This window comes from Oryzias latipes, chromosome 21 (assembly GCF_002234675.1).
Source record: "Oryzias latipes chromosome 21, ASM223467v1".
Lineage (NCBI taxonomy): Eukaryota > Metazoa > Chordata > Actinopteri > Beloniformes > Adrianichthyidae > Oryzias > Oryzias latipes.
Genome location: NC_019879.2, coordinates 21,177,832 through 21,228,528, shown reverse-complemented (window position 1 = coordinate 21,228,528; position 50,697 = coordinate 21,177,832). Strand labels below are relative to the sequence as shown.

At 37.7% G+C, this 50,697-nt stretch overlaps 1 protein-coding gene across 3 annotated transcripts; it reads left to right on the top strand.

Annotated features, from left to right (window-relative positions):
• The first annotated feature begins 4,134 nt into the window (after positions 1-4,134).
• fign (fidgetin, microtubule severing factor) lies at positions 4,135-35,711 on the top strand. 3 transcript variants are annotated; one of them, XM_004081733.4, is made up of 3 exons: positions 4,135-5,173; positions 6,007-6,041; positions 29,763-35,711. In XM_004081733.4, exons 2-3 carry the CDS (start codon positions 6,017-6,019, stop codon positions 31,997-31,999), a joined length of 2,262 nt encoding a protein of 753 aa, XP_004081781.1. In that variant the 5' UTR covers positions 4,135-5,173; positions 6,007-6,016; the 3' UTR covers positions 32,000-35,711. The 3 variants fall into 3 exon arrangements, with proteins under 3 accessions (XP_004081781.1, XP_011488041.1, XP_020568667.1); XM_011489739.3 differs by lacking the exon at positions 6,007-6,041; XM_020713008.2 differs by lacking the exon at positions 4,135-5,173 and having other exon boundaries at positions 5,186-6,041.
• The last annotated feature ends 14,986 nt before the right edge of the window (positions 35,712-50,697 follow it).

Sequence of the window (50,697 nt, the reverse complement as noted above, 5' to 3'; positions counted from 1 at the left end):
TTGCAATCCTAACTGAGCGACTGTTTTTAGGAACAGAAAGAGCGTAAAGGCCCGTACACACCGGGACGAATATTCGCCAGGCGTTATTCGCCAGCGTTTTTCGCCACGTTTTTTGTGTTCACACCCAGGCGATTTTCGCTGACGATGAGCCGAGCGAACATGCAATTTCATTCCCTGACGTTAGATGGCGCTTAATGTAAACAGAAATTCTCCTGTACACAAGGTGGCGCTGCGCAACTTTACGCTTCTTAAAGTCACTTTTCACTCAGAAGAAGAGAGCAAGTATTTACGCGATTGTCAGATTCAAACAAAGAAAACATGAATATTTCAAGCACCAGTTGCTCCAACTGGTGCTCAGTTCGGGGATATTTTAGAATGTCCGTCATTATTTCTTCGCGGCAGTGTAGACGCTACTTGGCGTCTATCTTCTTCGCTGGTATGCGTGCTCAGCAAGACAGTTTTGTGTTTGAGCGCCCCCAAGTTGTGTTTTACTGTAACTTCAGAAGCTCCAGACACGTGGGCAAAAGCGCCATTCTCATTGGTCGAGTAGATTTCGACGCGACGCATCGAAAAAAAAAAATGAACCCGAGGCGTTTTTTTTTTGACGCTTTGACGCGTGGCGTTTTTTCGCGTCGGTGTGCACACTCTCATTGGTGCCCTTTGTTTAGTCACGAGGCGTTAAACGTCGGCGAAAATCGCCGGCGAAATTCCTCCCGGTGTGAACAGGCCTTAAAGCTCGGACATTGCGCTCCTGCATGCTAGCTCGGTTTGCGAGCTGTTTTCAGGGGGTGTGTTTGTCACTTGGGGGCGGTAACCATTCTGGTTGATCTAATTGGCTGAAATTTGTCAACTCCGCCGAGGCAGCAGGACGGGACTTTCATTTTTTAGAGCAGGGGTCCCCAAATCCAGGCCTCGAAGGGCCGATGTCCTGCTGGTTTTCCAGAAACCCTACCTGATTTGCTGCCGATTACCTTAATCAGGTGTGTATAGCCAATAAGGGGCTTCAATGGCAGGTTGGTTGGAAAACGTGTAGGACACCGTCCCTCGAGGCCTGGATTTGTTTTAGAGGCTTTAATAGAAAGAAAACGGTGGATGGAACGTGGATTAAAACGTTAACCTATGTCCAAGTATAGCGGGTCTTTCTCATTTGAAAAACCATCTCACAAGATCAGTTATTCAGTGATTAAGGGATTTCAGATGGATTAAAATAAAAAGCAGTTAGAATGGGTCCAGAATTGAGAAAATTTAATCTCAGAAAATACTTGTCTTAAATTAACTAGAGGTACAAAAGAAAATTAAGCAGTAAAACGAAGATTCATTTTATACTACAAGGGTGAGATGCTGCTCCATTGTTAGCATTTTTTAAGCACACATACACATGTTGAACACTGTTTGCTAAATGAGCTAGCGCGCAGGAGCACGGATTGCAACCGTGCAGTTGTAAAATTCATGGTCACTCGGTTAGCCTTGCACTTGCGCAGTTGTAAGTTTCGCTCACTCAGTTCATGAATACACTCACTCAGTTATCTTTTGCGCTCATTCAGTTAACAGCAGCCATGAGATTTTTTATTTCTTGCTCTTCCACATGAGGCTGTTTTTTTCCACAGTCAGTGTTTTATAGCAGAGAAAATATATACCCAGCAACATCTTTGAAGTGATCACACATGACACAAGCGTCTGTAGGCAGAAGGTTAAAAAAAGCCAGTCACATGCTAAGTACAGTAGACCCCTAACCTCATTCCAGGCAGTTTTCACTGGTTGTCTATGGGAGCGTGACAGGCTGGAGAAATCTGGATTTTTGTTTGATTCTTTTTTTTTTTTTGAAAGTGCAGGACTAGTGTATTTATGGAGATTTAAATGGAAAGATCATCACACAAACTGATAACAGACTTTTATTTTTTTATATATAATTTTCTTTCCCTCAGTGTTTTGTCTGCAGGTTTGAAGTGTGAGCTGCTCAGGAGCTGTGGTCTGTGTGCCCGGCTGTCTGTGTGATGTGTGTATTGATGTTCTGTAGCAAGAGTTCAGGGAGGCAGCTGAGCAAAATAATTTAGAATGTCCTGCCTGCTGACACAAGGACAAAGGCACAGACTGAACATGCCCATATGAGGAAAAGACAATGGCCACAGCTACACCTGGAAATGCACCACTGCTGTTTTCCCCATGACCTCCACAAGCCAAACAGATTTTCCCCGACTGCAGTTCCCGCATAAGCTCGGACATTCAATTCTGGTTGAATCATGAACGATATGGTCCTCCATTATGGTCTGAAAATTATTTGATGAGTAATGGCATCCTCAAATGCGCCGCAGCAAAACTGATGCAGCCTGTTTTTCTGTTATTTGTCTTAATGACAAAATTCTCCGCATGGTTTGCTGATGGTGACAACACAAAAGCTGTGAATGCAGCTGAGGTTTATCAAACCTAGTGTCTTTTTTTCATCACAGCCTTGTGATTTCAGATTTCATGCAGTTGGAATTAGCCTGATGCAGTGAAGAAACCTCTAAAAGTGGAATCCATGAGTAGGGTTAGTGTAAAGTGTGGTTTTTGGTGCCGACGCCCCAACGCCTGCAACTAACCTTCTGGTGATAGAGGTCATATGTTAAGTAAATTAGGCTAAAATTTGCATTTGTGTGTATTTCTTTATTCAAATTATTGTGTATCAGGAGCAGACGAAAATAAAGGTATTTGTGACGTAGAATACAGGCCACAAGCTCCCTGCTCTGAGCCCTCAGCAATGGGGACGGGAAAAGGGATGGGGTTGCTCCACGCCAGTGGTCCCGCTCACAACTCAGAAGTGAATTTCTAACGAACCACTGCAGCTCTGCAGAAATTGTCCTATAACGAAAAGTTTTTCGATTTGGGCTAAAAACGACATAGTCATAATTAAAAGACTACTGGGAACGCTTTTACAATAACTCAAAAGATGATCGCAGTGGGTTTTTATAGCTGATGACATTCAGTGAGGTTTCACAGCTATGGACAAAAGTAGAAAGTTTCCTTCTGAGCTTTTAAAAGAAATGTCAAATACCCAGGAATGGATGCCAGCTAATCATTTTATGGTGGCGTGCAGTCAAAATGTACTGCTTTTTTAAGAGCCTCTCCACGACGTTGTTCACACTGGACTGTCACTATCCAATACTAGAGCATGTACCTACAGTTGGAAGAGACTGTGTGAAATGTCAAAGTGGTGCAAATCTCACAAATCTTGCTCTAAACCTTTTCTCACAGTTCTATTCCGATAAATGAAAGACATAGAGTCATAATCCTGGCTGGGCACAAACTAAAATTATGAATTTCACCTTTATTATCAGTTTTCAAATGGTTGTCACTTCTGCAAAAGAAAAGGGACACCATACATATGTCACTACCAAATCAGAGTCCCTGATTGTTCAAAGTTCAACTGGATGAACTTTTAACGCCCATTGAATGGCCGCGCGTTTAGAGCCCAAAATCGGTCGTCGAAACTTGTGTAGCAACACGTGAACGTGAGGGTTATGAAAGCGCAAGCCTGAAACGTGCATTTAGGCGTGTTTAGACCTTTTGGTCACTTGAACTTGCTGACGCCAGTGTGAATGTAGCTTTACAAGTAATGTTTTGTGGTTCATTAAACATGGTAAACTATTAATATTAGATTATAGCTTATAATACTGGAGTTATATTTGTTGCCTTTACAATAATTTGCTCAGACAATGCTTGTTTTAAATGAACTACACAAGTAAAGAGTTCCTTTTTTCATGCATCCGGTAATCTGACTCCAACACACTTGTAAGGTTTTCTCTGCTAAGTGGTGAGTGGGCTTTCTTCCTGGAAATGGTGGGCAAACAGCTGAGAACGTATCTGCAAATGTTGCAAACACTCTTTTTAAAAACCATAAACAAAAAGAAAAGCTGCAAAGTTTTTCTGCAGTGAAACAGAATTCATTAAAACTGTAAACTATGAAGGAAGTGAATATGTTTGAGAGAAGCAGCCACCTGGTAGGCTAAAAGCTGCAGTCAACAGGAGGTGAGTCAGAATCTAAACTATGAGAGAGGACTTTGTCCATAAAATCTATAACCGTGAGACATCGTTTGTTAAAAATTGGTAACTTGGTTCAAAGTGTGATCCATGCAAATAGCTATCAGCAGAGTTAACAAGCCTGATAGTTGGAGTTTCAGAAGATATGGACTCATGATTCAAACCTTTAAAAAAAAAACTTTAACCTGCCCCAGCAGCTTTACATTTTAAGATTTATAACAACATCTTTGTTTCTCTTATGCTGTTTGAACATAAGTATCCATTTTAATAATATAATGACCTGATTTTATTGTGGTGTAGATAAAGATAATAATGAAATTATGGCTCCATCGTTCAAGTTCTAAACTGACATAATGGTTGCAGCACCTAACAAGTATATAAAACAATGCCTGAAAAAGTCATGCCAAAATGTATTTATTTTTTAATTAATTTGCCAAAATAGTGTTATTTTATGGGTGAAAAAAAAAGAAATCTAAAGGCACTTTGCTTGGTTCTCCAGTGGAAACGAATCTTTCTAAAAAAATAGAAAATTGTCTCCACACGTGTAAAATTTTATTTTATGTGCTATTGTGTTAAAGGTGACCAATACAAAAGCAGCTCAATAGTTTTTTTTTTTTTTGTAGGTATATGTATGGAGACTTAAAAGGCGTTTAGAAAATCATCAATAAAATGTTGAGGAATCACAGTTCCAGAGTGCCATCAAGGAACCCCAGAGGTACACGTAACCATATTTGGCAAAACACCAACTTGAGGTGCACATAAATAGACTTCTGCTTTTAGGGATAAAGCTGTTTTGGAGGAGAATGAAAGTAAAAGCGCGCTCAGACAGAAGGATTATAGCTTTAATGCGTCAAATAGCTAAAAGCGCAGAGTTTCCAGTGAGGTTACGCGCTGCTCAGTAGGAAAGGCTGGCTTTGAATTTGGCTCTAGCCAGAGAGAACATGCGCAGTGAGCAGCGTGCTGCCTTCAGTCGGCGGAGCAGCTGTCCAAGGTTTGGAATTCCAACATGGCAGAGGCTGTGGTCAGTCTTCCGCTCACTTACTTGGATTGGTTTCAAATCGCGAGCAGCCACGCTTGACCACAGCAGGCCGTTCAGCTCCGCTCTGGCCGGATCGATGCCGCTATAAGCCCTGTCGCTGCCCTGTCACCTACACAGGTAAGCCCCAATCTGTCTATCAGTGATGCGAGGAATGAAAGAAGGACGGTGGAAACGCTCGCGCGAGACAGTCCAGCGCGCATCACGCAGCCGCAGCGCTGTTCGTCGTCTGTTTGCGCACGGCTACTCTCTGCTGCGTCTTTTCCCACTTGTCACGCAGTAAATTCACGCGTGGAAAAATCAGACCGACTTTCTTAATCCAGTCTGATGTGACCGCAGCCTGAGGAGGAAGCGTTACGAACGGCTGGATCCGGTCTGCCCCGCAACTTTCCCGTAACGAGAAGTTTTTGCATGTCATTCTGGATAAACTTGCAGCTAAACTAACCCGAAGTGCAAAGCAGAGGTGAGCGTGCGCACGGGCTCGTGTTTGCGCACAGACTGGGGGCAGCTGTTGACAAGTAATCTATTAAGAAAATAAAGGGAGGGGGCACCGCGCTCGTTTTGCCTCTTCCTCTAATGGGCGGCTTGAAGAATGTGTGTTTTATGTCATCAACAGCCTCTCACATGCTTCCTATTCACTCCAACTGGCGCAAGAAGTGACAGACAGGCTCCTGTCGTTCCCTTTATGGCTTTCCGCGCCTCCGTCCACAGCTTTTCATTTAATTCCATCTATTTCAACCTGACATGCAAGCTCCGATTTTTTTTATTCCGTCTAAATAATTCTCGATGATCTTCAGGAGGAAGAAGGAAATGAGATGTGCGTCTCTCTTTTTTTTTTGTTCAAAGTTATGAATCGCTGAAGACAGAAGTGGCTGTAATGAGAAGCAACCTTTGGAATTCCTCCTCGTGAAAATTCCGATTCTGCTGCTTTTTTTCTTCCCCTCTGTTTTTAGGCTCGAAGACATGATCACTAGCACCAGTATTTATGGTAGGCTCTTGTTTAACTTCTACCTATCTTCATGTATTTGTCACATTTTGAACCAAAACACTTTTTTTGCAGCTTTTTATTTTCTTGTTTTGTGCATGCATGTTTCATTTTCTAAAGTGATCATTAATTGATCACAGAAAGATGCATCTGTTGCAAAGTGTGTTTAATTTTATGTAAATGACATGAGTTAAAAAAGTGGAAGTAGTTAAAGTCACATTTTCTTTTTGTTTTTTGTCCGATTTTCTTTATTTCTTTTTTATTTACTTGAACCTTTTTCATTGTTTTGCATGCATAACTGTTGCGGTTTAACTTTGTTTACATATTGGCCATAAATATTACAATTTTTTTTAAAGAGTGCACTTATGGGTAAAATTGCAAATATTAACAATAACATTTACTAAGAGTTTTATGTAAAGATTTGCAGACTTACTACAATTCAGATTAATGTGGGAATATCAGTTGTGTTGAAAGACACTAAGTCTGTCAGGAGTGGGAATCGAACCCTTAACTGAATGAGGGGGGCTCAGTTAACTCCAAATTCTTCACAATTTCTTTTGCAGTGACTTGAAAAATTACCTTCAGTATGTGTGGAAAGGATGTTGCTTAAGGTATCATTTGCCAAAAGTAGCACATACGTCTCTCTTGGTTTTGAATTATGAATTTTGAAAGATTATTGTCAGAAAAAATGCAACTTATATTGTATTTTTTTGTTATAATAACAGTATTTATGTCAAACACTGAATGCAGATGTTCAGTCGTTGCTTATACATAAAAGATGATCACATAAATACTAACAAATTAGTTCAAAAGCAGGAAAACAGTCGTTCTTGTTCCTGGCAATTATTTGTACGTAAACAGACGCAGTCAGGAGAAGTAACAAGTAGTGGGCTGCCTCTCTGCTGCAAACACTCTGTCCTCTGTGAACCTATTCTACTTCTGTCCAACAATTTACTTAATTGTGTTCATTTCATTTGCATGTTTTGCTCTGAGAGGAAATTAACATCATCAGCGGTGAGCTGAAGTGTTTTTGCTCCTCTTGAAAAATAACAGCATCCAAGCGTCCGTCACTCAAAAATGGACATTACCACGCTGATCAGTATTTTTGCGTGTTCGCTTGTAATGTTTTTTTTTTCTATTGGTGAAATCTGAATATTTTCCTGATTTATTGCCTCACACACGCATGGAGTTTGTTTTTTAGGGTAATTTTGATCACTTCATTCTACTTGAGATGCACAGGCATGATGGGGATTTATTTGAGCAATTAATTAATTACATTTTTTTTTACTTATGCCATATTTTGAGGATTTAAAAAAAGTCAGAGTGCATGTTTATTTTATTTCTGTGTTGCATTTTTTAACTCTAGTGGAAGCCAACCTTTTTTAAACGATTCAGGATAACAGGATAAATCATTTTGTAGCCATCAAATTGTTTTTCCATGATGCCAAATAATTATGAAGAGTTCCGTGAGCATATTCATCACATGAATGTGCAGCACGTGTGAGCTCCTGCTGTGTGTCAGGCGACTCATGCAGATCCTTACTTAACCCCAGACACCTCGGCTCAGTGAATGGAAAGTAGCTGACAGCCCTGTTTATTTCTGATAGCACCTGCGATAGCAATATGAACTGTGTATAAATCTCTGAGCAGCATTTGTCATCTAATGTTGACATTTGTTTGTTCTACTTAAATTTGAGTCGCGCATGTTAAAAAGACTAGTAGTAAATAATAAATTGGTACACTGTGCACAAAATCATAAAAGAACCTGAGTTTTTCTTTCTTTCTTTTTTTATATATAGTGGGAAATAAAGGCTTCTTTTGCTGAAAGTGGCAATAACACATTTCTTTTCCACTGGGTAGTGTCACATAGATTACCTGAAATATTAAACTGCCAAAGTCATTTTTCACAATAAACACCTTTTTTTTGTTCTTGTTTCAGAGCAGCTTTACAACATGGCACTATTTTTATTTTTTGTGTGTGCTCACTGCTCCACATTTTTGTATTACTTTTTTAAAAAGATGTAGCATTTTCGTAATGTGTTGTAGGGAACATTTGAACTCCAAATAATTACAGAAATGCATTTATATGTATACTATCAAATAATTGCTTGACGTTTCTTTAAAATGCAGCATAAAATTTTGACAAAAAATTACTAAAGATAAGTCAATGCCTTAGACTAATGCTTAAATTTCAAATGGTTAATGGCTGGTATACAGCATAAACTGTGAGGACTTTATGCAAACACCCCCTGAGATGTCTGCAAAGCTTTTTGTAAATGGATGAAATATTAATCTTTAAACATGAATCTGTTTTGACTGTAACTACAAGAACCCCTTGACTATATTAAACAAGATCAGAGTAGCATTGTTATCGTGAAGCAAACATGTTAAGCAGTGTCTCATCTATTTTTCATGGAAAAAAAAGCGAAGGAGTCCCCACAGGACTCGGATTCAAGCAAACAGGAAGGAAAAAGTCCAGTCTTTTAACATGTTCCCCCCTCCCGCTTCTCTCTTTGTTTCTGTCTGTTTGTCTCACCCTCCCTTGTATCTCAGTTGTTTCCCTCATGGCAGCTTGCTATGTTATCTTTGTGTGCTTCCCTCTGCACTGACAATTCTTGCAGTGATTTAAGTTGGGCTGCATTAGAAGGTGGAGCCAGCTGTCTGTGGCTATACAGAGGGACACATTTGCTCTCCTGCAAAGATGAAGGACCGTGAATCCTTGACATCCTCCCGTTTTTTTTTCTTTCCTCCTCCACCTCCTACCATCTCATTTAGACTCACTGACTGTCTGCTCAAAGTTGTTTTTATTTTCTTCTTGAGTGACAGCATATGGCAAAGACATTTTCTGCAATGCATCTTTCTAACATTGGCTGCTTGTCCAGCTTGCACGTATCTTAGCAATGAGACATTTTCTTCATCATGACAAAATCAAACCAGTCACAGAATAATTTGGTTCCACTATAGACACTTAACATTTGTTTTAAAGAAGATCTATTCCGGCTTGTTGGATATATACATATTGCATTTAAATATGTATATACGATAGTTTATCTTTGACTTTCTGTATCATTTCCTCATAATGTTCAAGTTTCTTTATCTTACTAAAACTCGATCCAAACGAAAAGTCTTGCTATTTTTCAGTTCAAATCTGAATGGATTAGATAAACCTTTGTTTATAAAATTGATCTTTAAACCATTTTTACTTATTTAAAAAAGTTTTTTTTTAGAAAGTCCCGTTCCTTAAATGAAACTCTCCTAATTGGTCTAATTCAGAACTAAATCATGTCCAGCATGATATTTACAAAGGATAAAACATTAGTTGTCTTAAACTCCTTCTTCTTCTCAATTCCGGCACTTATATGTGGTGCTTTTGTTTCATCTCCTTCACATAAGAGGTCTTTGCACTCAGACAAGAGCCTGCTGGGGATTGGCTAGAATAGACAATCCCCAGGTGTACTAAACTAGGTTTAGCAGTCAGGCTTTTAATCTGGACTTGTAGGATATTCATGTGCATTCATAGGTTTGCCGCTGTAATTATCATACCCCCTGTGGCAGCCGGAGAGACGTTTGCCTACATCGCTGATGTTCTCATTACACTGTTTACATTTTAATTAGACGTGCAGAACCCCAGGTTCTTCTTCAACTGACCAAAAGGATTTTATTTTGTCAATCAATATTTATTGGAGTATAAATGTGAGATTCTATTTTATCAAAAGTCTTCTGCAGCTTTTTTTTTTTTTTACACCTCTTTAAAATGTTTCCAGCAGATTAATATACAATATATATAAAGATTTGCGGGATGCTGCGGCGTACACTGAGTGGGAGAGTTGCCAACTACTCCGGAGGACAGCATCCCGTTTATATTACAGCATCATGTCCTCATGAAAGAATTGGCTTCACTTCATTGAATTTATTTCTTTAAACCAGATAATCTATTGTCACTTTAAGGCTCTGCGCCCCCAGCGCTCAAAGAGTGTGGCTTAACAAAATGTAAAATCTGTCAGAGTGCTGTTGCTTATCATTGAATAACCTTGGTGAGGATGTTTTTTCATGTCCTTCATCCAAGGTGTTTCTTTTTAGTTTTTTTTAGTTTTTTTTAAGGCGTTTTTTTCTACGTGCTTTTGCAGTTTCACATTACAAAAAAGCAGTGAGCATTTCACAAGACTATAAAAGAAATGAGTGTTCTCTCTGCATTGAAACTCCTCTTGTCTTTTCACATGAAACAGCCTTATTAATCATGTAATCAAGGCCACTGAAGATAGAAAGAAATCTGTATGCAACTACAAAATATATTTGAAAACTATATTTTATCATAAAACTCTATTTGTTTGCGATGTTATAACTCAGACATAACCTTTGGAAGTGACATTTCCTTTAAGAAATCACAACTCCAAGAAAACAATGACACCTGATTGACTGTAGACGTTTCATCAGAACTTCTCTGCTTTGCAGTTAGAACTCACATTTTTGAATTTATGCTTGTTCAAACTTTCACATTTCTATCCAGAAGTTTGCTGTAGACATTTTGTCTTCCTTTCATTTATCATACCTCATGCTAATTGTCTTAAAGATCAATTTGAGACAATTAGTTGCAGAGATGATCCGATGAGATGTGAGCTGTCTGTGCGTTTCTCCGAGTTCTCGGCGAGTCATTCGTCCTCCGGCGTCGGGTGGCTGACAGGTTGGCCCGGTGCCAGGTGGTAGCAGGGGGAGCTTTGGGAGCGAGGGAAGACGGGTCGAGGGTTTGCCGGCTGGTGGGGAGAGAAGGGGTGAGAAGGAGGGAAGGAGAGGATGGAGGGGTGTCTTGCTGTCATGGAGGTTTAAGGTGTCAGGGTGTATTGAGGCAGCAGGCGTCTGCTCTGACACGTCCACAGCGATCTGTGCTGATTTGAATCAGGGAGGCTTGTTATTTGAATAAACAAACTTATAAATTATTTAAATAAGTCAAATTTACTTTTAAAATCCTCAAAATCTTAGCAAATGCGCAACCTATTTGACATAGCCCTTACATTTCTTTTTACAAATATTACAATTAACATTTTGCATTGAAAAATAAAAACAAGTTGCAAGCAACAAAAGGCTCCAGAGATCAGCATCATCGCTCTGCTTTGCCAAGGGTTGACATTTCCTTTGTGTTCATTATCAGGGAATCACCTCAGGGATTTGCATTGACTTTGCATGCGCTATAAAGCTGTAACACTGGTCAGCCCCCATGCTTCATTGCATTTTCAGCATCAAGGGAGAACAGGTGAAACAGCACAAAGTAAAGCTTGTGCTGACGAGATAACCGCAGTTGAAACTCCCAGTTTGCAGAGGAAATCAAGCCGTTTGTGCTGTCGCTCATCCTGTCATGTGACACAAGTTGAACAAAAGCTTTTGTTCTGTTTGATTCCAGCGTGTAATTAATATTATATCTGCAGAGTACAGAGACATGTCATTGCTGTTAGCTGTTGTTGCTGTGATGTGTCCAGCTCACTAAGCCCACACAATTTTTTTCCCTAAAGTGACAAAAACTAGCTCATTTTTGTAGCTTTTCTATGATATTTTCAGGATTTTTTTTAAGGGCAGAAGTGTTGATATTCTATCTTTTGTGGCATTACTAGAGTTGCAGAGTTTCTGTAAGACCTAAGAATGGTAGATTTATTCATTTTCATTTGTGTCCCAAATTCTGACTGCATGTAGTCATATTTACACAGAAAACAAGGGTCAACATTTGTTTCCAAACTACCATATAGTCCGACACTAACCAGGCAAAATTCGTTTCAGGAAAATGAAGAAAAGTGTCACTTTATGCAAAGTAAGCTCTGTGCTGGGAGTCTGTGGCGCTGTACTGTGTGTGTTCTGCCTTTGCGAGTGTGTGCTCCTGTCAGCATGTCAGTTATGCCTAATGTGACTCCCAAGAGGTACCTGGGGGAGACCCATCTAGCACCCAGTCAGCCTCCACTGGCGGCCAAGTGGTGACAACGGGCTCCCACAGAGAGAGAAAGTGTCATAGTATGTATGTAAACTAGTGACAGATGACTGGAGACATGTGGCCTGTAGACACTGGGCCTGAAAGCAAAGCAGTGCTGCCTCTGTGGGTTCTCCTTTTACTTCCCCGTTGAGACTTCAGGGAGCGGGCGTCGGGCTACACCGGCTCTACAGAGAGCAGTGACAACAAGTCAAAAGATCTGAATAAAACGGATGCAAATCATTCAGCATGAAAAGTCACACACCGCGCAAAGGTTTTTGTTTGCTTTTGAAAAGGAGAGAAGTTTGTTTTCTTTCTTTTGCGAGCAGAGCTCCAGGCAGCTTTTCTAGGCCACAGGTCATGTGGGTCAGTGTTACACTCCCTGCAGCCTTACTTCAACCCTCAGTCTGGAAATAGAACATGCAACGTCACCCAGCCAGGAGGGAGGTAGATTCCAGACTTCAGCGGCCACAGGCTGCACATGTGGAATCTGCTTGTATAGTTGACCCCAAGTGTTTGAAACCCAGAACACTCCCACCAGGATGATGTTGTTTCTTGCATACTCAAATGAGCAAGGGGCTGCAGGAATCGCTTCATACAAAGTGGACCGGTATACTTTCTGTTCAGCGCTGGCGGAGTGCAATTCATCAAGGGAGCTCGCACTTGCCAGAGGCAGATTTCTTCAGCAGTGTGTGCATAACCTGTAAGAGGGAGTTAAACGTAGCAAATAAGCAGAATAATAAATGTTTTGTATTTCTGTCGCTTGGCCGTGTGCCCACTTTCCCCTTGTAAGCATTTGCTTTAATGGGTGGAGGGCTGGCACAAGGAGGATGAGGATATCTTAAAGCAAGTTTACTATTGTGCTTTTTTTGTTGATCTGAGCACAAAAAAACGAACGGTAATCCTTTAGATATTTCCCATTTTTGATTCATATTACGTAGCATTGAATGTCAGCGACACTCTGCACAATTTACCACAATTGATCTGATTTATTTTAGGAACAATAGCTCTAGGCATGATTGCAATTACAACATTAATCGGTATCCGTCTCTTAATAAAAGTCTCCCTCAATAGTGACCGTGAGAGAGGGATCTGTACGTCCAAGCGACAGCTCAGCTTTCTATCCAGGGAAGTAAAATCTATCAGCTTTGATGGGTTCATGCTCTGGTGAACATAGGCATGCCAAACTGTTTATTGTGAGCTCCAGTAGTGCTATTGTGCTATTCTGTAGTCTGTGGGGCGCAGGAGCCAATTCGCATTTGAGCAATGGCTGACCCTTGCTTGTTTATATTGATGACTGGGATTTGTTTCTTAATAGAATTCTGTCTAATTAATTAGCTTTCAATTTGTTGAACTCTGAACATGCAAATGCTGCATAGTGTGGAGCTAATGCATCTTTAAAGTGTACCAATGGGGGGGGTGCTTTTGTTAATTCTTGAATTTTGCATTGAAAGGGAAACTTCCAGTTGTGCCCCGAGGGATTCGTAGAGAAAACCTAAAGGTGTTTTTTTTAAAAAGAAAGAAAGAAAAGGAGAGAGATTTGAAATCACTGCATTTCAATTCTATTAATTATCTCATTTATTTTCCACAATTGCTACGTGACACAAATTGACCTTTTTCCCGTCATTTCATAATCTATTAAGGGATGTGCTGGAATCGTTTTCGATGCACGGCCCTCACTTGTGTAGAAGAGCTGAACTCTCTGAAGGCTCCCATCTCCTGATCCGCCTGGTTCACAGTGGTTCCGTTTATGTGACCGGACACCATCTTCTTTTATATCTGGGCGAACTCTGACAGCGTCTGAGCTGCACGCAAAGATGTTAGAATAGTTTGAGCTGTGCAAAATATATTATTTGGGGGGTTTCTGTATTTTATTTGCAGGTCAATCCTTCACATAAAATAACTAAACAATGTATATTATAGTACATTTCTGTGTCTTTGTCACACTGTTTTAAATTTAATTCATGTTTTTATTTTGTTTTATTTCAAATGGCTTTTGATTTGAAAAGTTGAAAATCATATTTGCTCACTAATTAGAAAAAGAGATTTGACTAAAAGTGTTTAGCAATTTGATGATTTGAAATAGTTGGAAAAGAAAACGCATAAAACGTTTGTGGTTAATTCTTTTCTATTTTGCAGAAGGAAAATGTTTAGATTTTTTTTCCTTTTTTAACCTGTGTATTCAAGTCGAAAAAAAACATAATAAAGGGAAAATATAATTTTACTTTTATTTTCCCATTTATGAGGAATTTTGGATGATTCCATTGAAAGTGGACGGCTCCACATGAATGTGTTCCCAGTCCAACTGCCGTTAAAATGCCTCTTCACTGAGCGCGCGTGATTCCTTCTCAATTTTCTGCTCTGAAGCCACACAGTCAGCTGAGAAACACACAACACAGCACGTCTACTGATGTAAAATCAAATGCAGTTTACAAGCTAAAGTGTATCATTATCTGGACAGGAACGTGTATTCCAATTCTTTTTTTTTGTTTGTTTTTGTTGTTTTTCTTTTTTTTAATGAGCTCAGCTAGATGTGATAAAATGAAAACAGGAGAAGAAAATATTCAATATGATGCTGCAAAGCTCTCCTAAAAGCAGTAACCGCTGAGTATTTTTGCTTTTTCTTATTTTAAAGCAGTTTGCAATGAAAAAGGTCAAAAGACAGGGGAAAAGACACATGTTCACAATAAACAGCAAATGAACCAGCTTTAACATTTCCATGGGCACTTTGGGCCTATTGTGCACGCACACCTTTTCCATATGGACAAAAGATTTATCTGAACAAAGATGTGGCCATAAAACATTTAGCAAACTGAGAAAACTATTCAGTTTTTGCAGGTTTGGACTAGAAGGCTTGAGCTGACATGATTTCACATTCTCTTTTATTACAGAATTGGAATCTTTTAGGGTTAAAATATGTTAGAAATTATACAACTGACATTAAAAGCTAAAAGTAAAACGGAATCAAGAAAACAAGTTTCATTTTGGCAATTCAACATGTGGTCTCTTTTAAATGCTCTCTTACTGTTGAGAAACCAATAGTCATCATTTTTGCATCAAGTGGTCTGTTTCAAAATCAAATACAAACTGTTTTTGATGAAATCAGACATGAAGGCAAATTCAGTATTGGAAGCACACACACCCAAATGTTTTTATTTACTTTTTCAAAGATCTGGTTTCAGAAAAGCTAAACATAAAACATAACAAATGTACTTAAACCAGAACAGAATTTTGTAAGAGCTGAAACTGTTGTAAGTTACCAAAAGCTTAACCCTTGTGCTATCCTATGACCCCACCCTTACTTTGACGTGTTATTCCTACCATGACAAAGGTGGATAAAGGTGGAAAGATTTCATGTAATCCATGGACACCAGTGAGGTTCACAAATCATTGAAGAAAAAAGGTTCAGAGCACTGTCTAGTGGGTCTAGATGACCCAACTCCCAATGTTAAAGTGCCTAGGATAGCACAAGGGTTACAAGAAGATTTATGAAAATGGCGTGATTTAAATCTGCATGGGTTCTAGAAGCTGATCTGTTGGGAATGACTCCAGAACAGAATCCAGAAAAAAGGAGAGTTTGAGTTCGGTCAGAACCAAGTCGCCCACCCTGTGTTCCAGAATTTGGCGCAAACCAGGTAGTACCACATGTTGCAAGTCCACAAAAGACCATTGGGGGCTGGTGTCAGAAGAGAACATTTTCCTGTTGACTCATAAGTAAAAAAAAATCACCATTAAGCAAATGTTTGAACATTTATTTGTTTTGTATACTGCTTTATGACCTGACCTGTAATCATGACAACTCTGAGAATTTTCCTTTTGAAACCAATCACTTTGATTTTATTATAGATCAAATGTGTGCATCATTAGGGGCATAGTTTTTGATTGCGGGGGGTGGATCAGTAGTTGGACCAAACAAAGTTTAACATTTACAGTCCTCCCTCGTCTATCCCAAGGGTTATACTAAAACATTAACCTGGATGAAATCCATGAAATAGGATTACAAATGTTTTAGGGCTATGAAACCCTTCACTACACACTTTAAACACGTTTCTCAGTCAGACATTAAACAGAAGACAAAGTGTGAAAATGTTTAACTCTCAAAGTTCAAACCTTCATAGAAAATAAGTCAGGCATTATAGAATAAAGTACAAAGATCTGATTACGATCAAAGATTTATATAGATTTGATGGGCCGAGTGCATTTGGTACAGGAGTAGGGATAGAGAAGATTGAGAACCAATCAGAATGCAGAACTGTGCTGTATCACACAGAAGTGTGCTGTATCAAAAGGAAAATAAAGAAGCATGCAAAAATACAATGAAAAAAACTCAAAACAGCAAGACAACGAAAGGGGAACTACAACACTACATTTTTTCCACTCTGTTGGCCATTTTAATTGGGTGGTTTAAAGGTGGGAGGAGGAAATTCCTCTTACCATGCCTGTCCCACTTTAGACTTCATATCCTCCCTATTCAGAATTGCATGGGTCACTTTGGAAACTGTCCACCTAGTGTATAAAAGTTTATCATCAGAACCCTAATGCTACACTTACACTGGCCTAAGCAACGTACGTTCAAGTAACCACTTCCAATGAAAGGTCCATGCATATGCAGGTAAATATCAGGCTTCTGCATTCAAAACTATTGCGTCCACACACTGCTCCACACACTGCTACAGGCGTTTTTAAGTATGTTTTAAGGCTCTACGTACGTAAGATTCTACGTCCTTAAGGGGGAGGATCAGGAAAAAAATCGGAAATCGAATTAAAATATATAAAATATGAGATTTTATTTTTAGGCTATATCGCCCAGCCCAAGAAGAAATTCATAATCGTAAATGATGACACCAAGAATGACACCAGAATTATGACACTAAGTCTTTCATATAATGGAATTGAGTTGTGAAAGAAAAAGCCTGCACCACTTTGACATTCAGCATAAAGCCTGTTCCAACTGAATCTTACTAGTATCTGGTAGTGACAGTCTATTGGAAACACCGTATGCTAAGAGCGTTCTTGAGCGTAGCATTAGGAAAAACTCACCACTTTTTTCCGCTGCTCAAGAGTAGATTTTTGGACAGCATAAAGTTTGAGACCCCTTTTTTCTTTTTTTATATTCTAAATCTGCAACCAGCAGTTATGCTTTTTTGTCGGAAAATCAACTATTATTGGCTGAAGAACACATTTTCTTTTAAAAAAGCTGATTTTGAGCTAAAATAATCAGATGGAAAATACACAGGAGCATTTTTGTTTTCATGCCAAAAGTTTTATAGACATGTGGGAGATTTTTGTGCTAAAGTCTTGTTTAAGTGTTGGTTAGGGTTTCTGTCCCATTCTTCTTGCCGGAGTCAAAATCGGTGATTTTTATTCTTACTTTAGGATTAAATAAAAAGAATAAGAAAGAAAACAAACTTCTGAACAAAAAAGTTCAGCAGAACAGACAACTTTTAAATAAAAATTATAATAATTTTCTCTATTAAAAGTTGTCTGTTCTGCTGAACTTTTTGTAAAGTAAAAGCTTGCGTTCCCTTCTGTGCCAGCTCAGTCATTTGGAGGCATTGTTTACCAGTGGGCGAACCAATCTCCTCAGCGGCTCTTTCCTTGTAAAAGTTCCCCTTCATGGCTTCACTACTTCACTCCAGTAACTTTATTACAGTATAGCTGAGAGATTTCTATTTCATATTGACCTAAGATTGCTTCAGTTGTCTCATTTCACCTTTTGTCTGGCCTGTGTTGGAGAAGTGACCTTCTTTGAGACTTGCAGTCGATACCACAGAATGCTTCAGATAGTCTTTGACAGCAGTTACAGGCAAACATCCTTTTGCTGCACACTCGGCTATTTTCAATTAAAGTTCAATTGAAAACTTTTAATCGCTTTAATACACTTTAAAAACGAAACGGGACAATTAACGGCCTTGACGCTCCTTGTTTATGCATTCAAAAAAATCTGTTATTGAATGCCATATGGTTTGCTGCATTTATTTGTTTGTTGCACCACTGAATACCTTTTAGGTAAACTCAGACATGGTGCCTTTTTAGCACACTGAAACATCTCTTATAAGAGGCTGACTCAAAAATCTCAAATGTTCCTTTATGTTATCAGTATTGTTTTTCATGTCAGAAGTCTTGGATCTAGTGTTCTGTCTTTGTTTTTAGTTCTTTTAGTTATCTGTAGTGTTTAAGATTAATGACTTGAGTAATTCTGTAAAGAGTTATTTAGTAAATGTTAGCATGTTATTTGTGGGAGGTTTTTAAAAAACGTACTTTTCTTCTTTTTGAGACTAGATGCATGTGTTCAATATGCAGCAGCTTTTGGTACTTGACTGGGGAAAAAACTTGAGCCGGCTTGAAAAAAATAAACTTTTCTTTTTCTGGTGCTGCTCAAAACTGGTACCAATTTAAAGTTACATTCCTTATGTAGGGCTCCAAATAATCACATTTTCAGTGAAACGGTATCATTAGAAAGACTAGACTAGAAAGACAAGAAATTAAAATTAAATTCATTTCGGCTTCTCAATTTCTTTTTTGAGATTTTTTTTTTTCAAATGAGCTCCTAACAGTTTACTGTTCACATTTTGTCAATTATTTACACATAATGTAAGCATTAATGAGTAAAAAGAGCAGATTTTCTGAACATTTAATGTTTAATGGCATAGGTTCTTTTGAGCTTTTTATCTTTTTAAGTGATGCACTTGAAATAAAAAGGTGACAGAATAAAAAAATAATGTGTTTTAGTCTTTTAGCCCATTTCCTATAGAAAAAACTGCAAACAGTTCATGAGGACTTCAACAGAGACACCACCATGATTTAACATCAATTCTGACAAATAAAAAACATTTAATCCCATTTGGTAATAATGCACAAAACACTTATTTCACATGAGTGCATAAAACAAAATCTCTCAACCATTTGCTTTAGCCTGAATTGGCCATCGAGGGGTTATGTTTTTTTTTTGTTAAACTGAATGTTCTCAAGCTTTTTTAGTAAAAATTCACATCTTTATTTTTTATACATTTTCTTTTCTAATCTCCATTATACCATATTGCACCTTATTTCTTAATGATGCTGTTTTCTACTTTTACTGTACAGAACTTGTAACTATTGTTGGGAGTAGCACTAAATATATGTTAATTTGTTAGAAATTTTTATTTTACACCTGTTTGTTTAGCAGTATGTATTACTACTTAAAAAGGGTTTTAGAAAATATTGAATTGCCGATGCAAACTGTGACAAATATTTATTTATATACCATCAAATTGGACTGAAGCACTGAAGTTATTTAGGGTTTAAATACTGTTAGAATATTTAATTTTTCTAATAAAACATTAGTAACTAAGATTCGTGTTAGTTAACTTGACTATCATGGTTTGAAATCAAATAGTGTAGTTTTTGTGTGGATAAACCTCTAACCTTATGCTTTTCGTGCTGCAAGAACAACAAGATTTGTTTCTTTTCAAACACAAAAAAAGAAGAAAAAAGTTTTACCTGATTCTTAAGTTTTTATATTTTAAGAAACCCCCAAGTCTAATCCTCAGGTTTAGTCAATATTGTTCATTAGACGGGGAAAAAATCAATGTTCCAGCCTAAGATTTTTGGTGGTATGTTCCTTCACTATTTGACTAGAATATTAAAAAAATTGGTTAACAGACCAACTCTGATTAAATAAAGGATTATTTCAACATGTTTCTTGTGACCTTTTTCTGAGGATGGAAGACATACATTGAGAAAATTAAAGTTAAAATAGCAAGTATTTCTTTATTCAGTTGTTTTGAATCAGGAGCAACTGAAACAAATGCAGTTTGAAAAAGATTGTATTTGTAACGTACAAATATGCTGGGTTAGCCAAACACTCCATGCTCTGCTCCATTCTGATGCATCCGCTTGCAGACAACTACATCCATGTACGTCTTCAATTTCCTCATCCGTGCTGGTATCCGGTTTTAAAGTGTACGGCTGGATAGCTCCGATATTGCTCGCCATTTTTGTTCCACCGGTACTGTTAGTTTTGGCGTATGACAGGCTGTAAGCTAGCGGTAGGACGCATAAACGGCAAGCTCTCAACAACAGGGAGGGGAAGGGGAGGCGGGATTGCTCCGTGCCAACCATCCCACCCACTACTTAGATGTGAATTCCTAATAAATTACTGCTGCTCTGCAGAAAATATGTCCTGAAAAAGGACACATGATTTTTAATTTTGGCTAAAATGGCATCATTATTATGAGACCATTAAGAATGCTTTTACAATAAGCCAAAAGATAATGGCGGTGGGTCTTTAATCATTAAGACTGGCTCAAATTCACGCTGCTGGTCAGCCACTGAAAAAAACTGTTTGCCCCACAGTACTCCTTTTTCCATACTTTCCACTTTGCATTCACAACCACTCACAGAACAGTTCTGTACCAAGAAACAAAACGGTTCTGCTGAGGAAATGTTGTGGAAAAATCTGCAAGAACTCTAAAACCATGGTTGTAAAAAAAAAAAAAAAAACTCTTGCAGAGTTTGAACAAGCCTTCACAGTAAAAGCCGAGGCATGCCTGCTGTGCTTGGGGTATCTGAACTTTGAGGAAAGAATATGTTAGAGAGTACACCTTTTGGATGAGCCCTCTTGCAGCAGGGTCAAAGCGTGCTTCTCCTCTCCTGAAGTGTGTAAGTGATCCCTAAGAGGGAAAGCATGCACATTGATAGAGGCTGGAAAAATCATTGGTCTAATGCAGTATTTCCCAACCCGGGTCCTTGGGGACCGCTGTCCTGCATGTTTTCTGTCCTGGCCGGTGAAAACACACCTGGCTTTAATGGCTGTCAGTGTAAGGTCACTTACACTCGTTCAATGTTAAGAAAACTCCACTCTGTGAGTTGGGTAAAAGCTGGTCTTTTAAGTAATAAGCCATTTGAGTATTGGTCAGAATTTTGCTCTGCAGAACACTGCTGTTGTTGGTTTTTATCCTCGTTGAAGTGTGCAGACTTAGCCGTACTTAAGGCAGTAATGGAAGATTTGCCTCCAGGGCCTCTGAGCAAGAATGGTGGCATTTTAAACTGCATCAGAGGGACAAAGAAGTGACAGCTCAATCTCAAATTTTACTGGATTACTGAGATGTAGCATGAGAAATACATCTGGCCCGGAAAACTGTCATTTTTTTAAGAGCTAAATGGTCAAAAGTTTGCGAGAAGAAGAAAAAAAGGACATCAAATGCAAATGAATGTGTTCATGTGTTTAGCAAAATGCACAAGTTGCACTTGTTTGTTTTTTGCTTCAAAGTAATAGGCATGCTTTTGTTTTTAATGTTTTTCGCTTTTAAAAATGCTTTTTTTATATTTGAGTAGTAATTGTAGGGATATTTAGTTTTATTGATTTTTTATCTATGTTTGAAAATGTGAATTTATGTTTGAAAAAGTGCAGGCAGGGGGGAACAATTCTGTGTTTTTAAAAATAAAAGGAAATATAAAAAAGAGTTCAGATCAAATCTGCCAAAAATTCAAAATTGAATTAGCTTTGATTGGTAAGAAGATACATATGTAGCTTTTGTTAACTGTTCTTACATCAATCATCAAACATCAATTCAAAGTTGCCTAAAATTCTTAATAAAAACTTTTTCATAAGGTCATGGACTTTCTTTATGGGTTTATAGCAACATCATTAATTTTGGCAGAAGCTACCATCTCGATATAGATCCTGAACATTATGCCCGGCTTAGTGAAAGTAACAACTTTGTTAAATGTTAAATTCGAAATAGAAAAAAATCTATTTTTTTATAATTATTTAAATTGAAACATAACAGTAAATTTATTTTATGGTGATACAGAAGAAAAGATGTGGTTCTATATTCGAAAAATGTGACCATCAAGAAGTATTCTTAAACTTCAGTTAGTAGAACTTCAAAGTAATCCCTTAAAAATATTGAAAAGGACTGTATAATTATAATAAATGACACTTTTTATGTCTTAAGGATGTGTAGCAGTTAGGTTTTGCTAATACAATAGATTATAGTGAAAGGCAAATATTTGACAACTGATTAAATCTTATGAAAACATAATTAGAAACATATTTTAAAAAATGATTACGGTGGATGTGAAAATTATTTATTTTTTAGAATCAAGCATTATCAAATTCCCCAACATCTAGAAGGAATTGCAAAAACATATGAAATATTTTTTTAAAACATGGCTCAAAGGTTAATGAGACCAAAATAAATTTGATTGTGTACAATAAATTGTATTTTGTAAAATAAATTGTGTAAAAATAAATAAAAACTAACACATAGCGTAAATCGCAAATATTTTTAAAACTAACTAAATAATTTTTTTAGTACTACATCTTTATCAGTTAACAGTAGCTAACACTTAAAGTTACAAAAACAAAAAGTAGAGGATGTGTTGAAAGACCAGGATTCAAGGTAAGATTACTAAACACGTCGTTATTAACATAAATAAAAAGACCAAACTATTTCAACAGGAAAGTAATCAACCACCTACCAGAGACAATATCTTCATTTTCCGTCAATCACTAAAATCTCCTCAGCATCAGGATATCTAAAGCACATTTTCATACCACAAAGTTTTTGGCAAATTTGGGGATTTTTTTTCCTCAAGAAATAAAATTACAGATGCCTTTTTCCAGACATGATTTTAATTGGTTCAAAGTTTAGGAATTTTAGGTCACTGTTCACAATTTCCTTGCATTGTTTTTTTCCAAACTGAAATTTCAACAAAAAAGATAGAAGCAGGGAAGCTGCAGTGGTTAAAAAAAAATAAAAAAATCAACAACAAAAAATAGTAGGGGTCAGTTTTGCAGAGCATGGTCACAATGATCAAGCTTGCGTTTTCCAACAAGTTTATAATAAAGTGTGGTTGTTTTTGTTTGCCCTTCAAAAATACATGGTATGAATTTACTAAAGAAATTACACATTGTCCTCAAAATTCTCTTTCTCCTTGGCAGAGTCCACTTTATGCTCTCATTGACTCTTAAGTTCTCCCTCAATGTCAACCATATCTCCCAAACTCACTGAAGCCTTTCAACAAATTATAAAACATAGAGACAGATTTGTTTTTTTTGTTTTTTGTCTTGTTTCTCAAAAATGAAGAGATATTCTTTCATGCTGATTTTACAAATTCATTCCCATTATGACTTTTAATTCTACAATTTTTTGTCAACATTTCTCCACGTCTTTGCTTCTGATCGCTGTGTTGCACATACACTGCCTGCTGCAGCTGCTGCCTGCAGTCTTTTGACATAGCTTTGGCTCCGGTAGTAAACATAAATAGACAAGAAGTGACCACTTGACATTTCAGACTAAAAGTTACTTATAAAAAAAAAATTATGTTGGCAGCTACTTTATGTGTGCTATGTCTGCGACATATTTTACTGCACATATACTGGAATGTGGCTGAACGATTGTAGCTGAGCTGAAGAAGTAAGCTTGATAATTAAATCCTCATGCTCTGATTTCTATTTTTTTTGCAAAGTTGAAAAACAAAATTGGAACTTGAAATCGCTCAAAGGTGCTAAGCTGTGAATAAAATACAACTTTAATTAAATGCTTCAAACCATTAACCTTAGCATGGGGGACAACCTTGACATTCCACACATGCCGCTCAGTTGGAGCTGTCAGATTTGGTGAGAAATACCAAAAAAGTTTCCCAAAAATCTTTTTATTTTTGTGTGGTTTGCTTAATAATTATTTCATTATTAAACATGAAAATGAACTGTAGAATACAACTGGAAGATCTAAAAAAGGTACAAATATATTTTAGTTAAAAAAAAATTGGTATTAGTAAAAATACATTTTTACAGCTTTTATTTTCTCATGTTTTTGGTAAAAAGCTTTAAATTCAACTGTTCCCAGTGAGAGAGTGACTGTCTTTGAAGCTGTATACACTCATCTGGCACTTCATTACAAGCACCTTTTTGACTGTCTGTTGACACATCGAATCAATCAGCCTGAAAAGAAAAACAGATCCCATTCAGATGGGCAGTTTTCAAATGCGTTTGTCGGTTTGACCGACACCAATAACCTGACTCTGACAAAGTCACTTCAGTCACAGTCCTCTCCTGATCGGAGATGAAATTCAGCAGGTCGTCTCAGCCACAACTTACGGGCTAAATGCACAGAGCTGTGTCCCTGTGATCTACACAACAAACATTTGTGATTGTGTATCTAAAAAAATGTGGAATTTTAAGTCAGGAAAGTGAGGAAACAAGGATAGTTTTTATTCTTCTCAAGTTTTAAGTGTAATATTAAAAAAAATGTATCGTTTTTATACATTTAAATCTAAATCCTTTTTTGTTTTCTGTTGCTGACAGGTTGTTCCCACACATATGACTTACAGTCATCTTGTTATTTCAAAGTAAAAGCTCCCACAAATCAACAAATTGATGTTGTTGGCTTAGCGATTACGTATTGTTCTTGTTCTTTTTCCAGCTGCAACAGAGTAAGAAGCAGGCCCACCATGTGGGGAACCACAATGGAATTTCCAGCAGAGGTTATAGGAACTAAATAAGAATTTTTTTTAATTGAATTTAAAACTAACTATTAGTGAAAAAATGTATGCTTATAAAAGCAGACATTTCCAGAGGTACACAACATACACATTGACTTAGACGATAGCTAACCCTACATTCTGTTGTGAAGGCAGTTTGAATGAGTACCTGCAAACAGAAGAGTAAAAAAAAAAAAACACAAGCAGGCCCAAACCAAACGGACAAATAAAACTAAAAAGTCCAAAATGACAATTATTATATTATTATATTTCCCGATATCATAAGCCACTGAAATTATTCATGTGCAGTGACATCAACGGTACGCTCTGAGAAGAACAAGTTGGCGTGTATAACATCTATAAATGAATTAAACAAACTTCCAACAATGCACAAATTTGAGCTTTTAGGAACGTGGTCATTAAAATACTGCAATGTTTATTTTTAGTGTCAAGTTGGACTTTGTAAGACAAAAATGAATGTGGAATTACCCCCTTCTGAAACTATCCTCCTGTGGTCATTTGAGAAATGTCAACATTTGGTTGTGAAGGTTGGCTTTGAATTCAGGAACAGAAAAAAGTGCTTTTTTTCCCAAACTTGTCAGACCTTATTTTGGGAAAGTCTTCTTCCAAATGAGCAGCTGTGGTAATAGCACAATGCTTAAAAGCGTCTTCTTTTGTTTGTTTTTTTTCCGATCAAGTGTGAATCGAACCAAGGTGCGGGTATTTTTGGCGTTTTCCACCCGTTTAAAATGAATCTGCTCCTAAGTAAAGCGTCCTAAGTAAAACATGACAGTGCAGTGTTAAAGTACTTAAATTAGCCATAGTATATTACTTTGAATAGCCTGGCTGATTTGAGGACCTTAACCAAAATCATATTTCTATCTGTATCCAATCAAAGCTCATTTATTCTAGTCGTTTGGTTAAAAAAACATTTCTAAATAAGATGTTATTAAAATGTATCCCATGTAATTGGTTAAAACATTTTCCACAAAAATTTAAACCTTTTGTATGTTTTGTTGCTGAAGAGTAATAATATTATCATGTAATCCTATTCATATAAATTGTGTGCAGGTAGCATACACGCATCGGGCATGTGGTGCACGTTCAATAATATGCTGTGGTTCTTGAATGCACTTTTAACAGATGTTCTCGAAGAGGCTTGGTGCAAAATGAGAAAGCAGCTCAAATTCCTTAATAGCTCTATTTCAATATACAAAAGAATTGGTATATAATTCCAGCCGGCACAACCGCAATTATTAATTTCTCCTCTATGATCAATTTTCTAATGGTTGGTAATTTCATGAATTAAAAGGATCCATACGTCCTTACCAAATCTTACTCCCTGATTGGTCAATCTTCAACTGGTTTAACTTTCAACACATGTTCAGTGGTGGCACGTATTATAGTAGAGCCCGTAAACAGACTCAAAAATGCGCATAGCAATGCATGAACACGAGAGTGTTGACTGTGGAAACCAGATACGTCCATTTACGCAAATTTACTTGGACTTTTTACTGAAAGTGGCCGCTTGAATGCATGTCTCTGAGCCCGATGTGAACGTAGCATTAAAGATCTGCTTTGATGTCCAACTTGTAGCTGAAGTGACTCTCGTTCTGCTGCAATTGCTCACTTCTTCTTGTGAGGAAAATATTGTGATTATAGGTCTTTTGCTAGCCTGACAGGTAAACTACTGTGAACTCACTTCAAGTGTACATTCGTCATCTTCCATTGCTAAACAGACAAGTTTGTCTGATTGTGATCATACTGACACATTTGGTAATTTGTCGTCTCAGTAACCCTGACAGACATCACAGTAACTCTGGAAAAAGACACTGATTACGACAGCTTTTTTTGTTGTTTTTTTCTAAAAATTTAAACGGCTTCCTAAAATCAAAGCTTGGACTTCAAACCACATGAAGCTATAAAAAGAGTTCTAACTTCATATGAGACTTACTGGTAATTACTAGTAAAAAAAAAAAAAAAAGATCTCTCAGCACACTCCCTCATTTATCCGGATGAATTTGGACACGAATACAGCCTTGTTTTTATTTATATGCATAATTACTGTCTGTCGGGTATATTTGCACGCCTGTCAAGTAAAGAGCTCTGTGTGTGCAGAATAAAAGCAAATACTCTCATAATTATGTTTACGTCTAGCGATGGAAATCCCAGGGTTGTAATGATCAGTAATTGTAAATACTTTTCAGTATGCCCACTGCCTCAGCTGGGACTATTGTGTGGTGGAAAGTGTTTAATTATGACATTGTGCATGGTTAAATGTAGCAGTCTGTTGCAGCTTTGCAAAACACTTTCAGTGTGTAATCACGCTCAAGTCTGACTTTAAAGAGCTCATTATAGTTAGTTTTCTAAGGAGCGGCTTATTAAACACAGTTACCTAATAAGCATCTTTGGTGGTGCAAATTGGTTAAGATGGAAATGAGTCTGATTAGGCCGCGTTTCAATTACGACAGCTTTCCCTTCCCTCCCCCAGTTTTATCCACCCACTTTTCCATCCCCCTCAAACAAAAATATAAATAAGTAAGGGGAGAAAGAAAGTCCGACTGTTTTTTGCTTTGGGGACCTCCTACAAGAGTTTTATTTATTTATTTTTTTACATCGACTCCATCTCTCGCTTCCTCCCTCAAACACACATGCTCCGAAAAGGGGAAAGAAAACCACTCCGCCACCTCTGTTTCCTTTCAGCAGCACTGTAATGAATAGAGAATTGTGCAAGCGGTGGTCCAATTTACGCACTAGGAAATTGGATGGACAGAGTGGAGGCCCCACTCTTGCTTGCTTAAAAACATCCCAGGCTACCAGATTAATGGTTTCCAAAAAGGTCAGCATCTGTGTTTCATCGATGGTGATCACTGAACCAGAAATTAAAACATCGCGTGGCAGAATAACACCACCGTAACATCGCATGTCAAATCCTTTTTTTTTCTCTCCTTTAAAAATTGACGTTAAATTACAATAATTACATCAATGGCCCAACACCTTTTCTAGTTAAGAAGCTTATTTTTGAGAGTAATACGTTTTTGTTTTTGATCTAGCAAAGAATCATTTGGATAAACATCCTTCAATTAGACAGGAAATTTAAAATTGCAGAGATTCTGAAAGAAAAGCCCCCCTCTTTTGGACAGCTCAGTTTGAAATATACCCCGGGGGCTTATTTAAACCTATGAATTGACAAACAAAACTAGAACAGAGGCCTTTTTTATTGTTGGCCCATCAGTGGAATTTGAGCTCATATCCTGAGGGCATCTGAAAACATTCCTCTTCTAGAATCCTCTGTAATTATACCATTAGAAAAGACAGATAAATGAAGATGTGAGTGTTGTTTTTTAAGTTTAAAGAGCGGGTTTGTAGCGCAAAACTAAAGTATCAGATCATGGTGATAATCCAGTGCAAGCTTTTGTTTGGTGTACTTTAATTTGGGCGTTTTGTGCATTTGACTCCATCTGTTTACTATTATACTGCTTCTTAAGATGGGAAAATCACCACTAATCACTAAATGAAATCTCATTCTTGTAAAGTTTATATAAGCTTTGAAAATGAGTTTAAATAGAAACTTTAGATACAATTTTGCAAGTTTTAGAAATGCGTAGGTTATATATTTTTTTACATCTACAGATTTCAACAAAAAATGTATTGTGATTGGATGCATTTCCAATATGAAGCATGTTCTTACTTTATGAAGAGTTTTGAGACTGTGCTGCATTGTCATCACTTCAGTGAATTTAAGCACTCTTTACAAGCTTTTCTTTGAATGTCCTAAATGGCACATTGCAGTAAGAGTACAATCTCTCATTGTTATCTGTGTACAATGTATGTCATTGACTAACTGGGTCTTGAGTGTTAAGGAGCTCTTCATTTTTATTTTTTTTTACAAAAGCAATAATCCAGCTTCTTCCACTCTCAGTAATGGCTCTGATTCTTGGCAGATATTCAAAAGCCAGTTGCTGTTTCCCAGGCCGTGTTTTGAGTATAGGAAGATTTTAGTTGTTGTTGTTTTGTGCAAATTTGGCACAGGAAATCTCCCACTTCTAGAGCAAAACCTGTTTACATGGCTTTAAAAAACACAGTTCACACAAAATATAATATTTATTTTATTTTCACCCCCACCAGTTCCAACTGCTTTTGTTCATCCAATGTCCGTACCTTCATTTTTTTTTACTCAGGTTTTTCCTTTTTTTTTTTTTTTTTTTTAATCATTAGCCTGGACAGTTGACAACTACGCAAGCTATAGCATTGATCGCTTTGACTAAAACCATGTAAATTAGCACAATTAGTGAAGCATCATCCTGCTAATTAGCTGCTGGTGTCTCGGGTGGCAGGTTGGTAATGGCTGAAACAGAGGCAGAAGAAAAGCTGAAGACAAACGCTGGATGTGTAATCGCCCCGGACAGTAGCTGCTTTTGTTTAAATTGTGATATGGGCTTAGACCTGCTCAAATGTAAACAATGCCGTGCCAGAACTTATTAGGCCAAAAACTTTATTTAACAGGTGTAAAATTATATGTTTGATGCATCTCGTTTGGTCAAATTAGTGTTGCTAAAAGATGCACAAAAAATGTACACTAAACCTGTTTTATAGTTTTTTATGCTTAGTTCTGAATGTTTATGAGATCTTCTCTAATAACCCCAGAGTAAAAGATGACAGCTCGAGGAAAAGCTTTTATTTATAGATGGACTTTAGGATTTAACTTGATTACTTTTGTCATTCAAACCCCTTACGGCTGCATGGAGAGGCTGAGAGAGGCTGCAAAGAAAAACAGAAGTGAGCCATGTTCTTTTTTCCTCACTCTTGTGACGGGGAAGCAGTAGGCAGACTCGATGTGGATGTAATTCATGCTGGGCTGAGGGCTTTGTGTGATGAAAGCAACAGTGCGCTGCCAAGGAAGATTGCTTTGCTGCTCTCCTCCAAGCAGATTTGAAACTGTCTGAGAAATGCCTCAGATGAGTGTTGAATTATAGACTGACCAGCAGTGCCTGTGTCTTTCTGCGCTGTTGTTTGTGGATTACGCCATGGTTACTATAGGTGCTAGAGCCTGCATTTTCAAACTGGCCTTAATGTGTGTCCAGTTATTGCAACACATCCAAACCACTGCTTACAGGAGTTTTACATATTTTCTTTTTTCATTTTCATCTTGTCTTCACCTAAGCAAGCACAGAAATATGTATTTATTTTGTTGTTTGCTTAATTTTTTTTCTTCTTTTTGTTATATAAAAACATGCAAAAACATTTCATTTTAAATCATTATGAATCATCTTAATAATACTTATTTTTCTCTGGATATCTAGGTCTAAAGATGCAGTGGACCCCCGAGCACACACAATGGGCAGAGCAGCACTTTGACATCTCATCCACTACCCGCTCTCCAGCACACAAAGTGGAGGCCTACCGGGGGCACTTACAGCGAACATACCAGTATGCGTGGGCAAACGATGACATCTCTGCATTGACTGCCTCCAATCTGCTCAAGAAATATGCAGAGAAGTACTCCGGGATCCTAGAAGGCCCAAATGAAAGAGGTCTGCTGTGCTCGTACTCTGACAGCACCAGTGGACTCATGAATGGACGAAAGTCGGAGAATGAGTCATGGCAGGAGGGGATTTACCCAATGAACTGTGCTCCAGATGTTATACCTGTGAGCAAAGCTGGAATGACAGCAGCCCTACCCCCAGCAGATGTCTCGGCTAGCATAGGCAGCTCCCCAGGGTTGGCCAGCAGCTTGTCCGAGCCTAGCTACTCCAGCAGTAACTGTGGGAGCCACCCAGCCACCACCCTCCACTCGGGCATCCCCTCTCAGGAATATACTGCCAGCTACAACGGCTCCTACCTGCACTCTAGCTATAGTGGCCAGAATACCCCAGGCCTCCCCTCCCCACACCCTTCTCCTTTACATAGTGCCGGACTGTTGCAACCACCCCCTCCACTTCCTCCACCTACTTTAGTGCCGAGCTACAATGCCGGCTCTCCAAACATTCCCAACTACAGTTACCCTCCAACAGGGTATGCTTCACAGACTGCCGTGGGCCCTGGTTACAGTTCTGGGGGAGCACCTCCGCCTTCTGCATACTTGCCATCCGGTATCGCAGCTCCTACACCAATACCCCCTACCACGCTGCCCAGCTACACCTATCAGTCGCACAACCAGACACCAATTGCACCAACACCTTTGAACAGCAGCACATCCAACTCCTTAAAGCGAAAGGCTTTCTACATGAGCGGACATGGGGACATGGACCCAGGCTATGAAAATTTTAACTACAACCAGCCCCGCTCCTCGCAGAGCCCGATGTACAGAGTAGCAGACAGCAGCATATCAGACTCAAGCAGGGGCAGTGGTTTTGAAAGAAATCCCAATGCATCTTCTTTAGCTTTTAAGTCCACTAAACCCCAGATGTCCTCTGATCAGCAAAGGAAGTTTAATTTGCACTCTGGCAGAGCACTAAGTCCTCCATCCTATGGATCAACCAAAAGCTCAGTGGGGGAACTCAGAACTGGTGAGCCGTACAGCAAATTTGGATCTCCTATTATGAGTGAGCAAACTGAAGAGCACAGACAGCATCTGTCCCACTCCATAACAGGGCCTGACATTGGTTCAGCTACCTCGTCTATTCATGCTGCAGAAGAACAGCTAAAAAACAGTGACTCAAATTTGGTGGAGATGGTGACAACAGAAATCCTTCAGCAAGGCTCTGCTGTGGACTGGAGTGACATTGCAGGTCTTGAAATGGCCAAAGCAGCTATTAAGGAGGAAATACTGTGGCCGATTTTAAGGCCTGATATGTTTAGTGGACTAGCATCAATACCCCGCAGCCTCCTCTTGTTTGGTCCTCAGGGAACGGGGAGATCACTGTTGGCACGCTGCATGGCCACCCACCTGGGAGCTGCTTTTTTCAGACTAAGCAGCTCCACGCTGGTGACCAAGTGGCTGGGAGAAGGGGACAAGATCATCCAGGCTGCGTTCCTTGTAGCTCGGTGTCGTCAGCCAGCAGTAGTTTTCATCAGTGATGTGGATCTGCTGCTTTCAGCTCAGCTCAGCGAAGACAGCCCAGTGAATCACCTGAAGTCTGAGCTCCTGATACAACTTGACAGTATTCTTACCTCAGCTGAGGACCAAGTTCTTGTGGTCTGCTCCACCAGTAATCCAGAAAAGATCCCCGACTCCCTGCGGAGGTACTTTACAAAGCGATTACTCATCCCGTTGCCTGATGGAACGGCACGCCATCAAATAATCAGTCAGTTTCTCTCACAGCACAACTATTGTCTTAGTGACAAAGAAATGTCACTGCTGGTTCAGAGGACAGAGGGACTTTCAGGACTAGATGTGGCTCAGCTGTGTCAGGAGGCTCTGATTGGTCCTCTCCACGGCATGCCTGGTGCCGAGCTGTCAGGCATCCACCCAAGTCAGATGAGGCCGGTCTCATACCAAGATTTTGACAATGTATTTTGCAAATTCCAGCCAAGCATATCACAAAAAGAACTTGACATGTACAACGAGTGGAATAAAATGTTTGGTTGCAGTCAATGAAAGAAAACCATCAAACACAATTTCAATGAACTATGAGCATTCAAATACGTTAACCTGAAATAGAGAATAGAAAATCCTCCTGCAGGCTTCAGCCAGATGGTGAAAACGGTCTAAACTCCTAAAGTTAAATTAAAATGCTCAATGAATAAAAAAAAGATGCTCTCATTTTTTTGTACATAAATATATATATGATATTTATACATATATCAATATACTGCTAATCTTGAGATTTAGTTGCTGTCAAGTGCCTGACATGGTGCTGTTTAAGCGTTTTGTTTTTCCCTTATCTTCACACAGTTTTCATTTGTGGCATGTGCTAATAGAAAAAAAAAGCTTTACAGTGTGACATAAAAAAGTTGTTTTTCATTGGAAGAGTGTTTTTTCAGCTGTGTCTGTTATGTGCTCTCTGTGAACCGTTGTGGTTAATTTGAGCTAAATTAAATCTATTGGCATCATTTCAGTTGGGCTCCATCGCCTCGCACTGGTTTCATGTGTGCGTAATCATTTAATTACAAGAACACTGACACACTTGTGTTGAAACAGTCAGATCTGTTCCGTAGAAAACATGTTGGAGTTGGTCGTGTTGTAGCTTTTCCCTGTAACTGAGAACAAGTACTAATTTTCCTTTTTTTTCAGTTCAGTTTGAGTTAAAAAACAAAAAGCATTTTGGTAAAAAAATAAATATATATTATGGAAGGTAATTAAAATGTTTTTTCTTTCTTTTGCTATCTTTATAAAAACTCAGGAATGTATAGTACCTCAAGAGCTTGTACGCAAGTGGGCTTGCATTTGAAGTTTAAGTATCAAAACACACAAGTCTTTAATACCTCAAAAGGCTCAAAGTGTGAAGGCTCTTAAAGTGAATGTATGAAGGTAATGGTTGATTATTTGTGAGATTTTTCTGATGAGGATTTCATGTCGTTTGAGTTTGTTTTATAGAAAACTGACAGCCACTGTGGGATTTTGGTTATACTCCCACATGCATTTTTGCTTTAACATTTTTTTTCTGTTAGCTGGAAAAAATATCTGTTTAGTCCCTTGTTTTGAGAGATACGGCTGTTCAAGGGCAGTTTGGGGCAGCACTGAGAGAAATTCAAAATACAAACCTTTTGGGTTGAGAAGGAAAAATGCCCTAAGCTTTTTTTTTGTTTGTTTTCTTTTGGCACTATCTTCTGCTGCTGTTTTATCATTAGGATTATGTACAGCCTAATTTCATTTTCTACCTCAGTGTTTATCTCTAAAAACAAATTCAAAAAAGGCAGCAAAGAGACAGCACCTCTGCTTTACTGATGAGTAAAACCTATGAAATTCCCAAACCGCAATTTCCTGTGTGAAACATCTATCAGCTTTGCCTTTTGATAACACTTTTTTTTTCATCGTGTAATCCATCCATTGCCTTTAGCTAATTTGGTCTTTATCAACCCACTGGTACATCCACAGTTGCATCATGTTTGTTTTAGACAGCTGAGTCTGTGATGTGAAAAGCAAAATTAAAGGTCTTTCTGATACAGATTTTCTTTCTTTTTTTTTTTTCGGGAAGCATCGTGAAGCATCCACAAATTTGCTGATATTACATTTATGGTGATTCTTCAATTTGAGCAGCTCTATTTACTGTAGACTCCCTTACAAGAAAAATAAACGACATGAAGCGCTAGTTTAATGAGATCAGGAAAAAAAGTAAAAACCATAAAGCAGAAAAGAAAACGAGAAAGGTAGCACTGCGGGTATTAAGGAAAAGAACTGCAGAGGTGCTCAGGTTTAAGGTATTTTTATGCAGTATTTTGCTGAAGGTTTTACTTATTTTACCTTCAGGCATATAATCATTATCATGATCCCTGCCGTCTGATTTGCCATCACCTCGTCATCTCATGGTTTTCATCGGTAGGCATCAGAATCAGAAGCACAGCATCTCGCTGCATTAAGAAAAGCAGTTAGCCTCATCAACAGACGTACTTTGTCAGGCTTTTAAATTATGCAGGATTTAAAGGATGATCTTAAAAACATACACACAACTCACATTAAATGAGTTGATCATTATTCTAAAGTAGATTATCTGAACATTGTTGGGTAACAGTACTCAGAATGGAAAACTAAATTAGATTATTCAAGCAAAAAAATTAATATATGAAAAAAGATTCCATCTTTGCTACAGTTGCATTTTTATTAAAAATTATATGAGTGATCCTTTGTCTTTGTTTTTAACTGAAACACATTATTTGTAGAAGGTTTTCTCAAAAGAATTGCATTTTGGTATTTTGGATTTTTCCTGAAACCAAAGTAAATCCCTTTTTTTAAGTGATAAACAGGATTTAATAGAATTTGTGAGTTTCAGTGCTCTGCCATAAACCACACAGTTTTCCTTGAAGGTTTTTTCCATCGTCAGTGGAAGTTATAGTTTTTTTCCTGATAGTTTGTGTGAAATTTAAGAGAAACAAGACCTCTATTCTTAACAGATCCACACTGTCATTGTTGCGACACTAAACATGGTATTTCTTTGTAGTTGAGGTCTAAAAAAAAGCGTAAACATGGCAGAGAGTCAAACTGCCTTTTGTCCCACTACAACACAAGTTCACAACACATTTCCTTTTTTTTCTATTTTTAAGGGGGTGTTTGAAGTCCTAAGTTGCATTGATAAGGACAGATTCAGCAGAGTTTTATATATGCGAATATAGGAACGCTCAAACGAAGCAGTACTAATTGTCTCCTAGACAACAGAAAGTCTTGTCATGTACTCTGTGTTGTTCCCGTCTGTCTTTCAGACATAAGTGGAGTTACATTTTTATGATTGTTTTAACTGTCACAACAACTGGAGCGTAGGAAGACGTACGGCCAAAACTGTTTCACACCCATCAAGACAATTGTTGATATTTTAGAGGCTATAAGTTATAATAACTTGATAAGACCCAAAGCTTTTATTTATAAGCATACCAGTTTTCACAGTGGCACCAAGTTAGAAATTTACATCTCTTTTTTCTTTTTTTGCTGTATTTATGTAATTACTCTTACGGTCGAAATATGGATTCCATTCCAGTTTTGAAAATCTGCTGAACTTTATGACCATTTCTACCTCATTGCTTCATATGTACTGTTGTTAATGTTTTTTGTCATTTTGAATGTCATTCATTTATGGATTCCTTGAAGTTAGTTTTTTTTTTCTTTATTTATTATTTTTTTATTAAAGCGGTGACATAGGGAAAAAAAGATTCTGCTTAAGTCTGAGGAATCTACAAAGGAGGCTGATTTTATACTGTCAAAGAACAGAAGGAAAAAGGCACCTTGAGGCTAAAGATGAAGTTAACCTGCACAACCCGATCTACGGTTTATTTACAATGACAAACTGCAATCTCTTCAAGGTCTTTGATAAAAAAGTATTTTCCTTGGAGAAAAAGTGGAACTGCTTTAAACCTCTGTGCATTGTTGTAATTCTATGTAATTTGTGCGATTACAATTCAACAGTCAAGTATGAGGGACAAACCTTTTGTTATGAGTATTTAGAATTTTTACTCTGCTTAGACATGTACAGAAATCCAACTTGCACATAGCTGTATGTATTGTACATTTGCTATTGGTTTACAGCAAACATACAAAAATGCACCACATACATGTTTATATGTGTGTATGTATTGCCATATTTACAGTACAGTCAGTTTTCTTTGTATTATCATTTCAAAGGTTATTGAAATACTGAATAAAGGCGGTTTGCTTTTCAAAATGCCTTGTTTTTTTATCCTTACTACTATGTTGTTGAAAAAACATAACAGTAAAATGATGGAATGGAATAGAATTGTTTTCCATAGTTTTGAGCTTTTTTTCACTTTAACAGCAATACTGACAAATTCACTTTCATTAAATCATTGAGTTGTAGGAGGTACTTGCGTGGGAAGTTTCTGTACAATTAGCATTAATGAGAACAGATGGAGCATTCTTTGTAAGTAGGAACAGATTTTTATAAAAGCGAATATGTTTCATTGATCCGTAATATGGGCTCTTGGAAAATACACTTGCATAATGTCATGTATGAGTTATTTCAGATCCAAATGACTTACACTAAGCCCAGAAAACTTGACATAAGAGGTTTTATGTGGCAGTTTTAAATGAAGATTGTGATTGCATGTGATTTAACATAGAAGGATAATTTTTTTAACTGTATAAGATCAAAACAGAACCTTATAAGGACTAAATTGCTATGATCAAAGGTAAGAATGTTTATCAAACTCCATCGTGTAAATATACTACAAATAAATAGATGTTTCTTTTCAAAAAAGTCAAGAAAAAACTGAATTCTCATTCAGCTGCTCATATAAATGCACATTCAACATTTTGCTCTCTGCCGCAGCACAACATCCTTTTTATTATATTATCAGGGTCTGAAATTTCTCAAACACACTCATCTTGCATTCCATGATTCTCTTCACAAGGGCCATTTGAGCAAAAGTGGAAAAAAAACATCAACAAGGAGACAAATAAAGTTGAGTCAAACGAATTACTCTCCAGTTATTAGTGGCTATTTTGTAAATATCAAAGATCCACGTGTCCCAGTGTTCTGAGCTTCATTTGCATTCTGATGAAACTGAAGTGGATGTGTGTGAACTCGGGGGTTATCTGTGGAGCTGCAGCAGCGAGCTGCCGAATCAGACAGCTCCGAAGCGGCGTGGCTCAAGAGGATGAGCCGCAGACCTCTCTAACATCACTTCCTTCATAACAATTAAAATATGCAAACTGATAATTTTCCTTAAGTAGCCCTAAATGTGCAATCTATTTAAATATGAGGAGCTTGCAGTGCCGGTTTTGTGTGGTGCTGGAGGAGGGGGATAAATTATGCAAATAACAGAAAGGACTCTTGAAAGCCTAATTTTTCTGTAATAAGCATACTGTTTCATTTAATTTTTTGCCTGTTATTAAAAGTGACAGTTCTTTTGCTCTGTCTGATGGCTGTATCTGACACAAGCCCATGAAACTGACTGCTAGACTAATGGCAAAGCATTTTTGTCGCTTTTAGATGATGGTTACATTCACAAAGTAATTATGCACTAGAGAGTCCAGAAATAAGGTTTAATTACACAGTAATCGCTTCTGATGGACACTAGGAAGTGCGAGCACTGCCAGACTGCAATCCATCAATGACAAACCTCTGGCCAGTTTTAATTCCTCCTCATTTGCATCATAACCTCGGCACCAAGTTGCATAAATGCTGTTAAACGTTAATAGGACCTGTCTCTCCACTCAGAATGAACACTTAAGCCATTTGGATTCTCTTTTCACTATATCTCTTTCTTTCACTGCGCCATCATATCGCAGACACACATACAGACACACACACCCATCACACACAGTCCATATCTCCTCTCTTTCGCCTCAATTCTCACGTGCTCATGAGTCTTCACATAAATAGATCCTCTTCAGACGGGAAGCCGAGCACAAGAGACAGTGCACGGTCACTGCTGTGCTAATTGGGAGCAACATGTAAAGTTTTATCTCTCGAGTGCGAGCAAATCATACAGGGAAGTGTAAATTCTTACTTTGCGTGTCTGTATGTGTGTATGTCTGTGGGTACAATTGAAAGTGCAGCTGTGCACACTGTGCACACTTGCAGAGCACGTAGAAGTGTTCAAACTATGCAGGCGAAAGGCAATCAACTTGTCCTGGTCCTTAGAGACAGGAAGAAATTATGTTTTTTATTAATTGAAAACTGTTGTTGGTGTGTCAATCTATCTATTTTTCTCTGCAGACTTTTATAAGGTTGATTAAAGTCAAGATGAGTGACTGTCTTGCAATGTGAGAAAAATCTTAGAATAGTCCTGTTATACCTGGGGCATCCCATCCCAACTATCATCCCAGAAAATGTTAGATTGTCAGAAGTAGACATTTGACCCAATAAGTTATTTGTGCATTGGGCTGTTTTTTATTTATTGTGGCAGCATGGAAAATTGCATATTTTGTGTTTCAACAGTCCCTCTGTGGCATGAAACATTAAACTCACTGTATACTTTTAGATTATTATGATATAACCTCCATAATCCCCAAGCTGCCAAGGCAATTTTTCCTCAATACAAGAAAATAATTAGGTGTATGTATACAAATGCACAAAAAAACACTCAACCCCTTTGCAAATTGGTTCATTGGCAAACTTTTGTTTGAAATCAAAAAGAACAGTTTAATAGCTCAAATACTTGGAAATATGCAGCAAACACATGCTAGTTTAATTAGGTCTACAATCGTAGAGGGATTAAACCTTTTGATGAATGTGATGCAAACCAGCTTCAGTAAGATCTGCTGAAAATGTGAATATTTGTTGACATCACCAATGATTTATTTTCAGTTTGGATCATTGCCTGTACATGAGAACTGGACTGAGTGACCCTGCCCCCATCACATTCCAAACAGGAAGTACCCACTGGCTCCCAAAATCACATGGGTTGTGTCCCAATTCCCTTACTACTCACTATGTAGTGCGTTCACCATTTTATAGTGCTGTCCAAATCTACAATTCGAAAGGAATAGTGCCCTAGAAACTACCGAGAAGGCTCTGCGAAAAACCAGTGTACATCAATGCTCACTAGATTGGCGAATATAGACCACAATGCATTGCCTCGGAACACTTTTTGCCAAAAAATTGTATTTAAATGTATTTTTTAATAAACCATCAAAGTGTTTATCTTTTGAAGACAGTGGACTCATAAATGATCATTGCAAAATGCTCATATCAATTTGATTTTAACTTTGTGAAATTGATGTCGTCATATCCGCCGTTTAGAAAAAAAAGTAGTAAGCATGGTGTCCAAATTGCTTTTAAAATCCAGGACACTACATAGTCTATATAGTTTTTTAGAAGTTACAGGTTAGGGTGGGAACTTGGACATAGCCATAGACTTCAACAGCGAAAGAAACAGCTATTCCTCCTTCTGTTTGTCAGACAAAACATTCATACTCTGATACCTTTTTCTACCATGTTCTCTATGATCCTATTTTTTTTATTTTATCATATTTTTCTTTAGTGCAAGTTATAAACTAACCAATCAGATGCTTCAAATAAAGTATGTTTATTCCTTTTGTTTAATAGTAAATAAATGTAACGCAAAACAGGAATGCAATTCCTTACGTTCATAATTCTTGTTATTATGAAGGAAGAACCATTCTAGATAAAAGTGAGGTACCCCTTTTATCAGCTTTTCTACTTGCTGGGTGCTAATTAACCTTTTATACCTCAAAGGACAAAGTTATTTATGTAATTCAACTTATCAGTGTTATACTCCATCAATAAATATATGCTTTTTTATCATTGAAACATCCATATAACATATGAAATCCTGCTAATGTAGCTGTTATATCCATTCCTTGGGCAACATTTCCAAAACTTTCTTTTGCTTTTTAACTGGTTAGATTGGGAGATTGGTTGATCTCTTTAGCCTGTCTTAACCCTTGACTGGGAACAAGAGGACCTAATGGGGAGCAAAGACAGAAGAGTACATGTCCAATAGTCACACATCCCCCTGTCAAGGCAATCATGGGAAACACAGAACGTCACTCTTTCAATTTCATATTTTTTTCCACTGAGCAAGTCGCCCTCCATAACGTCATTATCTCCGGCAGATCTGCAGGGTCTTCTGACAGGGCCATGTTATCCAGGCGCTGGGGAAATGCAAATTGATTCCATATCAGCCTTGGCATTTTTAAAACCTCAACATTTTACACAGACTGTCATTTCAGGCAAAGATATGAAAATCAGAGGGAAATGTCAAACTGTATTATTTGAAATGCGTTGTTTACTCTGATCACTGGATCGTGAAACAAGATACTTCTTAATGCCACATTGTCAGTTTACAATTCAAGAGGGCTCTATTATGCTTTGACTCGAACAAAAGTGGACGTATTTTTCACATCAATGTAACAATGATGGCACTAAAAGGCATCCAAACACTTGGTGGAACCCAACAGCAGTTAGATGACACCTGATATGTGTAGCATTTTACATGCAAGCTAAGCCGTGGAGTCAAGTGAAACCAGTTTTCATGAATAAATAGTTTGAAACATAAATTAATGTTAGATTGTTTTTTAAAAAGGTCTTCAAATAAAAAAAAGAAATTACAAACTATTGACAGTTTGAATTCAAAATAGGATAGTAACTTTGCAAGGAGCTGAGTTGGTACAGTGGGATGTTTGTCAGAAAGAGAAAAAATATTAAGTTCATTAACACTGAAGTTACTAAATATGGTGAAAGTATTTAAGTACTTGATGTATGTTCATTTAGATTTAGAATTTGCTAAAAGTACTGGTTTTTGATGGAAAATGAATTTAAAAATCTCTGATTTAAAACAGTTTTCATTAGTATGTTTTACAGAGCCATTGAGCTAAATTTGTCTTTTATTCAACACTGCTTTGCAAAATAAAATAAAAAAAGTTTTTTTTTCTAGTTTATGTTTGCTGAGTTACTGGCAACTGCATTTCAAACATCCCCAAATGCAGATTTTTAACATCTCACCTTCAGAATGAAGTAAGGAATATTTTCTGTGTTTTTAGAGGAAAGTTAAGACACTGCAATGAATCTAACTTAAAATATCCATTAATTAATCTACTAGGAATTTAAACTACTTTATGATCTTGAATATTAAATATTTCGTTCAAAACTTGTTTTAAAACCTTAATCAATGTGAGACTTTTCTAGACAGGGTAAGGAGGCTATAAACCTGGAATTTAAGCCAAAAAAGAGTATCCTCCATTATTTATTGGTGGTCTATAAAACAAGAAACAGTGGCTTGGAACTGTTTTTCCACATGCTATAAAACTTCGCAGCATCTCTCAAGAGTGTCAGAGTTGAGTCAAGAGTATCAACAGCATCAGCTCATTGGCAAAGAAATGATAAATAAATAAAAAACTCGCTTATGATCCCCCTGCTTTAGGAAACTCAAGAAATAGTGTTTCAGATGATGATCAAACTCACTTCTGTTGGTTACCACCACTACCCACCAACCAGACTGTCCATATTGCGCCTAGGCTTTGGTGATGTGGACCTTCGATCTATCTACTTTAACATGCCACACAAGTAATCCAGTGTTGATCCAATGGTTCCACGCAGAACCCCAGTGCAATGTCCTGGACCTTAAAAATTGGAAAAAAGACAAGAAAATTGTTCACAGGTTCTAAAACCTCTCTGCATCGCCTATGACACTTGAGTGAGAGTTATAGTTTGAGTCTAGAATCCAAATCTCTGTCTCTGTTACTGCGATCTACATGCAAAGTCCTCACTGGTGGTGACTTGTGGTAATACTCAAAACTATACAAGAAAAAAAAAAACTAATCTCTGGGCCTGCACAAAAAATCACAAATTTATCGTTATCGCGATATCAAGGAATATGCTTATCACAAAAGTCGGCAAAAATTGAAATAAATGGTTACCTTAAATGTGTTTAAAACAATCTTATGGCAGCTTGAAGTATTTAACAAATCAAATAAATCCATTTATACTTTTGACCAATCGGATGCAGCCTTTTTATGTAAGATGTTCGCCTCCTGTGTAGACTTAGGTCATTTGGAGAATAACTTAAAATGCTATTTGTTCATGTATCGTAAGTTATGTTTTCATCGCAATATTTATTATTAATATTGCATATCGCAAGTTTTTCTCAGATTTCTGCAGCCCTACTAACTTTAAACAACCGGAATCTTGAAAAACACCAGGGCATGAAGATGGGGGGGGGGCACCCCCTCCCCACCCCCAACTTTTGAGTTAATTTTAGTATCATTATTGACAAAGATTAAGAAATCATCAATATATGCTTCATTTAGCACTAGTCATAGCACCTCAGCTAAAATAATTGCCGTTTTAATATTAATAGCCGTAGCAATAATAGAAAAGTTTGAAATGCATTATTTCTGATCTTTTCATTTGTAATGGTCTTCCACTCCACTGTTCTCATTTGCCACTCCTCTAAAGACTTCTGTCCTCCTTCCACCTCCCATATAAAGTGTTCTAGCTCTGACGAACACTCAAACCCAAAATGTACTAAACAGGTTTATCTGTGGTTTTCTCAGTCATTATTTGGTTCTCTTCTGTTTTAATTATATGCTAATGCTAAAAGTTGTGTATGTTTATTGGTTTATGAGTTGTTGTTTTTTTGTTTGTTTGTTTTTTGGGAGGTGTGGCATTTTTACAAAATGGTGACATTCTTAAGTGTTTTGCCCTAAAGAAAATCTAGTGGTATTCCTCCACTATCACAGTTCTTTTCTAATCACAGGTTGTGAAAATCTGAGTCACACTCAGTGTAAACACATGGTGTAGTGATTTTGTTAGCCGTGGCTTCAGTCCCAAGATCTGGGTGGCTATTTCAACTGTCTGCCTCTGCTTGCTAAAGGCACATGGCAGCCTGCTCTGTGGATTTTGAAGGCCTCTGGCAGATTTAATGGAACCTGACAACACAAGCAATCTGTAACACGATTGGATAAAAAATCCACCCAAATATGAAACACTGTTAGCAGTTGGAGCAAGTGGATATAAAGGAATTCGGCCATGGAAATTTTTAATTGTTCTTTGTAGAAAAAAATATAACTATGGATTTCATTATGTAGGCCTTGTTAGCTCACCGCAGCTGTTAATGAATATTGGCTGTACTACTGAGTTGCTTGAGGTAAATTTTTCTCAAATTTCTTCCTCTCAAATCCTTTTCATTTCCTCTAAAGTCTCAATTCACTTTAGGTGATATTTTTTTCATAGTGGTCATAGTGTTTTAAGGAATGGCGGCACAGTGGAGGAGTGGTTAGCTCTCTCACCTTACAGCTAAGTCCCTGGTTCAAATCCAAGCTGAGACCTTTCTGTGTGGAGTTTGCATGTTCTCTCAATGAATATGTGAGTTTTCTCCAGGCACTCCTGCTTCCTCCCACAGTCCAAAAACATGCTTCATAGGTTTATTGATGACTTTAAGTTGTCCCACAGTGTGACTGTGGGTGATTGTGGCCCTGTGACATACTGGCAACCTGTCTACCTTCACCCACCTGTAGCTGGGATAGGCCCCAGCAACCATGTGACTCCAAAGGGCATTAAGAGTGTTATAAAAATAAATGTATTATGTTTAAAGGAAGAGACTTATAGTACAGTCATTTTAGGATTCAGGCTTATCCATCCCTGGTCCATGGACATTTAGCACTTTCCTATTTTTTTTGTCTAAACCTGTAGTCACTTTTAATCAACTTAATAAAATACTTAATAAAATGGTTCTGGGTTTTTACTAACTGCACACACCTAATTCTGGTAACCAGAGGTAAGTAGAGCTGGAAGAACTTGAAAAAGGCAAAGGTGTAAATCTTAAGTACTAAAGTTAGGATTTTTTTTTTGTTTGTTTTTTTTGCTATCTTACTATTGGTTGGAAATTGAACTGAAGTGTAACATAAATAGAGGTATTTAGAATGTAACATGAATTAGTCCTCAGTCTGTGAATAATGGATCTTAGATCAGATCTTGTGTACTGAATGAATTATTTGTTTTTAATAAAAATGATCCATTTTCAAGTTAAGTCAAATATAGTCCATCTGAGCTAAAAATAAGAAAATGAGAAATAAACTTTGTGATATTCATGTGACAACTGAAAAGGTAAAGGAATCTGTTGGGTCCATAGTTTAAGGAACAAAAATGATGTGACTGGTGTCTTAACAAACATATAGTAAACTTTACTATCATGGTACTGACAGAAAGAATCAGCACTCCACGTTCACATCTCACAGAGTTTTGGTAAAATCTTTGTTAATCATTCAGCATTGATGCTCTTTTTTCCTAAGTGGTCTTTCTTTTATTTTTCTTGATTGGTGAATAAAAAAAGTTTACAAATGACATTTTACTGAGCTTAAAAACACAGATTTTCTCAGTTTTTATAAATTGTCCAAACAGTCTTTAAAATCCTCTGAATTCACTTTTTTTCCTGCAGATCTACAGATGTTACTGGTGTCCCTGTTTTCACGCAGTAATTTCCCTCGGCAGTCAAGTGGAAATACTGAAAATAGACTAAGGAGGAGGAGAAGGAAACCGACGACTAAAGATGAGGGTCAAAAGAATTTGAGAAGTTTGTCAAAATGTGATGACAAATGCAACTTGTAAGCCACTATTACACCCAACCAGAGAGTCGTGTTAGAATAAAAAAAAATGTTAAAAACTACAGTTGCCAGCACACTGCCACAAATGATTGCTTGGAGTGTTTTTTTTTTCTTTTTCTTTCTTTCTTTGATTGACCCCCTCCCCTCCATATCATTTTTTCTTCTATATGCATGGCTGCCTTTCATATTTGAAGAGTTGCAAATCTGGATTTAATGATACTCCAAATGGCCATCTTTACCCTCATTAATGACTCAGTTTGGATTGGTGTAAGACTGTCAGGGTTTCATCTTTACTAAAAGAACTGCCTGTCATCCAGCATTGACTCATGACTTTCAGGCAGTGATGAGGCTTGTTTTCTCTGTCAAATGATGTGTCTTGTTGGCAGTTCTCTGATCAGATAACGCGCATGAACACTCCACAGCATCAACCATCACAGTAGGAGCAGTACAAAACCTAAATGGCTCTGGTTAAAGTTTGAAATCTACATGACAATTTTTTATCTTTGAAAGCACACATTTTCTAAAAGTCAACCAAGACGGCCACATTTTTACAGATTTATTTTATAGAAATATATTTTGTGATGTGTTGCTTTTACAGGTTAAAAAAGGCTTATATATTTTTAGGGACAGTATTGTCCTGCACTGTTGTTTGGCAAACCAGCAGCCTTTAAGGCAATTTAACTTTCATCATGTTTTGATTTGATTTCCACCATTGGTTTGTTTTTAAAGCACAATACAACAAGTAATCACACAGATGTATCAAACTAATTTCCAAAATGAATTATTGTATTAACTAAAAAAATAGAAATGACAAAAATGTGAGAAGATGATGCCATCCTCTTAGCAATGCAATTACTCATGATCATAAGGATTTTTGCAGTAATGCATGCAGTACACACATGAGTCACATTAGACTCATTAAATATAATGATTATCAACTAAATTTAAATAGTTACATTTATTACTTGAAATGGAGTAGGAAGAAGCAAACCTATATGACTTATTAATCCCGACCCATTTAGTTATTTATTTTCGTATTTCTGCATAGTTGTCTTAATCCGATATATCATAGCAAAGGAATCTGAGCAAATTTTTGTTTTTAAAGCAGATGAGTGCCACCTTCTTTGTTAGATATGCATTGTTTTTACATTTTGCAGTAAGACTTAGTTAGCTCAAACTGGAAAAAAACATTGAGGTATTTGTGTCTACTGTTTGTGTTTACCGTTTTAGCTATGTCAAACAACACATAAAAAGTGATGATTGATTCCCTATTTTTAAGTAATTCTTTAACTGGTGAACAAAAACTGTGCAGTAAATAACTTTTCTGTAATTCTGCTTGAAGTGATCGTAGTCATTTAATATTCATGTGCCGCTTTAAAGCAACAAGAAAGCCAAAAGCAAAGGTATTTGCAAAACAAATGCACATTAGGTTAAATGTTTACACATCTATTCATACTCTTTGTGTCACAAATGACTGTATATGTGCTTGCTTCCATGTTATTGCCCTTACAGTGTTCCTCTGATGACAACACAAAGAAACTTTGCTAATATGAGAGTGTGAGAAAACCTGTAGTCTGCAGATGCTGCTTCCATTCATTTCTCTAACATCAGGCAGCTCAAGGTTGGCACCATTCAAAGCTTTTTTTCCTTTGATTTTTCCCCCGGCAGACCCTCAAATTAAGCTCACTCCTGTTTGACCAAAGATGAGACGAGCACTGAAGTAAGACAGCTTTCCCTCCTTTTTTTTTTTTCAAAAGAGTTTGCAATCTACCCCTCAGAACTCCACAGACGTATAAATCTCCCAAAAATCTCTCTTCATTGTCAGCCTGCTTCCAAGAGGCATATGGAAAATTCTTTCAGCTCAGATTGCAGCCTGACTGCAAAGAACGCAGTTTTGCTGGAAAATGTGCAGAAGCACAAATTAATTTTACTTTTAAAATGTGTTTTATTTGCTTTTGAAATCGCACTAACTGTAAATGGAAACCATCAAAAACAGAAAAAAAGAACATTACTTGTCAAAAAATATTTTCATGGTGTGCTTAGTAATGAATTTATGACATGTTAATCAATAAATGTAAAGCAGCCCCCTGCCTCATTTGTAATGATAATATATTGTTTGGATAAAACCCTATTTCCAAGATGAAGAAAAAAATCTTTATACAGGGATGAGTAGATTTCATTGATTTTGGATCACAAGGCTTGAAAAAAAATTGAATTTTAAATAGTGAATCGAAATTATGTGGACATTTGTGTATTTCTGTTTATATTTGTGTAATAAATAAATATAGAAATAACATAGTGAAAAATCTAGTGGCAAGCAATCACTTTAGATAGGATTCCTCCCCTCCAGAAAGATCCACAAGGAAAGATTATCTGAATCTATGCCGAGCACATTTAAAAGCAAGGGACCATGATCTCCTGCGGTGAGTTCATTACTATTCTCAGGTTATTCCTGGTCCCCTGAAATCTGGATCGCAAATGAATTAGTGTGTATTAAGAAGTCTCTGTGCGCTGAAACCTCTCCAAATCTCCTCCAAGATGAAAGGTCCATCGTGGTGGCTTATGCAGATCTGTACAAACCCAGCCTAAAGGCAGCCTTACGTCCCCACCGTTCACCAGAAATAAAAGTGAGACGGTACAGGCAAGGCACCTAATGTCTCCATGTCTACAGGTTTTGTCATGTGGGAGAAGTTGAGCAGGACTGCGAGACTGAGGCGGCTGTTGCTGGCGATTAATTACAATGCTGGGGTGCTGGCACTTCAGCATGGTTGATCCTTCTGCAGGCAGCGCCCCCTCTCATCCCCCCTCAGTAGCCTTCAAAAGGCTCTGCTGCATCCAAGACAGAATTAAAGCTGCTAAAGAAAGGTACCGTATCTTTGTTAGACTGTGGCTGTTTAAACATATCAATACTTTAGTTATTATTTCTGAGTCTTTGTGGTTATTTTTGGTTGAAACAAGGCAAAAACTGTTTCTACTTTTTCTAAAATGAAATAAAAATCACAATTTAACATAGTAATTTCATGAAAATAATTAAGAACACATATTTTCTCTCATGTTGAATCCATATGGATTTTTTGCATATGCAATGGTTTGCTTGTGCTTAATATTTTCTCCTCCCTCCCCACCCTTCAGACCAAGCCTTTGTAACAGACTGCAGACTGCCTCTCTCCCTCAGCTCATTCAGCATCACAACCTGCCCTTGTGCTGGACATCAAATGACCAGCTCACCCCCTGAGGAGCTCTCAAGTTTCTTCATTTCTGCATCCGCCTGGCTCTCCCCTGGTCAGCAGCCGGCCACGCAGAGAGAGGGGACATCTGCCTGTCTGAGGATAAGGGACAGGCTGGCTCACTATCCGTCTGTCAGCCCCTCAAACTGGACCCTGCACGTCACCACTCCACTCCCTTCTTGTTATTCTGGAGAGAACGCTTGGATCTGATATGTGGCATTGTTTGTGCCATACTGGTCTAGAATCCCAGGCAGCTGGGGCTAATACACTGTTTGCAAAGGAAAATATCTGTATTTGCCTCAAAAACACCACAACAGCATTGCAGCAGCAATATTGCCCATTAAATCTGTGTAATAATGGGATTTTCATAAAACTAAAACAAAAAAGAAAAAAACAACTCCAAACTAAATAGCCCAAGAATCAGAAAGTGAGTTTTTGCATTCAAGCAGATAATCTTGCTCTGCTGATGTAAACGAGGTTCGTTAATGATTATTTTGTAACGATCGCTTCAATCTCATTACATGCAGTTTTCTCCATCAAGGCGGGCGCAGTGATCGATACACATATTTGCATGAAAATCTATTTGGCCTCAACTGAGGGATCACACCAGAGCTGTCTGGATAAAGATGCCTTCGGCCTTCTCACCCATGTAACCTGCACAGTAATTTGTTTACCTTCTAAATGTAATATTTAGTCTCTTCCCGCGCTGATTTGGAAAGAGGGTTATAGTGCACATAAGCATGTAGCAAGAAAAAAAAAGTGAGGAGTCTTACAAAAGTCATGTGGAAACATTAATTAGCTCTCAAACTAAGTTTCTGTTTAATTGGAATTGGTTAGTGTATTAGCACTTGCGCATCTTTACATTTACTTCCTTTTCTGTGAATTAGCCGAACAGGATAATCACATGTAGACTCTGACACCCCGATGCCCGGAGACCACCAACGCTTCGTGGGTGATCCAGCATGTTTCTGATTGTAGGCCCAGAACCTCCCATACAAGCAGAGGAGCACGGAGTTCTCCTCGATGAGCCTCCTAGACTGAGCTGGAGGTGAAGGAGAGAGTATCACACTCTCCTTGTCAGCTGCAAGGGTAATTACTGCTGGCTGAAATTACTCAACATTTGTTTATTAGCTCCCCAGAGCACACTGTAAATAGATTGTCTGTTATGGTCCGATCACATTAAAACCTTGTGCTGTGTGAACCCACCTCCCCCTCGCCGCCTCCTCCTGTTTTCTGAGAGCCATCCTGCTGCTCACTTATTGAACAGCGAGAACCAAGGAGCCATGTTAAATGTGATTGTTTTCCATTAGCTACATCCTGTCTAATACCTCACTTGTAGGTTGCAATTACAGAATTCTGCCATGTAACATAACCTTCATTAGCTGACTGTAAACTACTGCAAGCTGCAATACCCACTCACCATTATTCATTTTTTATATTATTATTCACGAGTGGGGAGTGTTTTAATTCAATATTGATTTCTGTATGGATGCTTTGTGTACTACATGGTTGCTGTGCTTCAAGTGTATGCAGCAATCGAAAAAAGTCCTGCTGGGTGGTTCCTGTCAAAGATGACATTCTGAAACATTTGACCCTCTAAAAATGAATTCTTGGCAAGAGCCCAGTGACAGTGGGGAGTAATTCGTTCCTTGAAAATGTAAGAAGATAAAAAAAAAAAAAAGAAAGGAGCAGAGGCACGCAATTGGCCTGTCAAAAGAACTGGAGAGTAAAAGAGAAGTGTGGAAAAAAGGAGAGAAATTGAGAATAATAATGTGAATGAAAAATGTGAATGAAATTTGGATTCGCAGCTGTCGGCGCCGAAATCATTTCACACCGTTTGAGACATTACACCAAATAATTCATCTCTAGGCAGCACTAAAGCGCTTTTGGTGATAATAGCCCAGAAACATTTGTACCAGAGATATTTAGTTGTAAAACGAACTAAAAGAAACATGCTTTGTGTGCCTGTGACAGGTAGAACAGCTCCCTGGGATCCAGAGTAATAAAACACCTTCTATCTGTGGCATTCTCTCTTTTCATCTAATGGTATCCTAATAAAAGCAAGCGCTGATATGACTGCGCAAATAAGAACCTAAAGCTGCTGGACATCTATCCCAGGCCACCCTGGAGCCACATTACACACACCTAATGGCCACTCAAAGCTTCATTAGGGTATTAATTCTCCACTTTTGTGAAGTGATTCCATCTGTAATATGACAGTTTCGGGCTGCTAGAAAGACTGCTTGTAGTCATTGTTGTCCCAATCCGTCCATTCTACTCGCTGTATCCTCCAACCCCCCCTTCCTTGGCTAACCATATTGTTATTCTTTACGCTGCCACAGTCTCCTTTTTTTATCTTGTTTTTTTTTTTTCTTTTGCTAAGAAACAGAAATTTGATAATACTGGGAGTCCTCTGAGATGCAGGCCAATAAAATAGCTCCTAGCGCTGCCAAAAGCATAGCTCCATCTGACCAGGGGAGCAGATGGTCAGGTCCGCCCCCAGTTCTGGGAAACAAGCAGTTACGCTAAACATTAAATGTCATTTTGCATTTTTAAATACATATCACCTCCTCCCACCTGCAAGGATGTTACAGCCCAATATTTTAAGCCAGCATGTGGTGATTTTTTTCTTCTTTTTTTTAACTGTAGTGAGGTGAAGTTAGGGCAACAAAGAAGAAGCATCCATTCAGTTAGATTTTCATATTCAACCCAAAAGGGGAGTTTATCAGATGAAGTGTCTGAAACAATAAATGTGGTTTTTTTTAGGATAAAGCAGCATATATGTTGATGTGATATAAGGCTTTAAAGTCTTCAAAATCTTGATTCAATTTTTAATTCACTTTTTTATGAATGCATATACTGAAGTCTTTAAACCAGGTGTAACATATTATAACATTAAAATCAGCAACAAACTTATTTTTCAAAATCTTTGTTTGCTTAACTTTAAGACTCAAATGGCAATTTGATTAACAAAAAAATGGAGACATAATAACCATATAACACACTTTTCTATTTAATGCATTACTAAAACATTTTAAATGTCAAAGAACCATTTTTCCATCTTTTGGCAGGTGAATGGTAAGATGTGGGTCTTATCTTTGATTGTAACATCCAGATGCAGATCATATTTTAGATGAAACATTTGTAGTTTAAGACCAGCAAGCAAGAAATCTGAAGTTGTCACAAGTCTCAGCCTAAAATCTGTTAAATAATACAAGAAATTCCATTACAGCTTTCACACCAATTAAACCTTAAACCTCCCTGCTGCTGTGAGCCTATCTGCAGGGCTCATATCCTCTGTCTTGAAAATAGCAGAGCAGTTTCTTGAGGGATATCAGAGTACGGAGGGAATGAATTAGAAACATTAAAATGCAAAGAAATTCTCCATTTTCA

Coding starts and splice junctions, on each gene's coding strand:
- fign (XM_004081733.4), top strand. CDS start 6,017: ATGATCACTAGCACCAGTATTTATG. Junction 6,042..29,762: donor CACTAGCACCAGTATTTATG/GTAGGCTCTTGT, acceptor CTGGATATCTAG/GTCTAAAGATGCAGTGGACC.